Source organism: Mustela nivalis (assembly GCF_964662115.1).
Source record: "Mustela nivalis genome assembly, contig: HAP1_SCAFFOLD_811, whole genome shotgun sequence".
In the NCBI taxonomy this organism is placed as follows: domain Eukaryota; kingdom Metazoa; phylum Chordata; class Mammalia; order Carnivora; family Mustelidae; genus Mustela; species Mustela nivalis.
Window position 1 is genome coordinate 186,630 of NW_028135853.1, and position 72,089 is coordinate 258,718.

Consider the following 72,089-nt stretch of genomic DNA (forward strand, 5'->3'; position numbering starts at 1 on the left):
AAAATTATGAAGAATCTACATAAACATAAAATGAAACAATATATATTTGCCAAGGCACATTCACATTTTAAAAAATAAGTTGAAAGGGGAACAATATGCCATAATACATATATCATTGTTTTTCATAGAAGTTTAGTATAAAAAATAAACATTTTAAATAATTTATTTGGAAATTGATATCACATATCTGAAAAACTTGGAAGAAGAAATGGATAACCATGACTAAACAAATGTAGCAGAAAAATGATTTACAATAATAGATAAAAGCTATTAAAAAATGCAGTGAATATTGGCCAAAGCTTAGAAAAATCGATAAAATATAAAATGTAAAATGAATTCATGAATGAAAAACAGAATCCCATTAAATCTAATTTGGAAAGAACTAATATATATATATATATATATATATATATATATATATATATATATATATTTTTTTTTTTTTTTTTTTTTTTTTTGCCTGAATCTGCTCTGCCTTTCATTAGGTGGGACACTGACCAAGCCCACTCAGCTCCTCTCTCATGCCCAGTAATAGAAAAGTCAGGGACATTAATTACTTCTGGGATGAATTTTAACCACTATGGATAGGATGCAGAAGCCAGTGGGTTAAACAGATTCTTTCTTGTTTCAGGAAAATAATTCTGAGATGTATTCTGTGCATTAGGATTGATGCTCAGTTGTCCACAATCATAATCCACTCAGTCTGAACTCATATATGTTTCTCCTGGACCACTTAGCTCTTCTCATTCTCTCCTCTTCCACGTGATCAAATCCCAAAATAATTATTTAGGTTGTGTATGCAAGTCCTGATTTTGAAGGGAAACTCAGTTACAGAAAGAGATGAAAATAAAGATACAGGGAAAAAAATGGGGCACTTGGGTGACTCAATTAGATAAGCATCTGACTCTTGATTTCAGCTCAGGTTGTTATCTCAGGGCGATGAGATGAAGCCCCTTTAGGCTCTGTGCTGGGCAAGGAGGTTGCTTAAGATTCTCTCTTCTTATCCCTTTCCTTCCACCCCTCACCTCCCATGCTGTCTTTCTCTTAAATAATAAGCACTGCTGAACTATCTTAGATTCTGTACCTTCTCTCCAGCCATGAACCTATCACTGACTTTAACTCTTGAAAACTTCATTAGACAAATTAATGTGATGAAGGAAGCAATATGAGAAAGCCTATTAATCTGATGAGCATGGAACTGAACAAACCCTATAGATACTTTCCCTTTGATTTCTAGCCTATCAATACCTACAGTGAGTCACATACACTCAAGATTATTGTTTTTATTGTATACTTCATATATTCATTAATTTTTGACTCATTATCATTTTGTTGAAGTGTTAAACTATGGTAATAAACAAACTTTTAATTAACTTTTCCTCCTAGGATACAAATATAACTTGCACTTGAGCTTTAGCTAATTTTATGTTCTAAAATTGCCAAAACACAATGATCAAGGTTTCTAGATTATTTACTGTATTTTCTACTATATAACATTGTTCTATATCTTCTGTATAAAGAAAATGAATGCTTGGGGCTCTTGGGTGGCTCAGTGCGTTAAAGCCTCTGCCTTCTGCTCAGGTCATGATCCCAGAGTTTTGGGATAGAGCCCCACATCAGGCTCTCTGCTCAGCAGGGACCCTGCTTCCCTTCCTTTCTCTCTGCCTGTCTCTCTGTCTACTTGTGCTGTCAAATAAATAAATAAAATCTTTAAAAAAAGCAAATGAATGCTTGATAACTAAATGAATGCTTTTCTGAATAAATTAAATATGGCAATAGCATTTTATTTTATCATGCTTTACAGATTAAACTATAATATTATATCACTAGTCTACAAATCTACTCACATAGTGATTTGGAAGCTTTTATTTTTTTTATTATTTTTTTTTTAGATTTTATTTATTTATTTATTTGACAGAGAGAGAGATCACAAGTAGGCAGAGAGGCAGGCAGAGAGAGAGAGGAGAACGCAGGCTCCCTGTGGAGCAGAGAGCCCGATGCGGGACTCGATCCTAGGACCCTGAGATCATGACCTGAGCCAAAGGCAGCGGCTTAACCCACTGAGCCACCCAGGCGCCCGATTTGGAAGCTTTTAGCAAAAGAATTCTTCCTCCTGATTGTAGTATAAAAGCCACAGAAATATACAGAAGACTCCCAGGATAGAAAGTTAAATCCAGTTATCCGTGATGCCTTGAGTAGGACCTGACCTATGTATGTCCTGGGATGCACTAGTAACTGTTACATGTGATAGGATTATATTTAATATATACAGTTTCATTTACTTCACAAAGGAGATATAAATTTGAGAATAAAATATTTGATGAATCTATAAAGTCTATATCTATTTGTAACCAATGTGGTAGAATTAAGATGTTAATTTGAAAAAAAAATTTCATTGAACACATACACATATTCAATTGTTTATATATATATATAAACAGCATTATTTATTTATGTAAATAAATGCATTGTCAGTAAAATCCATTTACTTATCAATCATAAGGGTACTTTTAAGTACGAAGAATAAGAAATATGTGAAAAGATAAGTGTTCATGAGTGCAGTTTGTGGTAATTAATACAATATGATAGGCTCATAAAAAAGATATATTACTTGAACTTAAAAGCTTCTATAATTAAGCAATGACCACTTGAAATTTGTAATTAGTCTTGCTGCAGTTTTTCCTTGCACTTATTGCCCTTCCCCAGAAGTTCATTAAGAATTTCTGTGAATGTCCTTATGTTTAATCTCATTCATAGATTCCACTGCTGCTCACAAAACAAAGCCAAAAAGAGAGGTGACTCTATGTGGCACTCCATCCACAAGCAATACATTCATAAATAATTAAAAAGCTCTCTACTTCATTTGTTACCCATTCAGCTGATAATTTAAATGAGTAACTGAGGCCATTTTATCAGCACTTTTAATAGAATGCGACTCAGAAACTTCACAGTGTTATTTAAGAAGAAATGCTCATGTGTTAAGGTTTTTATTTTTTTTAAATCAACAAAATAATTTTCAAATATTAAAAGCAAATGTCTCCTTTTCCTCCAAGTTTCCTTGCTACGTCAAAGTTATAAATAAATACATTACAATCGTATTTTGAGTAGTAGATAAAAACAAATGTTTTGAGGGGCGCCTGGGTGGCTCAGTGGGTTAAGCCACTGCCTTCGGCTCAGGTCATGATCTCAGGGTCCTGGGATCGAGTCCCGCATCAGGCTCTCTGCTCCACAGGGAGCCTGCTTCCTCCTCTCTCTCTCTGCCTGCCTCTCTGCCTACTTGTGATCTCTCTCTGTCAAATAAAAAAATAAAATCTTTAAAAAAAACAAATGTTTTGAAACTGTCTGTGGGTTGAGTGTCTGGGTGAACTTGTATAAATATCTGATCTCAATGTATTTAGACTTTATTAGATGGTTGTTTTTAGACTATTTAAAAATACATGCTCAGATAATGACAACATTATTTTATTCATTTTAATAAATAAATTATTTTATTTAATTATGTTTAGATATTTATTTATTAAATTAATGATTTAATATTTAACAATCTAAATTTGAAATATTTTAAATTCTAAAAAATAGTTATTTAATTAAATCGATATATTTAATATAAATTTTAATAAATCATTTAATCATTATTATAATTATGCAATACATTATGTATTGTGTAATAATTGCATTTTAATAAATAAATAAATAAATGTATTATTTACATTATTTTATTTTACTTTATTTTATTTAGTTGACAAAGAGAGGGAGAACGCAAGCAAAGGGAGCTGCAGGCAGAGGGAGAGGGAGAAGTAGGCTCCCAGCTGAGCAGAAAGTTCAAACTGGGGTTCCATCCCACGACCCTGGGATCACCACCTGAGTCAAAGGCAGATGCTTAACTGACTGAGCCATCCAGATGCCCAAGGCTTTGTATTCTTCGCTTCTAAATATTGATGCTGCTTCATCTCTGGAGTTAGTAAATTGATGCTGAGAATTCATATCAAAGAATTGATAGTAGCTGTTAAGCAGAAACATGTAATTTACGGGAAAAAAAAAGAACAGAATGAAGAGAAAGGCCAAAAGTCAAAAGCATATTAACATAAAATTTAATTAGATAAATAAAGCTGGTATTCCTGAAGGGGGCTAAGAAAAGAGCTGCAAAGAGCTGATAGGATTAGGAAAATTGTCCACTCCTGGTCATTTCATAATTTTAAACTATTCCTTATTAATAAATATACTTAGTTCCAGAAACACAACCACATAAGGACATTTCCACCAAGTTTCCTCTAACAGCATTTACAAATTAGACGTTCAAACAATGTAGTTTTTTACATGTTGCATCTGTATCTTAAAGTTTAAACACTTTCTGTGACACATTTTCTAACAATGAAAATTTATGTATATATATTGGAAAAAAAAATATATATATATATAGAAACCTTATCCCTAAATGAAACCTTTCTTTGTTTATTAGCTTAAATAGGTAAATTAGCAACAACAACAACAACAAACAGCTAATATTATAGAGGTAGGAACAATTTACCTTTTCATTCATTGCTATTTTCTAAAAATTCCTATTTTATTTTTTCTCGTCTGTCATAATAATTTTCTAAATCTCCTGCCTTATTCAATTTTTTTCTTTTAGTGGAAATCTCTATTTCATATTTATTTTCTCTTCCTCCACTCTTTGCTCTAATAATTCAATGTATTATTAGATTTTCTGTTTTTCTCTTTATCCAGATATGTCTTTTCTTTCTTTCTTTCTTTTCTAAATAATTTGATTTGCTGGCATTTTACATCAGTACATGCTTTCTTATGGATGTTAGAAATGTCTGTGGAACTTCTAGAAGAATAAACTTTTTTACCTTTAAGAAGTTTACAGTCTAGAGTGCCTGGGTGGCTCAGTTGGTTAAGTGTCTTCCTTCAGCTTAGGCCATGATGCCAGGGTACTAGGATCCAGTCCTGCATCAGCTGCCTGCTCAGCAAGGAGTCTGGTTCTTCCTCTCCCTCTGCCCCTCCCTCTCTCTCTCTAATAAATAAAAAAAATCATTAAAAAAAAGACTTACTGAAATCTGAGACTGAATTACTAAATTCAGTCTTAATATAAGACAGCTAAACAAAGCAATGATCACAACTGGAAAATTTATTCAGATCATGGTTTAACATTTTTGGTTGACACAGGACCTCTTTCAGTAACAACTTTCCCTAAATATCAATTTCTTTTTAAGGCAAAAAATTTTGACAAGAAATCCAGATCCTTCTCATCATTTTCATATCAATTTAATGTGACATCCTCGGAGTATATAATCAAATATGTAATTATTCTATCTGTTGCCTTGTATATTGCCTGTATCTTTTTCAGACTCAAAGTTCCATTGAGGTAGAGTTTTTTTGTTCTGTTTTTAAAGCAGAGATTTTTAAAGTGTTTGATATATACAAGATGCTTAATAAGTGTTTACAAAACCTATGTATTTCAGAAGCCTTAAACAGGCTTTAAAATAATGTAGGTGATATTAGTAGTCATATCAAACAATTTGTAGGTTTCAGTCATGTAAATAACTACATTTCTCAGAGACAGAGAAACGTACAAATGATCTGGGTCCAGTAGGATAATGCTAGCATGTGTTGTAAATTCTCTTATATGACCTTATTCTTGCAAGAATTGGTTATGTGGCAGAAAAAAAGGTATCACTATCTTATACTTTATGATTTAAAGAGATTTATGGAAGTTGTTAATTTCTTACACTACCCCTTTGTTTCAGTGGACCCAATTTCTGTGGTAATGGTGAGAGGAAAGTAGGCAATTTAGGCAGCAGCAAAAATCTCCTACAAGGCACTATAAAATAAGGCTTGTTCTAGATCATGGGTCTGTCCAAAGGGGAATGTTAAGGGGTAGAATGGATGATGGATGCATTGTGGACTTATAACTATAAGATTAATACTGTTATGCCCCAATAATGGGTCTATGATTAAAGGAGCGAGACTGATGTAAAGCGAAGGTCAAGCAAAGCCTTATTTCATGCCAAGCATCAAGAATCTAACCGAACGTTCAGAGCCACACCTCTTATGAGAGAAGGCAACCCTTCACTGTTTCACAGTCTAGCTTTTAAGGGCAAAGGCCATGAAGTCAGGCCTGGCCACGCACAGGTGACCAATGAGATTTTAACACACACAGGAAACTCCACAGTGAGGCTAGGTGACCAATTGAGGTTCAATTTACCCTAGTATAGACATTTGACCCAGCCTATTACACCTTGATTAGGATTGGTGCCAAAACGGTTCCCAAAGGGCAGAGGAGTGGGGCATACTCCTTAGTATCTAGGGAGACAATATGCAAACACCGCCCCCCCCTCCCGCTGATTGATGTCTCCACCTGGCCTGACCCACCCTTGTATATGGGCTTTGTTACCTGGAGCTGATTTCCAGGTCTTGTTTTTAAGTGAATCCCCTGGGGGAAGGGGAGCAAGGACAGTTTCAGGGTTAACCTCAATGGAAGCCTCTTGCTAAAATATAAAAATATAAAATAGGTCCTTACATTACAACAACTCAGTAGGGAAAGTCCCTGTGTGGTGATAAAAGAAGTGATGTAACTTGCATTGCACATTTTATTTTTAAAACGTGTAAGTTGTATTTTTCCCTGCCATGAGATCATACTTTATCTTCATCTCTGTCTACTAGTTTAAAACTAGTTAAACAAACTCAACAATTTTTTTAAAAAATATTTTATTTATTTATTTAAGAGCAAAAGCCAGAGAGAGAGAGAGAGAGAGAGAGAGAGAGAGAGAGCGCATGAGCAATATGGGGCTCGATCCCAGAACTCTTGAGATCATGATCTGAGCCAAAGGCAGACACTTAACTGACTGAGCAAATGAGACTCCCACAAACTCAACAATTTTATAAAATTTTTATTTGTTGGGGTGCCTGGCTAGATCAGTCAGTAAAATATGTAAATCTTGATCTTGGGGTTGTACGTTTGAAATCCACCTTGGGTGTAGAGGTTTTTAAAAATAAAATCTTTAAAAAAATGTTTTTTTCATTTTTATATTTAAGCCGTTGTATGGCAGTGTTGATCACTATATTGTACACCTGAAACTAATATTAACCTTATTTTAACTAACTGGAATTTAAATAAAATCTTTAAAAATAAAATAAAAATAATAATCATAAAAATAAAAAAGAGGAAAAATTATTTGGCAGGCAATTTTCTTAATTGCATTATTATTTATTATTATCATAGTCTGTGTGTGTCGGTGGGAAGTGGCTGGTATTCCAGTGAGTTCCATATCTGTGTTACACTGAGGTCCATGTCTGTAGTCAGTCTTTTTTTTTTCTTTTAATTTATTTTCAGTGATCCAAAATTTATTGTTTATGCACCACACCCAGTGCTTCATGTAATAAATTCCCTCCTTAATACCCACCACTGGGCTCACCCAACCACCTGCCACCGTCCTCTTCAAAACCCTCAGTTGTTTCTCAGACTCCACAGTCTCTCATGGTTTGTCTCTCCCTCCGATTTCCCCCAGCACACTTCTCTCCATCTCCCAGTGTCCTCCACGTTATTCCTTATGTATTGAGTCTTATAAAAACTTTTATTTCTTTCCCTATTCTGCTTTGCATATGCTTACCTTAGATGTTAAAATGTTATAAACCCTCCTGCCTGGTCCATTTTCTCTCTCTTCTCTCATGATTTCTCATGCTCTCCCTGCCAACCCCACATGCCTTACAATATCTGGATATGACTAATTTCTTCCTGAGCTACTTTATTCTACTCTGCCATATGGTTGCCCTTCCCTCTTCTGTACCATAACTTCTATCCCCTGCATTTGTGCTTTAACAATACCTAATTCTTTTCACTACATCTGTATCTTTGAGGTCAATACTCAGTAGTGCAATCGCTGGGTCATAGGCTAGCTCTATTTTACTGGAAAGAAGGGCCATATGCACCCCAGTGTTCATAGCAGCAATGTCCACAATAGCCATTCTGTTGAAAGAGCCAAGATCCCCTTCAACAGACAAACGGATAAAGAAGATGTGATCTATGGATACAATGGAATATCACTCAGCCATCAGAAAGGATGAATACCCAACTTTTGCATCAACATGGATGGGACTGGAGGAGATTATGTTAAGTGAAATAAGTCAAGCAGAGAAAGTCAATCATCATATGGTTTCACTTATTTGTGGAACCTAAGGAATAGCATGGAGGACATTAGGAGAAGGAAAGGAAAAATGAAGTGGGGGCATTGGAGGGGGAAATAAAACATGAAAAACTATGGACTCCAAGAAACAAACTGAGGGTTTTAAAGATGAGAAGGATGTGGGGATGGGTGAGCCTGGTGATGGGTATTAAGGAGGGCACATATTGCATGGGGCACTGGGTGTTTTACACAAACAATGAATCATGGAACACTACTTCAAAAACTAATGATGTATTGTATGGTAACTAACATAACATAATTTTAAAAAAAAGGAGAGGGGGACAATACCTAACACTCAATCTTTGCTAGTTTCTTGTTTACCTCCTTTTAAGAGTAAGCTCATTAGTGGTTTTTTGTTTGTTTGTTTTTGTCTCAACTAAAAGAAGAAAAATAATACACATTATTTTGAAAACTTTTTGAACAGTGTACAAACGTTAGTCAAGTCCACAATGTCTCATCTCTTCTTCCTCCTAACATGGCTAAGTTGAAAAACCCTTTATCTGGGAAAAGATCATTCTCCTGCCACCTTGTGTAAGATTTTGGCTTTAGCTTAGATTATCCTTTCTTTCCTTTTCTGAAAATAAGTTGAAAATATTAATAGCCTCAGTTTCTTCTTCCAAAATATGACTGCTTCTTTACCAAGTGCAAAAGCAACTCATTTTGACCATAGTAAACAGCTTGGACCTACTTTTTTTGGCTCACTCTTTTAGTGAGACAAGTGGAGTGAAGATGACGCACCATTTCCAAATGTATTCATAATTGGTAGACCATACTTCTAACTTGAAGTTTTGTTGCCATTAAACTACGACCAGAATCGCTATAATTACAGAGGTAAATTCTTTATATTTACTATATTTGAAATTACCATATAATACCAAAATAAAATTATGATTATGTGAAGAGTCTGTAATATTAAGAAGATGACTTTGAAATTATTGCTTATCTAAATGAAATTTCCCATTTTATAATCTTGTATAAGCTTCCGTTGTCATTTCCTATTTAAAATCTATTGGTAGGCACTCTTATTTTCCCTTAAGTGGGAAGTCAAATGTGGAACAAATTCATCCCAAAGGAACTGATTCTATATTCCACTGAAGACCAGGTGGCTTCCATGTGGCATTTTGCCTCTTGCATATTGTTCATCTCCTACAACAAATGGGGGTATGCTCTTTAGTAAACTAATTCAACTCAATTAGAGACATTGTCTTCAAGGGATAACATCATAGAGACTAGAATCAGAATCATACTTTTGGGAAAATTGGGCCCAGGTTTTTTGTTTTGTTTTAAGATTTTATTTATTTATTTGACAGACAGAGACCACAAGTAGGCAGAGAGGCAGAGAGGGGGGGGGGAAGCAGGCTCCCTGCTGAACAGAGAGCCTGATGCAGAGCTCGATCCCAGGACCCTGAGATCATGGCCTGAGCCAAAGGCAGAGGCTTAACCGACTGAGCTACCCAGGCGCCCCTGGGCCCAGGTTTTGATGGCTTCTTTCCTCAATCTTATAAAACCTATTTGAACTCTACTGGATGCCAGACTGCTTAAAAATATTTGGTCCCTTGTAATTTTAACCTTCCAGTATTCAATGCACCTGATTCATGTAATATCCTATAGTATTTTTGTCAAAGGAAGACTCTCAAAGTGTGTTTCTTGGGAGACACTTTTCAATTGGTTGCTTACATTTCTGCATTTATTATTTGTTCTAGACCATCCTTTGAAGATGGTTGTATTGAATAGACTTGGAGGACAGAAATAGTATCTTTTTTTTTTTAACTTAACCTGTTGTGTTTGCAAATATTATCTGCCTCTGTTTTGATTCTTCTTGTGGGAACTGAGGCTCAGAACTGATATATAACTCCCACCCCTACACACACACACACATACACACACACACACACAGAAACACACACACACACAAATACTGTTAATATTCTGGCTACCTCTAATGCTGTGAATAATAAACTATATTATTTCTGAACCATGAGTCTGCGTCTTATATCAACACCCAAGAAACCACGGCAGACTCATACACCAGCTTTCAAATAAGGGAAAATAATCTCAGATTCTTTATATTTTTTGATAGTGTTACCTACTTCTGAACATATGACTGAACACATATAAAGCTGGCGCCATGACCATTTAGAGCTTCTTCTGTGGAAGAACTATGCATTCACTAGTAAACAAAAGTAGTTTTATCTTTTTTTTTTTCCTCCTGGACACCATTTCCTCTCTCACACTGTTGCTCAAATTGGATGGAGTCTAAGGTCCTTTGAGGAAATTTTTGTTTAATGACTCAAAATAAAATAGGAAGAGTCTAAAGTGCTAAAATTAATTCTAGATAAAAGGTATAAGTCATGCCAGAAAGGATAGTAATTTTATCTAACAACTGCCTGTTCACCCCTTATTTGTTCATTAACTAATCTCCAAATTCCTGACTAAATCCCTTTTGTAAGCCAGAATGTGAGCTAAAAACTGGGATTTTAAAAAATTTTCATTTGAAATCCAGTTAGTTCACATATATGGTTGTATTAGTTTCATGTGTACAATATAACATATAGCACTCGGTGCTCATCATGACAAGTGCTCTAATTAACCCCCATCACTTATTTAATCCATCACTCCTTTCAGATCCCCTCAAGTAACCATCAGTTTGTTCTCCGTTATGAAATGTCTGTTTCTAGCTTTGTTTCTCTTTCTATGTGTTATTATTTTCCCCTTTGCTTGTTTGTTTTGTTACTTTTATTCCATATATGAGTAAAGGTATTTGTCTTTCTCTGACTGACTTATTTCACTTTTAGCATTATACTGTCTAGTTCCAGCCATGTTATTGCAAATGGCAAGATTTCAGTCTTTTTTATGGCAGAATAATATTCCATTGTATATACATACCACTTATTCTTTATTTATTCATCAATTGATGGATACTTTGCTCTTTCCATATCTTAGCTTTACAAATAATGCTGCTATAAACATAGGGGTGCTAGCATCCCTTTGAATAAGTTTTCTTAAATTCATTGGGTAAATACACACCAACAGGATTGTTGGATCACAAAGGACTTCTATTTTTAAATTTTATGGAAATTCCATACTGTTTTCAAATATGGCTGTATCAGTTTGCATCACCACCAACAGTTCACAATTGTTACTTTTTCTTCTTTTTAAGATTTTATTCATTTGACAGAGAGAGATCACAAGTAGAGAGAGAGAGGAGGGAGCAGGCTCCATGCCTGGCAGAGAGCCCAATGTGGGACTTGATCCCAGGACCCTGAGATCATGACCTGAGCTGAAGGCAGAGGCTTAACCCACTGAGCCACCCAGGCAGCCCCCACAAGTGTTACTTTTTCACATCCTCTCCAACCCCTTTTGTTTCTTGTAGTGTTGATGTTAGCCATTCTGACAGGTGTGAGGTGGTATCTCTTTCTAGTTTTGCTTTGCAATTTCCTGATGATACATGATGATGGACATCTTTTTATGTATCTACTGAACATTTGAATGTGTTCTTTGGGGAAACACTTGTTCATGTCTTCTATCCATGTTTTTATTGGATTATTTGTTTTTGGATGTTGACTAAAAACTGAATATTAAGTAACACACAAGACAGGTTTCCTTGAGCTTAAATTTTATTTGCATGAGTATCATTAACAGGGAAAAATATGCATATGTTTTTGTACAAGTGTGTTTATGTATACATCTATCTATCTATCCTCTATCCCCTGTCTTCTAATTGTGGTAAATCCTGTAAGGTGGGGAATGGGATAGTCTGAAGAAATATGCTGCTGGATATGTTGGGTAAGCAGATTTAATTGCACTCAGATGCATTGGATATAAGTGAATCACTCAAATGAGTTATTTAATATTATATAGAAACAAATTAAAATTTTATGTAGTTGAAAATAATAGGTAGTTAAAATAATTTTTGTTGTTTGTTGTTTTTGTGTCTCTTTTGTTTATATATACTATGGTGTGAATGTTTATGTCTCCCAAAATCATATTACAAAATCTAACTGTGGAAGTGATAGTATTAAAACATAGGGGCCTTTGGGAGGTGATTAGGTTATAAGTGGGATTACAGTCCTTTTAAAGGAGACCCCAGAGAGTTCTCTTGATTCATTCATCATGTACGTTTACAGTGAGAAGATAGCCATCTATGAGGAAGTGGGCTCTCCCTGGATCTGCCCATTCCTTAATCTTGAACTTCTCAGTTCTAGAACTGTGAGAAATAAATTCCTGTTCTTTATAAGCTATTCAGTCTATATCATGTCCGTTATAGCAGCCTGCATGCAGAAGGACACTATGGCCTAAAATGAGAGCAATAAATATAAAGTTTCAGTAAAGTCAGTTGGTACAATGTTTTTTTACTTAGAGAAGACATGCTGCTTCATGTTAAACCTTGATATTGTATATGTTTCTTGAAGGGCCACTTCTTACTCCTTTGTGTGTTTTCCACAAAGTCCAGGATGATGCCTTACATAAAGGTAATATTTTATAAATACTGTTGGAAATATATACTTCTCTAAAATCTTATTTTGCCTACAGATTACTTGGATCCACTTTGCCTTGTGTAGAATATTTGAAATATATTAAGAACAGAATGTCTCTCTAAATAACATTTAGAATCATCATTAAAAGATTGGTAGCAGACTGAAGGAAAAGTCCAAGAAGCTGGCAGAAGCAAAGGACCAAATTTTTGACCTGGCAGAAAAGGATTGGTAAATAAGGAAACAAATCCAAAGAAAGAAGGAAGAATGATGAAACATGACAGTGAGCTTAGGAAAGTCATTGACTCCAAGGAATAGAAAGAGGTGCTTATTGTAGGAGAAGTAGGAGTGAGAGAAAAAAAAGAGGGCTGAACATGGATTTGAGAATTCAGAGCTAAAACTGTCCCTCATCTGGGAGCAGAAACAGAGATCCAGATTCAGAGGCAAGGAGGACTCACATCACCATCCACAGAAGCATAGAACAACAAGACATAGTTTCATTCCCTCTGCAAAAGCTATCAATGGAGGAATTCTCTTTACCTAAATATGCGTGGGAGTGTAGTTTGTACATAGCCAAGTCACTTACCTCAAGAGGACAAACTATACCAGCTCTCGAAGCAGGCCAGATAGCTCAAGCAACACCAGCCCAAGCCAAAATCCATTTCCCCTGCATTTGTGAACAATGACAGAGCAGTGGTTCACGTCTAGAACTAGGACGTATTCAGAAGTCAAAGATTGTGTCATGGATTGTGCCTATCAGTTCAGAGGCGGCCTTCAGCTCAACTCATGATCCCAGGGTCTTGGCATCGACTCTGTTCTCAGGTTCCCTGCTCAGGGGTAAGTCAGCTTTTCCCTCTCCAGCTCTACACCCTGATTGTGATCTCTCTGTCTCTCTGTCAAATATGTGCATGTGCATTGTTTGACAAAAAGACAAGGATTGACTGTGGCCAGGGGATGTTTTCTTTAATTTGGACCTAGATCTCTATGGAAGGCAGCCAGGTTCAGAGAACCTCCCACCATCCTCAAATGCCAGACCTTCGCTCAGAGCTCCAATGTTCATTCTCCAGTTCCTTGTCTTCCTGAATATCCTCACCAACCTGTAGCATACACTGTCTGTGGCTCTCTAATGGACCTTTGTTGTCCCACTGTTCATCTTCTGCTGCCTCCATTAGAACACGCCCATCTTCCACAAGAGGCACTGTTTGCTTATCCCATGAAACCATTTGGGGGATATTCATGAGAGGGTGAAGGCAGGCTTGTGCTGTCACATCTACATGTACTCCTCCAGAGGGTATCTGCAGGACCCTGTGGGAATGCTCCATGTTCTTTGACATTTGAATCCTCTTCAATGCGTCCTTTTGAAGATACAAGTTGTCTTCCTGAAACGGGCACGGAAGTCTTTCAGATGGCTTCACTTGGGCTATGGGTCTTTTCCAACATGCTCCATGCTTGCTCCTGTGGACTCCAAGTACATGAGTCCATTCTGGACCTAAGGTTCTAGGATGTAGAATCTGCCTTTGGTACATCGTCAGTTTTGAAGATTTGGAAGACATTTTGGCTCGATTTCTAGAGACGCTACAAGTACTCGTTATAAGGGCTGCTAGGCCAGAGGGAGTCATTTTGTGTTTCAGCAGTAAACTTATATTGAACCCATGCAGTAAACTAAATTGACCCTACTCCTCCCAGAGGAGCTTACTCTCAAAGCCTAGATACAAGGGTGAATCAGGCCAGGAGAAGACATCCCATTAGAGGGGCACGCATATATCTACTAGGGTAAATTGAGATCCAATTGTCCACCCATGTGTTACCTAGCATTTTTGTTTTTGTGGTGTAGCAGACTTAGCACGACTGTGCAGTTTTTTTCTGTATTGTTATCTCATTGGCCAACTCTGTATAGCCTGGCTAAACTACCGCTATAAATGTTAGTCTGTGAGGCTGGGAGTGGTCGCCTCTTTGCAAGAGAAGGCCCTGACTGGTCAATATGATTCTCGATGCTTTGTGCAAAATTAACGTTTGCTTGAACTTCACTTTGTATCAGTCTCGCTCCTTTGAATAAGGACCCTATCTTTGGAGGGCCACCCGAATTCAAATGATGAGAACTGAAACAGCATTGGAATTTTTGGAAAAGCCTCTGGAGGTAAGATCATGGGATCCTGCATGGAGCTGCAGGCTATGGCCCACTGGTAGAAGTTGGCAGCAGCCATGCTCCCCAGAGCTGGTGTGGATGCGGAGATGCCCCATCCTCTGCTGGTAGATCGTATGGGGGTTCAATTCCCCCTGGGTGGTCAGGGGGTTCGAGTCCCCCTAGATGGTCAGGGGGCTCGAGTTCCCCTTTGCGGTTAGAGGGGGTTCAAATACCCCTAGGTAAACTCCAGGGGGTTCGAGTCCCCCTGGATATTCAGGGGGGTTCGAGTACCCCTAGACATTCAGGGGGTTCAAGTCCCCCTGGGCGGTTTGGGGGTTCGAGTCCTCCTAGGCGATCAGGGGATAAAGAAAGCCCCCACCAGTGGCAGGTTATGGGTAAGAATCGTTTGGCCTACGGTTGTCTTTGCCTGGTCCTTTTGTTGTCTGTTGTATTGTTTGTTATGATTGAAGAAATGGGGCAAGCAGAGAGTAAAGGGACTCTGACTTTCATCTCTCTGTTCTTCATAATAGATGTGAGGCTTCTCATTCACTCATTTCGTGTGTTAAGGGCTATGACTGTAGCCAACTGGGGTTAGTCTAAGAGTGAGTTAAGGTGCCCATGCTGATGCTCATTGGAGCTGAGCATGGAATATGAGTGCCTAATGGACCACTTTTGGTAAGCAGAACTGGCACTGTGGGATGAACCGACCTTGAGCCAAAGACTTTAAAAAATATTCCCCAGCAGCTGCAGAAACCCCCTTTGTTTTGGGGAATTCTTTGCCTTCTCTGGCCTGATGTGGACTGCCTAGCCCCTCCCCCTTGTTGGCGGGAGAGCATGGCATCTGAAGTGGAGATAGTTATTTGTCTGTCTCAAGGTTTTAATGGGTAATTGTTAAAGTGGCTTCCAAAGTCTTTGGTAACCTGAAACTGTGAAGGGTTGCTTGAATGACAAATGGAATTAAATTTGTTGGACATGTAGGTCTTAACCAAATGAGATATAATGCTAGACCATTAGGTCAAAATCTCATCTTGACCACCACACACGCTATCGCGGACCTTCGTAGACTCCAACTGACTGATGGATGGTGAATACCCGAGTGACAGGGTATCAGGCCCTCCTCCTCAACAAACCAAGAGTGATCTCACAGCCACAAGTGGTGCTAAATCCAGCCACACTGCTCCCAGAGGAGCTGGCTGAACATCCACACAACTGTGCGGAGGTCCTAAACCAACTCACAGGAATAAGACTGGATCTCAGAGACATGCCCTTCCCAGATGCAGACATGACTCTGTTCATGGAAAGAGGTATGTGAGGTATGTGAGGGCTGTGGTAGTTTATCCTGAGCAGGAATTCTGGGCAGCACCCTGCCACATGGAACTTCGGCACAACAAGCAGAACTGATTGAAATCACTAAGGCACTGCAGATGGCTAAAGGTAAAACCACCAACATCAATACGGACCACAGGTATGTCTTTGCTACTCTCCATATACATGGAGCTACTTACAAAGTAAGGAGCCTATTAACAGCAGAAGGAAAAGGAATTAAAACAGAAGAGAAATATTGGGACCCAAAAGAGGTGGCTGTTATGCATGTCTTGCGACACCAAAAGGGGACTGATCTGATTTCAAAAGGAAACCAATTATCAGATTGAGTTTTAAAGCAAGCAGCCTGAGAAACAATGCAAGAGCTGGTTACACACCTGGATCTATCCCTACCAGATAAACTGGAGTATTCAGAGGAAGATTTAAAGTATTTACAAAAATGGCTAAATGATATTATAAAGGAGACTGGGCTAAGACTAAAAGAGGAAATTTAATTCTTCTTCGAAGACTAGGTAAGAAATTAGTAGACCAGATACATCAGGGTACTCACCTGGGGTCACTCAAACTCAAGGAACTTCCAGGCTTCTAAATTACGGTGTATGGTTCAGGATATAGTTGATAGATGTGCTCAGTGCCAGGCAGTTAATGTGGGAGGAACTAGAATTGGAAGAGGGAAAAGAGAAAGAGGTAGGGTACCAGGAATTTATTGGAAAATAGATATTACAGAAATAAAACCCGGAAAATATGGGGACAAGTATATGTTAGTTTTTGTAGATACCATTTCAGGCCAGGTTGAGGCTTTTTCCGAGAAACATGAGACGGCAGGAGTGATAGCCAGAAAGCTACAAGAAAAATAATTCCTAGGTCTGGGCTGCCTCTCACGGTTGAGTCAGACAATGGCCTTGCATTTTGAGTTCAGTCTCACAGGAATTGGCCAAGGCCCTGGGCACAAATTGGAAACTACATTGTGCCTATCAGACCTAGAGTTCTGGGCATGTAGAGAGAATGAACTGGACTCTTAAAGAGACCTTGACAAAACTAACCCTGGAGACGGGCAGTGGATGGGTGGATCTGCTTTCTTTCACCCTACTCAGGGCAAGATGTACACACTATTTAAACAGGGTGACCCCATTTGAAATGTTTGGGAGAACCCCTGCTCCCGCTCTGTTTTCGGCTACAAAAGGTTGCCCTAGCAGAAATGACTGATCAGTCTGTACTCCAGTCACTGCAGGCATTACAGTCTGTATTAAAAAAAAAAAATGCAGGGATCCAGACTGCCCACACTGGTATGGAGACGGAGGTGAAACCACTTCCTTTCCAACCCAATCACTTGGTTTGGATATGACATTATCAAGTGAGGAGCTTGGAGCCTCGCTGGATGGGACCTTTTACTGTTACCCTGACCACACCACAGCAGTAAAAGTAGAACGCATCAGGGCCTGGATTCACGCATGTCACATCAAACGAGCCAAGGATGAAGATGACCCCAAAAGGTGGAAGCCACAGCCAAAGATCCCGTTCACTGTGGACTAAATCTAAGACTGAAAAGACTATGAGTTTGTTGTTGCTCCTATTTTTACCTGTTTATGTAAAGTATAGGTAGTTAATTAGATAAAGGAAATTAGAAAAAAAAATGGAAAGGGTTCTATGAAGCAGTAAATGGGTAAGTCATCAGCCGACTGTGCACTAGTGTCATTTACACTAGTGTAAATATACAGCCGACTGTACACTAGTGTCATTTACAAAAGAAAATGAGAGCGATAAAAATGTTAGAATTACATGCTCAATAAACCCTTTATAACCAGAGAATGTAGAACTGGATGAAAAGTCAAGGACTGGACTAATCTCCAAAGAATAGGGAGGAATGTAAGAGCCTGGGTGGCCAGAGGGAATCATTTTGTGTTTATGCAGTATACATAGATTGACCTCATGCAGTAAATTTAGATTGATACTGCCCCTTCCAAAGGTATTTACTCTCAAAGCCTAGATATAAGGGCAGGTCAGGGCAGATGAAGATATCCAGTCAGTGGGGAGCTTATATCTACTAGGTAAATTAAGATTCAATTGTCCATTCGTGTGTTACTAGCAGTTTTTTTCTATGTCTGGCAGACCTAGCACCACTGTGCAGTTTTCTCTGTGTATTGTAATCTCAAGGCCACCTGTGTATAGCCCAGCTAAACTACATCTATACATGTTAGTCTGTGGTGCTGGAGGGGGTCGAATTTGGAAGAGAAGGCCCTGACCAGTCAGTATGATTCTCGATGTTTGGAATGAAATTAAGCTTTGCTTGACCTTCGCTTTGTATCAGTCTTGCTCCTTTGATTAAACACCCTAACACTTGTGTCTGCACTGTGGAAGACTCCAGACATGTCTATGTCATGATTGGGGGTGTTCCCTTTGAGCTTTCCTTGGGTGGCCCTTCTCCTGTTCAGAAGATTGGTGAATGGGTGGGAGGGCCTAACCCTTGTGCAGGGCTCAGATTCCCTCCCCTGAGGTTTGCTTGAGGCCTGTTTGTTACTTGACCTTTCCTGGCTAAGATGGAATGGTGGATTCTTGCCTTTCTCCGAAATCCAGAGGGCTGGTGCTGACAGTCAGGACCAAACACTACGAATCGGGCCATGGAGATGGTGATACCGACTCGCTTCACAAATTGCCTTGGTGAGAGACCCAGGTGGCTCCAGCGGTTTGGGATGGCTAGGGGTCCTATTGGCACACCCATGAATACTCCAACCAAGTGTAGTGATCAGGCATGGGTTTATGAGGATTGGTTGCTATGACCTCAAAGCGTTGTGACATCACAGATGCTGGCTTCACTGAAGCAGCTGTCCCTCTCCCATGACCTTGGTATCCTATGGCTTTAGGTAGGAAGCCCCGGGAAGGATAGAACAAGAGTCCTCTGAGCCTGATCAGGAATTCAGGTTGTCTTGTGGGTTAATGTCCCATTTCCCCTTTCTAGATAAATAGGAAAAAAATGATGTTTATTATACCTTCCTTTAGGCCAACAATTCTCCAGAGACAGCAAGGTGTCCTATTTCCACTACAATTTCTAGATCTCAAGAAACAGTGAGGCATCTTGGGTACCAACAGCTCTCCATGGGGTTTGTCATCCTGTGGGTGAGCAAGTCCATTGTCAGTGTCTTTTCCCAACGGGTCAGTGATGACTAACAGACAGAAAGTCCCTTTTTGAGGAAAAAGGTGAGGGCATGGATATATGCTACTGCCTTTGTCCTCATCTCCTAGAGTTCTGAAACACAAGGTTAAGGGATTAGGGCTCTGTCTACCTGGTTTTCCCTTAACTTTGCAAAGTCTTCGAGGAAAGTGATGTTCTGATCAGAGCTAACTCTTCAGGAAGAGGCCTGGACCGCACCTGTTGTCATCATTAGTTAACTGTACTTGTAATGGAACGGGTATAGACATGTTGACCAAGTCTCTTTAGTCAAAAGGAAAGGGATGGCCTATATCGACGGCTTGCAAAGCCCACTTGAGCAGAACTGTGGACTGAGCCTCAAGGTCCTTGCAGACTAGTGATGAAGAAGGTGTGGTCCATCTTGGTAACAGAGTATTCCTCAGCCATCGGGGAGGTTGAACCCCTGGACCTTACATTGACATGAACTTCCCATGTCTGGGTGATGGGAAATGGAAAAGACAGGCAGAACAATGGAAATATCATATAGCTTTCCACAATATGTTCCTCAGGAGGAATACCTTGGCTCTTAGTAAAGGAAAGGAAAATTGAATGGGAAGAATGCAGAGAAGGAGACTCAGCAAGAGTGACTCAGGACTCTGAGAACCAAGCTGAGTGTTACAGAGAAGAGACACATGCAGGGAATAAGTGAAATGCTTAATGGGTGTTCAGGAGCTGTGGCATATATTAGGAAAAGCACTAGGTCGCATATGAAACTAAAAGATCCGTGAATACTGTGTCAAAAAAAAAATGACAAAAAAATTCCAAGAAGAATTCTAAGATTTTCAACAAAAAAATTCAGAGAAAAACAATGTGACCCTTTCAAAACCTAAAGAAGGCACAGGGAGAAAAGGAAAGAATTATAATTTTTATTATCTTTCCTTATTGAAATGGCATGGGATTTGTTTCCTAAAATGTTCTTATCTGAATTGGGTCTTTATCCTTGTAAATTAGAGTCTACCCACCTCTTCCATTTCTGAAATTGATGAGAAGACATGACATTGCCTTCTCTAAATACCTAGAAGAGTGGCCCAGGAAAATGACTTGGACCTGGCCTTCTGTGTGCTGGCAGGTGTTTGATTACTGCTTCAAACGCTTCAGTCACTACTAGAGAGCTGAGATTTTGTAGGTTTCCTGACCTAATCGTGGGAGTTTCTATGTGTCTGGGAATTTAACCTTTTCTCTCCGGTCTTGGATTTGCTAGCATAAATGTGTGTATGTGCCTCTTAGGTTATTCTTTTTTCCTTTCTACCAGTTGTCATGTGGTTTCATACTTTCAGCTGTGAGCTTGTCTCCCTGCTGTATCCCAGTAATGGCTTCTGCAGTTTGTTCATGTTTTCAGAACTGAAGTGTGAGATCCCTGGATTTTTTTTTCTATTGGTTTGTTTGTATTTCCTTTATTTTGATAATCATATATATGATTTCATTTTTTCTGTTAACTTTGGAGTTAGGCTCTTCTTCTACTTGCTCCTTCAGGCGTCCAGTTAGGTTCCTTTTTTTTTTTTTTTTTTCGTTTTTTTTAAATTTTGGAAATGCATGCATTTAACCCTTTATGGTTTCCCAATAAAATGTTTTTGCATCACCCCATAAGTTTCTTGACATTCCTTTGTTCATGGCTATTTCTGCATTTCCTTTGGATTTTCTTTGTTGATTCATTGCTAGGTCGTGAGTGTGTTGTGTTTTCCAACCTTTAGGGTATGGCTGTATTTCCAATTTGAAAGTGATATCTTCCCGTTTTCATACCTTCATGATCATAAGAGCCCAGGATAGGTTTTGACTTTTCTTCCATGAATTACGACTGGATTTGGACTCGAGCTCATGACCTACAATAGACAAAGTTAGGTCCGCTGCTGGGAAGAACATATCTTATTGTCCTCAGAGACGCAATCTTACTCATGGATCCCCAAAGTTCAGGTGGTCTCCAGAGCCCAAGGAATAACATCTGTTTTTCCTTACCACCATTCCACCAAATGATCTGTGCTGTGCTTAACGTGGATATCATAGTCCCCAACAATATTGGATTAAAGTCCCCATCTCCCTTCCTCTCTGATCATATGCTTCCAACCTTTAGATACAGCCATGTTCTGGTATATATGTTGGCAGTTCTTCCAGGTTTCTGATGTTTTGATGCTCCATTATGACAAAACACCTTCCGCTCTCTTTTGTCTCTGAAAGGCATAAAATCACTCTAGATGACTTAGGCACAATCACTTTGGCTCTCTTCTCCTTGGCAAGAGCATAACGTACGTTTCCAAATTTCTTCACTTTCAAGCTATGTGTATTTTATAGTCAAAGGTAATCTCCTATGGGCAACAGGGGTCGAGCTTGTTTAATATTTGTTGTTTTTTGATGGATCCTTTCTGGGTTTTTTTTTGTTTGTTTGTTTGTATTATTTTATTTTATTTTATTTTTTCTAATTTCAACCACAACTACAAAATGTTTGTATTGACGGGAGACTTTCGTCCTGAATGCTGAATGAATTATTGTTAGGTAAGAAGTTCACTTTCTCATTTCAGTTGAATTCTGACTTGAATTCTCTGTGCCTTTCCCTTTTATGGTATTTTCTTTGGGGATGCTTCATTAGTGCGATTTCTCACTTCCTCCCCCTCTTTCTCGTGTCTTCTCTGTGTGTGTGTTCGTCTATGTGTGCATGTGCATGTCTTAATGTGTGCGTGGTCTGTGTGTGTTTCACAAAAAACTTATAATTAAATTCCAGAGGTAGGAATTGGGTCTCTTAAGGTTAGCAATTCAATGTGACATGCCTTAGAAACTCACATTCCATCCGTTTCAAGAACATCTTCTGCAAGGAATGTCATCATTTGTACTCTTCCATAAACACGTATTCTCACAAAACTGCCTTCAAACAAACACCACATTTTGCGTGCCTCATTAGAATCGTATTGTTTGTCCCTATACCCCTTGATTTTTCATATGTTTCTTGACTGTCTTGAGGGAGTGAAATCGTCTGTTTGTTTTCTTTCTGAGAATGATAGATATGACAGAGCCCAAAGCTCTCTGCAAGCCTGTCACATGAGACATATGGAATAATTCATTCTTGCTTAAGTCTCAGTAAGAATTTGCGGTGACATGGAGGACAGTGAGGTGGTAGTAGTGTCTAATAACCTCATGCTTGTCTTCAGCCATGAAAGCAAAAGGAAGATGACAACAATAATGGGGGCGGGGTGGAAATTGACCTGAAGCCTACACAGTAAACTCCACAGAGTAAGAGATCGGAGGTCGCAGAAACTATGGGAGAAGTTTGGAGACATGGCTCATGGGAGATTTGGGTGGTTCGTGCATCAGAGGGCAGTGATATCATGCAAAGGACAAAGGCACAGGAGAACAGGGTCCACTGGGAACCCACAAGGAACCTGTTTCCCAGTGCAATTGGCTGTGATGAACAGAGGGTCTGAGTTCTTGACAACACAATTCTTGAGGGGTGGAGTTTTTAGATCAGCGGGCTTGGCAGAAATTGACTCAAAAGAACACCGTGTTTTCTTGTAGGGGACACGAACAAGCAACCAGGTGCAGACAGCCTGGAGACCATGATCAGAAATAATACCAGGAGATGTAGTTGGAGGAGAGTGGGTCCTGGCAGTGCATCCGTGAGAGGCAGTGTTTGTGGAAATGATTCAATGGGTGCATAATAAATGATCGGCTCTCAAACCAGTAGCAACAGGACTGAGCACTGGCCAAGACAGGATGGTGAGACATTTGCTGCCTACCCTGCTGACACAAAAACCCAACCGTGGAACACTTGGAGGACTGCCTTCCTCAGTCCAAGATGCTTAGTCCAAGGAGAACACATTCTCCCATAGGGGACAAGAAGAATGCCTTGACCACATGCTCTCTTCTGAACACAGCATTCTGCAGGCCTGCATTCTATTCGGTTGTGGAAGGTCTCCTTTCACACTCACACTAGACCCTACTAAGTGAAACCTCAGCATATTTAGCCCGGGCCCTAACACACCAAACGCCCGGCAAGGAGGGCCTTTACAGTTGACTGGTCTCAAGGACAGGGTCAGCCATAACACAACAGCAGATGGCATGCATCACACACACACACACACACTCACACACACACACCCATCATCCCTTAAATGCCAGCACTTGGTCACTCCTGATTTCCTCTTCTTAAAGACATTAACCTCAGGATGGAAAAAGAATGAGCATTCAGAATATGGAGAGGTAGAGAGAGACTTATATCCAAGGCAAAGATGGATGAATCCACTGACGCAAAGGTAAAAGAACAAGAAATGGTCACGGCTAGGCAATCAGAGAGAACCTTCTACATAGAACACGCCCAACGGGGTATAGAAAGCAAAGGCCTGGATACTTCCTGTACATCAGAAAACATAGAAGATATCAGAGAGTCTTGAACCACAGAGATAAACTGATAAAGATAAATGAACATAAATAGCTCCTGAAGAGAAGATTGGTAGGAGACTGGATGCAAAGTCTGGGAACATGGCAGAAGTAGAGGATCCAATGAGTGACCTGGAAGAACAAGTCTAGACAATAAGAAAGCAAATTCTAAAAGAGAAGGAAGAATGACGGGACATGACAATGAGCTTAGGGAATCATCATCTCCAGGAATTGAAAGAGGTGCCTCTTGTAGGAGAAGTAAGAGTGAGTGAAAAAAAGAGGGCTGAACATGGATTTGAGATATTGGGGCTGAAAATGACCCTCATCTGGTAGCACAAACAGAGGTCCACAATCAGAGGCACAGAGGACTCCCATCACCTTCCACAGAAGCAGAGCACCAAAAGACATAGTGCCATTTACCCCTGGAAAATCTAGGCATGGAGGAATTCACTTTAGCAAATAGGTATGGGAAAATAGTTTGTCCATAGCCCAGTCACTGACTTCAAGAGGAAATGCTATACCAGCTCTCGAAAAAATCCGGATAGCTCAAGCAACACCAGCCCAGGCCAAAACCCTTATCCCCTGCAATTCTGAACAATGACTGAGCAGCGGTTCTTGTCTAGAACTACGAGGTTCTCAGAAGTCAACGGTTGGGCCCCAGGATGTGTCAATCAGTTCTGAGGCAGCCTTCAGATCAACTCATGATTCCACGGTCTTGGCAATGACTGTGGTCTCAGGTTCTCTGCTCAGGGGAAAGTAAGCTTCTCCCTCGCCAGCTCTACCCCTTGATTGTGAACTCAGGTCTCTCTGTCTAATAAGTGCAAGTGCATCGTTTGACAAGATAACAAAAACAAAACCAGGCACAATAATTGACTGGGGGCAGAGGATGATTTATTGAATTTGGACCAAGGTTCCTATGGAGGGCAGCTAGGTACAGAGAACCTCCCACCATCCTAAAATACCATACCTTTGCTCGGAGCTCCAATGTTCATTCTGCTGTTCTTTCTCTTCCTGGATCTCCTCACCAACCTGAAGCATCCGCTGTGTGTCACGCTGTACTGACCCCTTGTTGACACATGTTCATTCTCTTCTGGCTCCATTATAACATGCCCATCTTCTACTACAGGCACTCTTTGCTTATCACATGACATCATTTGGCTGGGGGTCATGAGAGTTAGAAGGCAGGCTTGTGCTGCCACATCTCCATGCAGTTCCACAGGGGTAGCTGCTCCACCCTGAGGGAGTACTCAAGATACTTCCACATTCGAATCCTCTTCAATGTGTCCTTTTGGACATAAAAGTTGTCTTCCTGAAACGGGCAGGAAAGACTTTCAGATGGCTTCACTTGGGCTATGGGTCTCTTCCAACATGCTTCCGTTTGCTCCTATGGACTCCAAGTACATGAGTCCAACCTGGACCTAAGGTTAAGGGTGTAGAGTCTGCCTTTATGCATGGTCATTTTTGAAGATTGGGAGGCATTGTTGGCACTGTTTCTGGAGATGCTTGAGGTAAACGTGTCCCCGCTGTGGAAGACTCCAGACATGTCTTTGGCACGGTTGCGGGGGTTCATTTTGAGCTCTCCTTGAGTGGCCATTTTTCTGTTCAGAAGCACTGTGATAGGGTGGGAGGGCCTGACCCTTGTGCCGGGCTCAGATTTCCTCCCCTGAGGCTTTGCTTGAGGCCTGATTTTTTCTTGGCCTGTTGTGGTTAAGATGGAATGGTGGATACTTGTCTTTCTCTGGAATCCAGAGGGCTGGTGCTGATAATCAGGACCAAACACTATGAATTGGGTCATGTAGTAGGTGACACCGACTCGCTTCGCAAACTGCCTTGGTGAGAGACCCAGAGAGCTCTGGCGGTTCGGGACGGCCTGGGGTGCTCTTGGCCCACCCACGACTACTCTAGCCAATTGTAGTGATCAGGCGTGATGTAATGAGGAGTGTTTGCTATGAACTCAAAGCATTGTGACATCACAATTGCTGGCTTCACTGAAGCAGCTGTCCTTCTCCCATGACCTTGGTGTCCTAAGGCTTTAGGTAGGAAGCCCCCAAAGAACAGAACAAGAGCCCTCTGATTCTGATCAAGAACTCAGGTTGTCTTGTGGGTTAGTGTCCCACTTCCGCTTTCTGGAAAAAGGGGAAATAAAATGATGTTTAGTATACCTTCCTATAGACCAACATTTTCCCAGAGACGGCAAGGTGTCCTATTTCCACTATAATTTCTAGAGATCTCAAGAAACGGTGAGGCCTCATGGGTATCAACAACTCTCCATGGGTTTGGAAATCCTGTGTGTGAGAGCGTCCTTTCTCAGCGTTTTTTGCCTATGGCTCAGTGATGACTAAGGGACAGAAAGTCTCCTTTCGAGGAAAAAGGTGAGGGCATAGATATATGGTGCTGTCTGTGGTCTCATCTCTTAGTTTTCTGAAACACAGCTAATGGTTTAAGGCTCTGTCTACCTGGCTTTCCCTTACACACCTTTGCAAAGTCTTAGAGGAGAGTGTCATTCTGCATCAGGGCTAAACCTAAGGAAGAGGCCCGGACAGCACCCGTTGTCATCATTAGTTGTCCTTGTTGTGGTAACGGGTATAATCATGTTGACCATGTCTCTTTAGTCAGAAGGATAGGTACAGCTAAGATCGAAGGCTTGCAAGGCCCATTCGAGCAGACCTTTGCAGTGAGCTGCAATGCCCTTGCAAGACTAGTGGATAAGGAAGGCTTGGTCCATTTTGGCAAGACATTATTCCTCGGCCGCCGAAGAGAATGAACGCCCTGGACCTTGCCTTGACATGAATGTCCCATGCCTGGCTGATGTGAAACGAAAAGGCAAGCAGAAAAAGGGAAATATCATATGGCTTCCCACAATATGTGCCTCATTAGGAATACCTTGTCGCTTTGTCCTCTTCAATTAACACGTATTCTCATAAAACTGCTTTCACACAATCACCACGATTGGGTGCCTCATTAGTGTCGTATTGTTTGTCCCTATCCCCCTTCCTTTTTCATATGTTTCTTGACTGTCATGACGGAGTGAAATCATCTGTTTGTTGTCTTTCTGAGAATGATAGATGTGACGAAGCCCAATGCTCTCCGCAACACTGCCACATGAGGCAAGTGGAAGAATTCATTCTTTCTTATGTTTCAGTAAGAATTTGTGGTGACATGGAGGACAGTGAGATGGTAGTAGTATCTAATAACCTCGTGCTTGTATTCAGCCAAGAAGGCAACAGGAAGATGACCACAACAACTGCAACGGAGTGGACATTGACCGGAAGCCTACAAGGGAAACTCGACAAGAAGAAAGGTAGTCGCAGAGACTAAGGGAGAAGGTTGGAGACATGGCTTATAGGAGATTTCGTTGGTTCATGCATCAGATGGCAGGGATCCCTTGCAAAGGACAAATGCCCAGGAGAGCAGGGAATGCTGGAAAACCACAAGGCACCTGTTTCCCAGTGCCATTGGCTGTGACGAGAAGAGGGTCTGAAAGGCACGAGTTCTTGACAACACAAGTCTTGAGTGCTGGAGTTTTCAGATCAGCAGGCTTGGCAGATATAACGTCGAAAGAACTCCGTGTTTTTCCTGCATAGGTCACCAACAAGCAACCATGTGCAGACAACCTGGAGACCATGATCAGCGACAATACCAGGACACACAGTGGGATGATGGCGGGTCCTGGCAGTGCATCCATGAGAGGCAGTTTTCGTGGAGTTGTCTCAATGGGGGCATAAGGAATATTGGGCTCCCACACGAGGAGCATCAAGACCGAGCTACTGGACAATACAGGATGGTGAGGAGCATCCTCACCTCATTGAGAGAACCAAAAGACTGCCTACTCTGCCCACACGAAATCCCAACCACGGAACACTTGAGGGACAGCCTTCCTCAATCCAAGTTGTTTACTCCAAGGAGATCAGACTATCCCAAAGGGGATGAGAAGAATGCCTTGAACACATGATCTCTTCTGAACACAGCATTCTGTAGGACTGCATTCTGATGATTTTGTGGAATGTCTCCTTTTACAGGCACACCAGAGCCCATCAAGGTAAACCTCAGCATATTCAGCCCAGGCCCCAAACACACCAAACGGCAGGCAAGGAGATCCACTGCAGATGGCTGGTCTCAAGGACAGCGTCAGCCACAAAACAAACATCAGATGGCATGCATGCCACACACACACACACACACACACACAAACACACGCACACACACACTAGCCAAACCTTAAGGGCCCGCCCTTGGTCACTCAATGATCTCTTCTACCTAAATAAATTACCCACAGGATAGAAAACAGAATAAGTATTTCGAATACAGAGAGGAGACAGAGATCTAGATCTAAAACAAGATGGAAGAATCAATAGATGCTAAGGAAAAAGAACAAGAAAGGATCACGGCTAGGAAATCAGAGTGAAGCTTCTACATAAAACACGCCTGATGTGGGTTTGATAGCAGCGGCATGGATCCTCCCTATACATCAGAAAACATAGAAAATATCAGAGAGTCTCAAACCACAGAGATAAAACTGATAAAGATAAAAGAACCTAAAGAGCTCCTGAATAAAAGATTGGTAGGAGACTGGATGCAAAGACTGGGAACATGGCAGAAGTAGAGGATCCAATTAGTGACCCTGAAGAACAAGCCTAGAAAATAAGGAAGCAAATTCTAAAGGAGAAGGAAGAATGATGGAACATGACAATGAGCTTAGGGAATCACCATCCAAAAAGAAAGGTAATGGGTGCCTATTGTAGGATAAGTAAGAGTGAGAGAAAGAAAAGAGGTCTGAACATGGATTTGAGAATCAGGGCTGTCAATGACCTCATCTGGGAGCTGAAACAGAGGTCCAGAATCAGAGGCACAGAGGACTCCCATCACCTTCCACAGAAGCAGAGCACCAAAAGACATAGTGCCATTTACCCCTGGAAAATCTAGGCATGGAGGAATTCACTTTAGCAAATAGGTATGGGAGAATAGTTTGTCCATAGCCCAGTCACTGACTTCAAGAGGAAATGCTATACCAGCTCTCGAAGAAATCCAGATAGCTCAAGCAACACCAGCCCAGGCCAAAACCCTTATCCCCTGCATTTCTGAACAATGACTGAGCAGCGGTTCTTGTCTAGAACCACGAGGTTCTCAGGAGTCAACGGTTGGGCCCCAGGATGTGTCAATCAGTTCAGAGGCACCCTTCAGATCAACTCATGATTCCACGGTCTTGGCAATGACTGTGGTCTCAGGTTCTCTGCTCAGGGGAAAGTAAGCTTCTCCCTCGCCAGCTCTACCCCTTGATTGTGAACTCTCGGTCTCTCTGTCTAATAAGTGCAAGCGCATCGTTTGACAAGATAACAAAAACAAAACCAGACACAATAATTGACTGGGGGCAGAGGATAATTTATTGAATTTGGACCAAGGTTCCTATGGAGGGCAGCTAGGTACAGAGAACCTCCCACCATCCTAAAATACCATACCTTTGCTCGGAGCTCCAATGTTCATTCTGCTGTTCTTTCTCTTCCTGGATCTCCTCACCAACCTGAAGCATCCGCTGTGTGTCACGCTGTACTGACCCCTTGTTGACACATGTTCATTCTCTTCTGGCTCCATTATAACATGCTCATCTTCTACTACAGGCACTCTTTGCTTCTCACATGACATCATTTGGCTGAGGGTCTTGAGAGGTAGAAGGCAGGCTTGTGCTGCCACATCTCCATGCAGTTCCACAGGGGTAGCTGCTCCACCCTGAGGGTGTTCTCAAGGTTCTTCCACATTCGAATCCTCTTCAATGCGTCCTTTTGTACATATAAGTTGTCTACCTGAATCAGGCACAGAAGTCTTTCAGATGGCTTCACTTGGGCTATGGGTCTCTTCCAAACTGCTTTCCATTTGCTCCTGTGGACTCCAAGTACATGAGTCCATCCTGGACCTAAGGTTCTACACCTAAGGTGTAGAGACTGCCTTTGATGCATGGTCATTTTTGAAGATGGGGAGGCCTTGTTGGCAGCATTCCTGGAGAGGCTCGAGGTACTTGTGTTGTCCCTTTGAAGACTCCAGACATGTCTTTTGCACGGTTGCGGGTGTTCAGTTTTCTTTGCTTGGGTGGGCCTTTTCTTGTTCAGAAGCTCCGTGATTGTGTGGGAGGGCCTTATCCTTGTGCAGGGCTCAGATTTACTCCCCTGAGGCTTTGCTTGAGGCCCGATTGTTTCTTGGCATGTCGTGGTTAAGATGGAATGGTGGATGCTTGTCTTTCTCTGGAATCCAGAGGGCTGGTGCTGATAATCACGACCAAACACTATGAATTGGGCCATGTGGAAGGTGACACCGACTCGCTTCGCAAACTGCCTTGGTGAGAAACCCAGAGAGCTCCAGCGGTTCGGGACGGCCTGGGGTGCTCTTGGCCCACCCACGACTACTCTAGCCAATTGTAGTGATCAGGCGTGATGTAATGAGGAGTGTTTGCTATGAACTCAAAGCATTGTGACATCACAATTGCTGGCTTCACTGAAGCAGCTGTCCTTCTCCCATGACCTTGGTGTCCTAAGGCTTTAGGTAGGAAGCCACCGAAGGACAGAACAAGAGCCCTCTGATTCTGATCAAGAACTCAGGTTGTCTTGTGGGTTAGTGTCCCACTTCCCCATTCTGGAAAAAGCGGAAAGAAAATGATGTTCAGTATACCTTCCTATAGGCCAACATTTTCCCAGAGACGGCAAGGTGTCCTAATTCCACTACAATTTCTAGAGATCTCAAGAAACGGTGAGGCCTCATGGGTATCAACAACTCTCCATGGGTTTGGAAATCCTGTGTTTGAGAGCGTCCTTTCTCAGCTTTTTTTGCCTATGGCTCAGTGATGACTAAGGGACAGAAAGTCCCCTTTCGAGGAAAAAGGTGAGGGCATAGATATATGGTGCTGTCTGTGGTCTCATCTCTTAGTTTTCTGAAACACAGCTAATGGTTTAAGGCTCTGTCTACCTGGCTTTCCCTTACACACCTTTGCAAAGTCTTAGAGGAGAGTGTCATTCTGCATCAGGGCTAAACCTAAGGAAGAGGCCCGGACAGCACCCGTTGTCATCATTAGTTGTCCTTGTTGCGGTAACGGGTATAATCATGTTGACCATGTCTCTTTAGTCAGAAGGATAGGTATGGCTAATATCGATGGCTTGCAAGGCCCATTCGAGCAGACCTTTGCAGTGAGCCGCAATGCCCTTGCAAGGACTAGTGGATAAGGAAGGCTTGGTCCATTTTGGCAAGCAGTATTCCTCGGCCGTCGAAGAGAATGAACGCCCTGGACCTTGCCTTGACATGAATGTCCCATGCCTGGCTGATGTGAAATGAAAAGGCAAGCAGAAAAAGGGAAATATCATATGGCTTCCCACAATATGTGCCTCATTAGGAATACCTTGTCGCTTTGTCCTCTTCAATTAACACGTATTCTCATAAAACTGCCTCCACACAATCACCACGATTGGGTGCCTCATTAGTGTCGTATTGTTTGTCCTTATACCCCTTGCTTTTTCATATGTTTCTTGATTGTCATGAGGGAGTGAAATCATCTGTTTGTTGTCTTTCTGAGAATGATAGATGTGACGAAGCCCAATGCTCTCCGCAACACTACCAAATGAGGCAAGTGGAAGAATTCATTCTTTCTTATGTCTCAGTAAGAATTTGTGGTGACATGGAGGACAGTGAGATGGTAGTAGTGTCTAATAACCTCGTGCTTGTATTCAGCCAAGAAGGCAACAGGAAGATGACCAGAACAACTGCAACGGAGTGGACATTGACCGGAAGCCTACAAGGGAAACTCGACAAGAAGAAAGGTAGTCGCAGAGACTAAGGGAGAGGTTGGAGACATGGCTTATAGGAGATTTCGTTGGTTCATGCATCAGATGGCAGTGATCCCTTGCAAAGGACAAATGCCCAGGAGAGCAGGGAATGCTGGAAAACCACAAGGCACCTGTTTCCCAGTGCCATTGGCTATGACTAGAAGAGGGTCTGAAGGGCACGAGTTCTTGACAACACAAGTCTTGAGTCCTGGCTTGGCAGATATAACGTCGAAAGAACTCCGTGTTTTTCCTGCATAGGTCACCAACAAGCAACCATATGCAGACAACCTGGAGACCATGATCAGCGACAATACCAGGACACACTGTGGGAAGATGGTGGGTCCTGGCAGTGCCTCCATGAGAGGCAGTTTTCGTGGAGTTGTATCAATGGGGGCATAAGAAATATTGGGCTCCCACATGAGGAGAATCAAGACTGAGCTACTGGCCAATACAGGATGGTTAGTACATTAGCTGCCTACTCTGCCCACACGAAATCCCAACCACGGAACCCTTGTGGGACAGCCTTCCTCACTCCAAGTTGTTTACTCCAAGGAGATCAGACTATCCCAAAGGGGATGAGAAGAATGCCTTGAACACATGATCTCTTCTGAACACAGCATTCTGTAGGTCTGCGTTCTGATGATTTTGTGGAATGTCTCCTTTCACAGGCACACCAGAGCCCATCAAAGTAAACCTCAGCATATTCAGCCCAGGCCCCAAACACACCAAACGGCAGGCAAGGAGATCCACTGCAGATGGCTGGTCTTAAGGACAACATCAGCCACAACACAAATATCAGATGGCATGCATGCCACACACACACACACACACACACACACACACAAGCACACTCACACTAGACAAACCTTAAGGGCCCGCCCTTGGACATTCAATGATCTCTTCTACCTAAATAAATTACCCACAGGATAGAAAACAGAATAAGTATTTCGAATACAGAGAGGATACAGAGATCTAGATCTAATATAGATGGAAGGATCAATAGATGCCAAGGAAAATGAACAAGAAAGGATCACGGCTAGGAAATCAGAGTGAAGCTTCTACATAAAACACGCCTGATGTGGGTTTGATAGCAGCGGCATGGATCCTCCCTATACATCAGAAAACATAGAAGATATCAGAGAGTCTCGAACCACAGAGATAAAACTGATAAAGATAAAAGAACCTAAAGAGCTCCTGAAGAAAAGATTGGTAGGAGACTGGATGCAAAGTCTGGGAACGTGGCAGAAGTAGAGGATCCAATTAGTGACCTGGAAGAACAAGCCTAGAAAATAAGGAAGCAAATTCTAAGAGAGAAGGAAGAATGATGGAACATGACAATGAGCTTAGGGAATCATCATCCAAAAAGAAGGTAATAGGTGCCTATTGTAGGATAAGTAATAGTGAGAGAAAAAAAAAGAGGGCTGAACATGGATTTGAGAATCAGGCTGTCAATGACCCTCATCTGGGAGCTGAAACAGAGGTCCAGAATCAGAGGCACAGAGGACTCTCATCACCTTCCACAGAAGCAGAGCACCAAAAGACATAGTGTCCTTCCCCCTGGAAAATCTATTCATGGAGGAATTTTCTTTACGCAAATAGGCATCGGAGAATAGTTTGTCCATAGCCCAGTCACTGACTTCAAGAGGAAAAACTATACCAGCTCTCCAAGCAGGTCGGATAGCTCAAGCAACACCTGACCAAGCCAAAATCCTTATCCCCTGCATTTCTGAACAATGAAAGAGCAGCGGTTCTTGTCTAGAACCAGGAGGTATTCAGAAGTCAAAGGTTGGGTCCCTTGTTGTGTCCATCAGTTCAGAGGCGGCCTTCAGATCAACTCATGATTCCAGGGTCTTGGCTATGACTCTGAATATGACTTTTATGTGACTTTAATATGAATTTTATATAACTATAAGATAAATAAAAAATGAATTAAAAAAATAAAAAGATAATTTCTTTACCTATAGGTATAGCATTGTTTGGGAAAAGAAGATTACCTTGAAGTTTAACTCTATATGAACATTAGAAAATAGAAATGAAAAAGGAATAAACTAGACTAAACTAAACTAAATTTTTTAAAAAATTAGAATGCAAATGAAAAAAAAATGTGTATGTATCAAAAAGTTCAGGTTAGAAGGTTAATATGGAATTTGATATACTGGACATCTCAGTTTGAAGGTAAATAGGTTAAAAAGTTATCTATATATTACAAATAAACCAGAATAGTGGGAATGAGTTAAAAATAAAAGTTGTATCTATGAAGTAGCAGTGGTTGTTGTTGTGTAGTCTTTTTTTCTTTCCTGGTTGGTTTTCTGAGGCAGAGGCCTGTCACGTGGGTTTCAGTCAATGATGTTCCCTGATTTAAATTCTCCCACCCCTCTCAAGGGGATGGGCTCTGAGGAATCCTGTTTTTTCAGGTCTTTATTCTTTGGAGGTTTTTATGTTTGTTAATTTTTTTTTTCTCTTGCCTTGACCTCTTTTGATGGCTTTTGGAGATGAAAGCAAACTGCACCCTGTTCTCTCTCTCAGAGATAATCCTGAGTCTTCTCACCTGTGGGTGCTGCAGAGCCCATATAAATTCGCCCTTGCCTGCTGCCAGAGCAAATTTTGAGTCGTAGTCCCAGGGAGCACAGAATCTTCTGCTTGTACCCAAACCATTGAAGCAGTGTCTGTCTAGGCAGCTCCTGACCATCAGAGAGTTTCCAATTGCCATCCCACACTGAGATTTTCATGCTGGCCCTGGCTGGGAGTGCCTGGTCTTTCTCTGTCTAAGAGTTCTGGGCTTGCAAGCACTCTCTCAGGGGAGGGTGTGGGTCACGCGTGTCTCAGGCTCTGATAGAAGGGTGCGTGTCCGAGAGCATGAGCCTGGGCCTTCACGCACCTCTCTCAGGAGAGTGTGTGGGGTGCACGCGTGTCTCATGCTCTGATAGTATGGCACGGGTCTAAGCAATGGACTGGGCATTTGCACACCTTTCTCAGGGGATGGTAAGGGGTGCAGGTGTCTCAGGCTCTGTTAGCAAGTCTCATTGCTCTGCTGCTTGGTGAGGCTCTAAGCCCCTAACAGGAGCTGAACCCCACATGATCATGGGTGTGCTGTTGGCTCAGGGACCAAAACATCGTTTTTCCAACACACTCTCTTTGGCTCAGCACCAGGGAATCTGTACTGGGTGTGGGGACTTAAGCCCGTGTCCTTAGCTGCCATGATTCACACAATTTACTTTCAATATCCTTTGCACTTTTTGAATGCTTTCAACCAGAGTCCAAGTTAGTGCTGGTCCCCAGACTCAGAACACTCTTGTATTGGGGTATTACTTTCCAATTGGTGGCCTTGGGTGGGTCCCTTGAACTTTTGTTTATTTCAGTAACAGTCCAACGTTCTCACTCCACTTTTCCTGCCCACTGATGACTTCTGCGCTGGCAGAGATCCAGACATATATAATTCTGATCTCAGGCTGTTTTCATGGGTAATCAGAATTCTTTGGTAGGAAATAACTTCAATTTGGAGTACAGGTTGAAATGGCACCTCCTCTTACTTGCCCATCATCTTGTTTCCTCTCACATGACACTTATAAGAAAATTTCAAGAGATAGGAATTTGGCATTTTATGGATAGCAAATCAATTTCATGTGCATTGAGAACTCACATTCCATCACTTTCAGCCACAATTCCTGCAAAGAATGTCGCATTTTGTCCTGTTTTATAAACACGTATTCCCACTAACATGGCTACAAAGAAAGACAAAAGTTTAAGTGTCTGGTTAGAGTAGTATTGCTTGTCCATTTTCCCCTGCTTTTTCACATGTTTCTTTACTACCATGACGGGGTGAAATCATACGTTATTTGTCTTTCTGAGACTCAGAGATGTGACATAGCCCAATGCTCTCCACAACATTGCCACATGAGGCAAGTGGCAAGAATTCATTCTTCCTTATGGCTGGGTAAGAGTCTGTGATGCCTTTGGAAGATAGTGAGATGTTAGTAGTATCTGGGAACTCCAGGCTTGTCATCAGCCATGAACACAACTGGAAGATGACTACATCAACTGTGACTTGGTGGAAATTGACCTGAAGCCTACAGACCAAACTCTACAGTAAAAGAGAAAAGAAGTCAAAGAGACTATGGGAGAAAATTGGAGACATGGCTTAGGGAGAAGTAGGCGGTGGTGCTTCAGACGGCAGTAAGCCAATGCAAAAGACAAAGGCACAGGAGAGACGAGAACACTGGGAACCCACAGGTAGCATGTTTCCCAATGCCACTTGCTCTAACCAGCAGCTTATCTGAATGGTACAAGTCCTTGCCAACAAAGGGTGTTGAGTCTGGAGTTTTCAAATCATCAGTCTTGGCAGATATCGAGTTGAGAGAACACTGTGTTTCTCCTGGAGAGGACACCAACAAACAACCAGGTGCAAACAGCCTGGAAATCATGATCAGAGACAGTACCAGCAGACACAGAAGGAAGATGGTGGTTTCTGGCAGTGTATCTGTGAGAGGCACGGCTCGTGGAAATGATTTGATGGGGGCAAAAGTAATTTGGGGCTCTAGCACAAACAGCATAAAGACCGAACTACTGGCAAAGACAGGACGGTGAGGACATTAGCTGCCTCACATACAAAAGCGAAGTCCAAACCATGGAACACTGTGGAGACTGTCTTCCTCAGTCCAAGTTGCTTAGCCAAAGGAGAACAGACTCTCCAGTAAGGGACTAGAAGAAAGCCCTTCTACCATGCTCTCTTTAAAACACAGCATTCTGCAGGCGTTTGTCTGTTGAGTTGGTTGAACGTCTCCTTTCTTAGGCAAACCAGTGCACACCAAACTAAACCACACCATATTCAGCACAGAAACACTAAAATGGCATGCAAGGAGAGACCCTGCAGATGACTGTCTTAATGTCAGGGGACAGCCACAACACAACAACAGAGGGCATGCACTCCACAAACACCCGAGACTTCCTCAATGGCCAGACCTTGGCCACCCCATGATCTCTTCTTCCTAAAGACATTACCCTAAGTGTAGAAAACAGAATGGGCTTTGTGAATAGAGAGAAGAAGACAGAGACCTGGATCCAATGCAAAGATGGAAGACTCAATTGATGCTGAGGAAAAGAATTAGAAATGATCATAGCCAGGCAATCAAAGTTAAACCTTTAAATGTAACAAGCCCGATGAAGGATTGAAAGCAATATCCAGAATACTCACTGTACATAGAAAAAGACAGAAGACATCAGGGAGTCTCCTACCACAGAGATAAAAGTGATAAAAAAAATAAAATCTAGGGTCTCTGATAATAAGATTGGTAGTAGACTGGTTGCAAGGCCAAGAAGCTGGCAGAATCAGAGGATACAATTAGTGACGTGGTAGAAAAATACTGGAAAATAATGGAAGGTAAGTGAAAGAGAGAAGGAAGAATGATGGAACATGACAATAAGCTTATGGAAAACATCAAATCCAAGAAAAAAAAAAAAAGGAGGTGCCTATTCTTGCACACCTAGGAGTGAAAGAATAAAGAAGGCCAAATATTTCTTTGAGAAATCAGAGCTGAAAATGTCCCTGATCTTGGAGTAGAAACAGAGCTCCATATTAAGAGGCACAGAGTACTCCCATCACCATCAACAGATTCAGAGCAATACAATACAGTGTCATCCCCCCTGCAAAAGATAGCAAGGGAGTTATTCTCGTAATGCAAAAATGTGTGCGAGAGTAGTTTGTCCATAGCCAAGTCACTGACTTCAAGGCGACCAGTTATACCAGCTCTCAAAGCAGGTCGGATAGAACAATCAACACCAGGCCAAGCCAAAATGCGTATCCCCTGCATTTCTGAACAATGACAGAGCAGTGATTCTGTCTAGAACTCTGAGGTATTAAGAAGACAAAGATTGGGTCCTGGGGTGTGTCCATCAGTTCAGAAACGGCCTTCAGCTCAGCTCATGATACCAGGGTCATGGCCTTGTCTCTGGTCTCAAGACCCCTGTTCAAGGGCAACTCTGATTCCCTACCACATCTCCATCCCGTGAGTGTGATCTTTCTGTTTCTCTCTCAAGTACGTTCATGTATATTGTTGGACATAAATAAATTTTAAAAAGTTTACAATGATTTACTAGGGCCAGAGTATTGTTTATTTAATTTGGACCTATGTCCCTATGGAATGCACGCAGGTACAGAGCACCTCCCACCGTCTTAAAGTGCCAGGCCTTCACTCTGTGCTCCCTTGTCCATTCTCCTGTTCTTTGTCTTCCTGTACCTCCTCACCAACCTGTATCACCCACTGTCTGTCCCAGTATAGTGGCCCTTTGTTGTCACATTGTTCATCCTTTCCTGGTTCCATTAGAACATGCCCATCTTCTGCAAGAAGCACCATTTGGTTATTACCTGAAACCATTGGGGGATGGTAATGAGAAGGTTAAGGCAGGCTTGTGCTGCCATATCTCAATTCAGTTCTGCAGAGGGTGTGTAGCTACACCACCCTGTGGGCATGCTCAAGGTTCTGCATCATTCGAATCCTCTTCCATTTGTCTTTTGTAGATACACGTTTTTATCTTGAAACGAGCAAGAGTGCCATTCAGATGGCTTCCCTTGTGCTATAGGTCTCCTCCAACATGTTTCATGCTTGCTCCTGTGGACTCCAAGTAAATGAGTCCATCCTGGGACTCAGGTTCTAGGGTGTAGAGTCTGACTTTGGTGCTTGGTCAGTTTTGAAGATTGGGAGGCCCTATGTCATGATTTCTTGAGATGCTAGAGGAACTCATATCCTTGCTGTTGTAGACTCCAGACATAACTTTGGCAGGGTTGTGGGTGTTCCCTATGAGATTTCCTTGGGTGGCACTTTTCCTGGTCAGAAGCGCCCTGATTGGGAGGGAGGACCATAACATATGCAGGACATGGAGTTCATCCCCTGTCTCTTTTTTGAGACCTGATTCTTTCTTGGCCTTTCGTGGGTAAGATGGATTGGGGGATACTTGTCTTTCTCTGGAGTCCAGATGGCTTTTGTAACTGTCACGACAATAGACTACAAAATCGGCCATGGAGAATGCTACACTGACTCGCTTCTCAAACTGACTTGGTGAGAGACCCAGGCGGCTACAGTATTTGGGGGAGCTGTGGATCCTCTTGGACCACTCATGACTACAACATCTAAGTGTAGATCAGGTGTGGTTTGGGGAGGAGGGGTTGCTATGACCTCAAAGCTTTGTGACATCAGAGAAGCTGTCTTAACTGAAGCAGCAGTCCCTCTCTCATAACCTTTGATTCCTATGGCTTTAGGTAGGAAGCCAGGGAAGGGCTAAAAAGAGCCCTGAGCCTGATCAAGAACTCAGGTTGTCTATGTGTTAATTTCCACTTCCCCTTTCTAGAAAAATAGAAAAGAAAATGATGTACAGCATATCTTTTTTTTTTTTTTTTAGGCCAACATTTTTCCAGAGATGGCAAGGTTTTCCTATTTCCACTGCAATTTCTAGAGATCTCAATAAACAGTGGGGCCCTGGGTATCATCAGCTCTCTGTGATGTTTGTCATCCTGTGGGTAACAGAGTCCTTGCTCAGCATCTTTTACTTATGGGTCAGTAATGACTAAGGGACGGGAAGTCCTTTTTCAAGGATAAATGTTAGAATATGTATGTATTATGCTGTCTGTGTCCTCATCTCCTCGTGTTAAGAAACACTATTCATAAGGGATTAGGGCTCTGTCTACCTGGCTTTACCTTGGACAGCTTTTCAAATGCTTCTAGAAGATTGATATTCTGCATGATAATTAACCCTTAAGGAAGAACCCATGAGAGCACTCCTTGTCATCTTAGTTAACTCTACCTGCTGTGGTAATGGGTATAGCCATGTTGACTACTTCTCATTAATCAGAGGAAAATGAATGGCTTATATGGATGGCCTGCAAGGCCCAATAGATCAGAACTGTGGATTGAGTTGCATTGCCCTCACAAGGACTATTGGATAAAGAAGGTGCAGTCCACATTGGCAACAGAGTATTCCTCAGCCATCAGAGAGGATGAACCCCTGGTACTTGCATTGACATGAATGTCACAGGATGCCAAATGAAAAAGGCAAGCAGACAAAGGGAAATATAATATGGCTTCTCTCATATGTGCCCCAGGATGAATACCATGGGCCTTAGTAGAAAGAAGGGGAAATGGAAGGGGAAGAAGTCACAGAAGGAGACAAACCAGAAGTGACTCAGTACTCTGAGGTTACAGAAAAGAAAGACATGCAGGAAATGAGGGAACTGGCTAATGGGTGTTGAGAAGTTGTGGAACATCTTAGAGTTTTAGGATGAACTCTAGGTCATATATGGAACTAAAGCATCGTGAATACTTGTCAAAATCGAATGATGGATGATAGGCCTATTTCCTCAACAGAACAAAAAATTAAAATAAAAACAAACTGGCCCTTTCAAAAGCAGGTAAAGATAGACAGAGAAAACGAAAAATTATATTTATATTATCTTTACTTATGAAAATGGCATGGAATTTGTTTCCTATAATGTCCTTATCTGAATTGGGTCTTCATACTTGTAAATTACAGTCTACCTGCCTCCTCCATTTGTGGATTTGATGAGAAGAAACGACATTGACTTCATCAAATGTCTAGAAATGTTGACCAGAAAAATGATTTGGATCTGACCTTCTGTGTGTTGGGAGGTGTCGGATTACTGCTTCAAACGCTTTAGTCACTACTAGAGAGCTAAGGTTTTGTAGGGTTCCTGACTTAATATGTGTTCCTAATTTGATATGTGTCTTGGAATTTAGCCTTTTTCTCAGTGTTGGAATTTTATCCTTTTTCTCAGTGTTGGATTTGCTGGAATAATTGTGTAGATGTGTCATTTCGGTTATTTTTTTTTTCCTTTCTATCAGTTGTCATATGATCTCATAATTTCATCTGTATGCTAGTCTCCCTGTTTAATCCAGGTAATGGCTATTCCCGTTTGTTAAAGTTTTCAAAACTGACAATTGAGTTCTCCAGATTTTTTTCTATTGTTTTGTTTGTATTTCTTTTATTCCAATGATCATATATATTATCTCTCTTTTTCTGTTCACTTTGGATTCCATTTCATCTTTTTCTAGTTCCTTATGCCATCGGTTAGGTTGCTTTTATTTGGTGCTTTAAATTTTTTGAAATAAATGCATTTAGCCCTATATTCTTTCCCCAAAGAATGTTTTGGCATCATCTCATAAGTTTCTTTACTTTCCTTTGTTGAAAGTACTTTATGACTTTCCTTTTGATTGTCCATCTTTAAGGCATTGATAGTTTGGGAGTGTTTGTGTTTTCCACCTATTAGTGTGTGGCTGTGTTTCCCATTCATAAGTGATTTCTTTCCTTTTTCATATCTTTGTGGTCATAAGTATACAAGAAAGGATATGAATTCTCTTCTATTAATTATTACTGGGTTTTTACTTCAGCACAGGATCTGATAGACAATGTTAGGTCTGCCCTTGGGAAGAACTTCTCTTATGGTTCTCCGAGACACAATCTTATGCATGTTTCTCCTATGCTCAGGTGGTCTAGAGAGCCCATGATGACGTCTGTTATTCCTTCCCACCTATCCCTCTGCATGATTTGTCCTGTGCTAAAAGTGGATATCATCGTCCTCAAAATATTGGATTGTGGTCCCCAACTCCCTTCTGTTCTGGTAATATGCTTCCAACATTTAGATACAACCAAGTTGGTGGTGTATCTGTTGGCAATTCTTCCAAGTTTCTGAAGTTTTGATGCTCAATCAAGACAAAACACCTTCTGGTGATATTTTGTCTCTTGAAGGCATAAAATTTCTCTATCTGCCATAGGCACCAATGGATTGGTTCTCTTATCTTTGCCAATTGCACTACCTATGTTTTCCCAAATCCATAACTTCCAAGCTATTGTATCTTTATAGTCAAAGGATCTCCTATGGCTAACATAAGGTCGAGTTGGTTTTGTTTTGTTTGTTTGTCTGTTTGTTTGTTTTCTTGTTGGTCTTTTTTGCCTTTTTTTTTTCAATTTTCATCCTTCCAACAACGTGTTTATAGGAATAGGAGTATTTAGTCCTGAATACTTCAACTAATTATTGATGTGTACAGAGTTAAATTTCTCATTTTCGTTGTTTTTTTGACTTGGATTCTCAGTGCCTTTCCCATTTATGGTATTTTCCTTTGGGTTTGCTTCCTTCAGTGCGATTCCTCCCATCTTCCCCATCTTTTGTGTGTCTTATTTGTGTGTGTATGTGTGCGTGTGTATGTTGTCTGTGTGTTTCACATAACAATTATAATGAAATATCAGTAGTTAGATTTCTTTCCTTTATGGATAGCAATTCAATTTGATATGCCTTGAAAACCCACATTCCATCACTTTCAGCCACATTTCCTGCAAGGAATGTCCCATTAAGTCCTCTTTTATAAACACATATTCTCACTAACTTGCCTTCAAAAAAACACCAAATTTTAAGAGCCTGGTTAGAGTAGTATTGTTTGTCCCCTTTTCCCTTGCATATTCACATGCTCCTTGACTAGCATGAGAGAGCAAAATCGCATGTTATTTGTCTTTCTGAGACTGATAGATGTGACATAGCCCTATGCTTTCCACAATTATGCTCCATGAGGCAAGTGTAAAGAATTCATTCTTGCTTACAGCTGGGCAAGAGTCCGTGGTGCTTTTGGAGGACAGTGAGATGTTAGTAGTGTCTGGGAACTCCAGGCTTGTCTTTAGCCAGCAACACAACTAAAAGATTACTATATCAAGTGCAACATGGAGGAAATGGACCTGAAGCCTACAAAGTAAATGCCACAGCAAAAGATAAAAGAAGTCGCAGAGACTTTGGGAGAAGACTAGAGACGTGATTAGGGGAGACAGGGGATTGGTGCTTCAGAGGGCTGTGAGATAATCCAAAGAAAGAAGGCACAGGAGAGTGAACACTGGGAACCCCAAAGGAGCATGCATCCTTATGCCAGTGGTTTCGACCTGCAGAAAGTCTGAATGGCACGAGTTTTTGCTAACAAATGGTCTCGAGTCCGGAGTATTTAGATCATTAGAATTGGCAGACATCGACTCTAGAGAACACTGTGTTTATCATGGAGAGTACCTCAACAAGCAACCATGTGCAGACAGCCCGGAAACCATGATCAGAAACAATCAGAGGAGACACAGTGGGAAGAGGGTGGGTTCTGGCAGGGTATCCGTGAGAAACAGTGTTTATGGAGATGACTTGATGGGAGTACACGAAATTTTGGGCTCTCGTACCAGCAGCATGAAATGGAGGTACTGGCCAAAGACAGGATGGTGATGACATTAGCTGCCGAAACTGCAAACATGAAGTCCTGACCATGAAAAACAGGGGGTACTGCCATCCTCAGACCAAGTAGCTTTTTCCCAGAATAGAATCTCCCATAGGGGGATAGAAGAAAGCCCTGCCCACGTGATTTCTCCTGACCACAGCATTCTATAGGTCTTCATTTTATTGTTTGGGTTGAAAGTCTCATTTCACTGGCACACCAGAGCCCACGATGCTAAACCTCACCATATTCATCCATACACCAAACATTCCAAATGACAGGCAAGTAGAGCCTCTTCAGATAACTGGTTTCAAGGATTGGGGACAGCCACAAAACAACAGCAGAGGGCATGCATGCTACACAAATCTGAGACTCCCACAAAGGCCAGACCTTGGGCACTCCATGATCTCGTCATCTTAAAGAATTTACTCTCAGGGTAGAAAACAGAAAGGACTTTTTGAATAAAGAGAAGAAGACAGAGACCTAGATCGAATGCAAAGATGGAAGAATCATTTGACAACAAGGAAAAAGAACAAGAAATGATCCTGTCTAGGCAATCAAAGTGAAACGTCTACATGGAACACACCCGGATATGCAGCCAGCATACTCACTGTACATCAGAAAAACACAGAAGACATCAGGGAGTCTCGAACCACAGAGATAAAAGTGATTTAAATAATAAAATGAGGAGTCCCTGATGAAAAGTTTGGAAACAAACGGGATGCAAAGGTCAGGAAGGTGGCAGAAGCAGAGGATCAAATTGGTAATCTAGAAGACAAATACTGGAAAATACAGAAGCAAATCCAGAGAGAGAAAAAGGAATGGTGGAACTCGACTATGAGCTTAGGGAAGTCATCAACTCTTCGGAAAGGAAAGAGGTGCCTAATTTAAGAGAACGAGGAGTGAGAGAGAAAAAAGAGTGCTGAACATGTCTTTGAGAAATCAGAGCTGAAAATGTCCCTCATCTGGGAGCAGAAACAGAGATCCATATTCAGAGACACAGAAGTGTCCCATCTACATCAACAGAAGCAGTGCATCACAAGGCATAGTGTCATTCCCCCTGCAAAATATAGCAAGGAGGATTTCTCTTAACCAAAATATGCTCGGGAGAATAGTTTGTCCATAGCCAAGTCACGGTCTTCAAGAAGACAAGATATACCCATTCTTGAATGAGGTTGCATAGAGCATGCAACACCAGCCCAAGGGAAAATCTGTATCCCCTGCATTCTGTACAATGACAGAGCACTGGTTCTTGTCTAGAAATAGGATGTATTAAGAAGACAAAGATTGGGTCCTGTGGTGTGTACATCAGTACAGAGGCCACCTTCAGCTCAACTTATGAGCCCAGGGTCATGGAATCGACTCTGGTCTCAGGTTCCCTGCTCTGGGGCAAGTCAGCTTCACCCTCTCCAGCTCCATCCCCTATTGTGATCTCCCTGTCTGTCGGTCGTATACATGCATGCCGATATTTTGGCAAAAAACAAAAACAAATAAACAAACAAAAAACAGTGTACAAGTATTGACTGGGGCCAGAGGATGGTTTATTTAATTTGGATTTAGGTCCCTATAGAATGAAGCCAGGTACAGAGCAACTCCCACCATCCTGAAATGCCAGACTGTCACTCTGAGCTCCCCTGTTCATTCTGTTATTCTTTGTCCTCCTGTATCTCCTCACCAACCTGTAGCATTTGCTGTCTGTCCCGCTCTAGTGTCCCTTTGTTTTCACATTGTTCATCCTCTCCTGGTTCCATTAGAACATGCCCATTTTCCGAAAGAGGCACTTTTTGTTTATCGTTTAATAGAATGCGACTCAGAAACTTCACAGTGTTATTTAAGAAGAAATGCTCATGTGTTAAGGTTTTTATTTTTTTTAAATCAACAAAATAATTTTCAAATATTAAAAGCAAATGTCTCCTTTTCCTCCAAGTTTCCTTGCTACGTCAAAGTTATAAATAAATACATTACAATCGTATTTTGAGTAGTAGATAAAAACAAATGTTTTGAGGGGCGCCTGGGTGGCTCAGTGGGTTAAGCCACTGCCTTCGGCTCAGGTCATGATCTCAGGGTCCTGGGATCGAGTCCCGCATCAGGCTCTCTGCTCCACAGGGAGCCTGCTTCCTCCTCTCTCTCTCTGCCTGCCTCTCTGCCTACTTGTGATCTCTCTCTGTCAAATAAAAAAATAAAATCTTTAAAAAAAACAAATGTTTTGAAACTGTCTGTGGGTTGAGTGTCTGGGTGAACTTGTATAAATATCTGATCTCAATGTATTTAGACTTTATTAGATGGTTGTTTTTAGACTATTTAAAAATACATGCTCAGATAATGACAACATTATTTTATTCATTTTAATAAATAAATTATTTTATTTAATTATGTTTAGATATTTATTTATTAAATTAATGATTTAATATTTAACAATCTAAATTTGAAATATTTTAAATTCTAAAAAATAGTTATTTAATTAAATCGATATATTTAATATAAATTTTAATAAATCATTTAATCATTATTATAATTATGCAATACATTATGTATTGTGTAATAATTGCATTTTAATAAATAAATAAATAAATGTATTATTTACATTATTTTATTTTACTTTATTTTATTTAGTTGACAAAGAGAGGGAGAACGCAAGCAAAGGGAGCTGCAGGCAGAGGGAGAGGGAGAAGTAGGCTCCCAGCTGAGCAGAAAGTTCAAACTGGGGTTCCATCCCACGACCCTGGGATCACCACCTGAGTCAAAGGCAGATGCTTAACTGACTGAGCCATCCAGATGCCCAAGGCTTTGTATTCTTCGCTTCTAAATATTGATGCTGCTTCATCTCTGGAGTTAGTAAATTGATGCTGAGAATTCATATCAAAGAATTGATAGTAGCTGTTAAGCAGAAACATGTAATTTACGGGAAAAAAAAAGAACAGAATGAAGAGAAAGGCCAAAAGTCAAAAGCATATTAACATAAAATTTAATTAGATAAATAAAGCTGGTATTCCTGAAGGGGGCTAAGAAAAGAGCTGCAAAGAGCTGATAGGATTAGGAAAATTGTCCACTCCTGGTCATTTCATAATTTTAAACTATTCCTTATTAATAAATATACTTAGTTCCAGAAACACAACCACATAAGGACATTTCCACCAAGTTTCCTCTAACAGCATTTACAAATTAGACGTTCAAACAATGTAGTTTTTTACATGTTGCATCTGTATCTTAAAGTTTAAACACTTTCTGTGACACATTTTCTAACAATGAAAATTTATGTATATATATTGGAAAAAAAAATATATATATATATAGAAACCTTATCCCTAAATGAAACCTTTCTTTGTTTATTAGCTTAAATAGGTAAATTAGCAACAACAACAACAACAAACAGCTAATATTATAGAGGTAGGAACAATTTACCTTTTCATTCATTGCTATTTTCTAAAAATTCCTATTTTATTTTTTCTCGTCTGTCATAATAATTTTCTAAATCTCCTGCCTTATTCAATTTTTTTCTTTTAGTGGAAATCTCTATTTCATATTTATTTTCTCTTCCTCCACTCTTTGCTCTAATAATTCAATGTATTATTAGATTTTCTGTTTTTCTCTTTATCCAGATATGTCTTTTCTTTCTTTCTTTCTTTTCTAAATAATTTGATTTGCTGGCATTTTACATCAGTACATGCTTTCTTATGGATGTTAGAAATGTCTGTGGAACTTCTAGAAGAATAAACTTTTTTACCTTTAAGAAGTTTACAGTCTAGAGTGCCTGGGTGGCTCAGTTGGTTAAGTGTCTTCCTTCAGCTTAGGCCATGATGCCAGGGTACTAGGATCCAGTCCTGCATCAGCTGCCTGCTCAGCAAGGAGTCTGGTTCTTCCTCTCCCTCTGCCCCTCCCTCTCTCTCTCTAATAAATAAAAAAAATCATTAAAAAAAAGACTTACTGAAATCTGAGACTGAATTACTAAATTCAGTCTTAATATAAGACAGCTAAACAAAGCAATGATCACAACTGGAAAATTTATTCAGATCATGGTTTAACATTTTTGGTTGACACAGGACCTCTTTCAGTAACAACTTTCCCTAAATATCAATTTCTTTTTAAGGCAAAAAATTTTGACAAGAAATCCAGATCCTTCTCATCATTTTCATATCAATTTAATGTGACATCCTCGGAGTATATAATCAAATATGTAATTATTCTATCTGTTGCCTTGTATATTGCCTGTATCTTTTTCAGACTCAAAGTTCCATTGAGGTAGAGTTTTTTTGTTCTGTTTTTAAAGCAGAGATTTTTAAAGTGTTTGATATATACAAGATGCTTAATAAGTGTTTACAAAACCTATGTATTTCAGAAGCCTTAAACAGGCTTTAAAATAATGTAGGTGATATTAGTAGTCATATCAAACAATTTGTAGGTTTCAGTCATGTAAATAACTACATTTCTCAGAGACAGAGAAACGTACAAATGATCTGGGTCCAGTAGGATAATGCTAGCATGTGTTGTAAATTCTCTTATATGACCTTATTCTTGCAAGAATTGGTTATGTGGCAGAAAAAAAGGTATCACTATCTTATACTTTATGATTTAAAGAGATTTATGGAAGTTGTTAATTTCTTACACTACCCCTTTGTTTCAGTGGACCCAATTTCTGTGGTAATGGTGAGAGGAAAGTAGGCAATTTAGGCAGCAGCAAAAATCTCCTACAAGGCACTATAAAATAAGGCTTGTTCTAGATCATGGGTCTGTCCAAAGGGGAATGTTAAGGGGTAGAATGGATGATGGATGCATTGTGGACTTATAACTATAAGATTAATACTGTTATGCCCCAATAATGGGTCTATGATTAAAGGAGCGAGACTGATGTAAAGCGAAGGTCAAGCAAAGCCTTATTTCATGCCAAGCATCAAGAATCTAACCGAACGTTCAGAGCCACACCTCTTATGAGAGAAGGCAACCCTTCACTGTTTCACAGTCTAGCTTTTAAGGGCAAAGGCCATGAAGTCAGGCCTGGCCACGCACAGGTGACCAATGAGATTTTAACACACACAGGAAACTCCACAGTGAGGCTAGGTGACCAATTGAGGTTCAATTTACCCTAGTATAGACATTTGACCCAGCCTATTACACCTTGATTAGGATTGGTGCCAAAACGGTTCCCAAAGGGCAGAGGAGTGGGGCATACTCCTTAGTATCTAGGGAGACAATATGCAAACACCGCCCCCCCCCTCCCGCTGATTGATGTCTCCACCTGGCCTGACCCACCCTTGTATATGGGCTTTGTTACCTGGAGCTGATTTCCAGGTCTTGTTTTTAAGTGAATCCCCTGGGGGAAGGGGAGCAAGGACAGTTTCAGGGTTAACCTCAATGGAAGCCTCTTGCTAAAATATAAAAATATAAAATAGGTCCTTACATTACAACAACTCAGTAGGGAAAGTCCCTGTGTGGTGATAAAAGAAGTGATGTAACTTGCATTGCACATTTTATTTTTAAAACGTGTAAGTTGTATTTTTCCCTGCCATGATATCATACTTTATCTTCATCTCTGTCTACTAGTTTAAAACTAGTTAAACAAACTCAACAATTTTTTTTAAAAAATATTTTATTTATTTATTTAAGAGCAAAAGCCAGAGAGAGAGAGAGAGAGAGAGAGAGAGCGCATGAGCAATATGGGGCTCGATCCCAGAACTCTTGAGATCATGATCTGAGCCAAAGGCAGACACTTAACTGACTGAGCAAATGAGACTCCCACAAACTCAACAATTTTATAAAATTTTTATTTGTTGGGGTGCCTGGCTAGATCAGTCAGTAAAATATGTAAATCTTGATCTTGGGGTTGTACGTTTGAAATCCACCTTGGGTGTAGAGGTTTTTAAAAATAAAATCTTTAAAAAAATGTTTTTTTCATTTTTATATTTAAGCCGTTGTATGGCAGTGTTGATCACTATATTGTACACCTGAAACTAATATTAACCTTATTTTAACTAACTGGAATTTAAATAAAATCTTTAAAAATAAAATAAAAATAATAATCATAAAAATAAAAAAGAGGAAAAATTATTTGGCAGGCAATTTTCTTAATTGCATTATTATTTATTATTATCATAGTCTGTGTGTGTCGGTGGGAAGTGGCTGGTATTCCAGTGAGTTCCATATCTGTGTTACACTGAGGTCCATGTCTGTAGTCAGTCTTTTTTTTTTCTTTTAATTTATTTTCAGTGATCCAAAATTTATTGTTTATGCACCACACCCAGTGCTTCATGTAATAAATTCCCTCCTTAATACCCACCACTGGGCTCACCCAACCACCTGCCACCGTCCTCTTCAAAACCCTCAGTTGTTTCTCAGACTCCACAGTCTCTCATGGTTTGTCTCTCCCTCCGATTTCCCCCAGCACACTTCTCTCCATCTCCCAGTGTCCTCCACGTTATTCCTTATGTATTGAGTCTTATAAAAACTTTTATTTCTTTCCCTATTCTGCTTTGCATATGCTTACCTTAGATGTTAAAATGTTATAAACCCTCCTGCCTGGTCCATTTTCTCTCTCTTCTCTCATGATTTCTCATGCTCTCCCTGCCAACCCCACATGCCTTACAATATCTGGATATGACTAATTTCTTCCTGAGCTACTTTATTCTACTCTGCCATATGGTTGCCCTTCCCTCTTCTGTACCATAACTTCTATCCCCTGCATTTGTGCTTTAACAATACCTAATTCTTTTCACTACATCTGTATCTTTGAGGTCAATACTCAGTAGTGCAATCGCTGGGTCATAGGCTAGCTCTATTTTACTGGAAAGAAGGGCCATATGCACCCCAGTGTTCATAGCAGCAATGTCCACAATAGCCATTCTGTTGAAAGAGCCAAGATCCCCTTCAACAGACAAACGGAATAAAGAAGATGTGATCTATGGATACAATGGAATATCACTCAGCCATCAGAAAGGATGAATACCCAACTTTTGCATCAACATGGATGGGACTGGAGGAGATTATGTTAAGTGAAATAAGTCAAGCAGAGAAAGTCAATCATCATATGGTTTCACTTATTTGTGGAACCTAAGGAATAGCATGGAGGACATTAGGAGAAGGAAAGGAAAAATGAAGTGGGGGCATTGGAGGGGGAAATAAAACATGAAAAACTATGGACTCCAAGAAACAAACTGAGGGTTTTAAAGATGAGAAGGATGTGGGGATGGGTGAGCCTGGTGATGGGTATTAAGGAGGGCACATATTGCATGGGGCACTGGGTGTTTTACACAAACAATGAATCATGGAACACTACTTCAAAAACTAATGATGTATTGTATGGTAACTAACATAACATAATTTTAAAAAAAAGGAGAGGGGGACAATACCTAACACTCAATCTTTGCTAGTTTCTTGTTTACCTCCTTTTAAGAGTAAGCTCATTAGTGGTTTTTTGTTTGTTTGTTTTTGTCTCAACTAAAAGAAGAAAAATAATACACATTATTTTGAAAACTTTTTGAACAGTGTACAAACGTTAGTCAAGTCCACAATGTCTCATCTCTTCTTCCTCCTAACATGGCTAAGTTGAAAAACCCTTTATCTGGGAAAAGATCATTCTCCTGCCACCTTGTGTAAGATTTTGGCTTTAGCTTAGATTATCCTTTCTTTCCTTTTCTGAAAATAAGTTGAAAATATTAATAGCCTCAGTTTCTTCTTCCAAAATATGACTGCTTCTTTACCAAGTGCAAAAGCAACTCATTTTGACCATAGTAAACAGCTTGGACCTACTTTTTTTGGCTCACTCTTTTAGTGAGACAAGTGGAGTGAAGATGACGCACCATTTCCAAATGTATTCATAATTGGTAGACCATACTTCTAACTTGAAGTTTTGTTGCCATTAAACTACGACCAGAATCGCTATAATTACAGAGGTAAATTCTTTATATTTACTATATTTGAAATTACCATATAATACCAAAATAAAATTATGATTATGTGAAGAGTCTGTAATATTAAGAAGATGACTTTGAAATTATTGCTTATCTAAATGAAATTTCCCATTTTATAATCTTGTATAAGCTTCCGTTGTCATTTCCTATTTAAAATCTATTGGTAGGCACTCTTATTTTCCCTTAAGTGGGAAGTCAAATGTGGAACAAATTCATCCCAAAGGAACTGATTCTATATTCCACTGAAGACCAGGTGGCTTCCATGTGGCATTTTGCCTCTTGCATATTGTTCATCTCCTACAACAAATGGGGGTATGCTCTTTAGTAAACTAATTCAACTCAATTAGAGACATTGTCTTCAAGGGATAACATCATAGAGACTAGAATCAGAATCATACTTTTGGGAAAATTGGGCCCAGGTTTTTTGTTTTGTTTTAAGATTTTATTTATTTATTTGACAGACAGAGACCACAAGTAGGCAGAGAGGCAGAGAGGGGGGGGGGAAGCAGGCTCCCTGCTGAACAGAGAGCCTGATGCAGAGCTCGATCCCAGGACCCTGAGATCATGGCCTGAGCCAAAGGCAGAGGCTTAACCGACTGAGCTACCCAGGCGCCCCTGGGCCCAGGTTTTGATGGCTTCTTTCCTCAATCTTATAAAACCTATTTGAACTCTACTGGATGCCAGACTGCTTAAAAATATTTGGTCCCTTGTAATTTTAACCTTCCAGTATTCAATGCACCTGATTCATGTAATATCCTATAGTATTTTTGTCAAAGGAAGACTCTCAAAGTGTGTTTCTTGGGAGACACTTTTCAATTGGTTGCTTACATTTCTGCATTTATTATTTGTTCTAGACCATCCTTTGAAGATGGTTGTATTGAATAGACTTGGAGGACAGAAATAGTATCTTTTTTTTTTTAACTTAACCTGTTGTGTTTGCAAATATTATCTGCCTCTGTTTTGATTCTTCTTGTGGGAACTGAGGCTCAGAACTGATATATAACTCCCACCCCTACACACACACACACATACACACACACACACACAGAAACACACACACACACAAATACTGTTAATATTCTGGCTACCTCTAATGCTGTGAATAATAAACTATATTATTTCTGAACCATGAGTCTGCGTCTTATATCAACACCCAAGAAACCACGGCAGACTCATACACCAGCTTTCAAATAAGGGAAAATAATCTCAGATGCTTTATATTTTTTGATAGTGTTACCTACTTCTGAACATATGACTGAACACATATAAAGCTGGCGCCATGACCATTTAGAGCTTCTTCTGTGGAAGAACTATGCATTCACTAGTAAACAAAAGTAGTTTTATCTTTTTTTTTTTCCTCCTGGACACCATTTCCTCTCTCACACTGTTGCTCAAATTGGATGGAGTCTAAGGTCCTTTGAGGAAATTTTTGTTTAATGACTCAAAATAAAATAGGAAGAGTCTAAAGTGCTAAAATTAATTCTAGATAAAAGGTATAAGTCATGCCAGAAAGGATAGTAATTTTATCTAACAACTGCCTGTTCACCCCTTATTTGTTCATTAACTAATCTCCAAATTCCTGACTAAATCCCTTTTGTAAGCCAGAATGTGAGCTAAAAACTGGGATTTTAAAAAATTTTCATTTGAAATCCAGTTAGTTCACATATATGGTTGTATTAGTTTCATGTGTACAATATAACATATAGCACTCGGTGCTCATCATGACAAGTGCTCTAATTAACCCCCATCACTTATTTAATCCATCACTCCTTTCAGATCCCCTCAAGTAACCATCAGTTTGTTCTCCGTTATGAAATGTCTGTTTCTAGCTTTGTTTCTCTTTCTATGTGTTATTATTTTCCCCTTTGCTTGTTTGTTTTGTTACTTTTATTCCATATATGAGTAAAGGTATTTGTCTTTCTCTGACTGACTTATTTCACTTTTAGCATTATACTGTCTAGTTCCAGCCATGTTATTGCAAATGGCAAGATTTCAGTCTTTTTTATGGCAGAATAATATTCCATTGTATATACATACCACTTATTCTTTATTTATTCATCAATTGATGGATACTTTGCTCTTTCCATATCTTAGCTTTACAAATAATGCTGCTATAAACATAGGGGTGCTAGCATCCCTTTGAATAAGTTTTCTTAAATTCATTGGGTAAATACACACCAACAGGATTGTTGGATCACAAAGGACTTCTATTTTTAAATTTTATGGAAATTCCATACTGTTTTCAAATATGGCTGTATCAGTTTGCATCACCACCAACAGTTCACAATTGTTACTTTTTCTTCTTTTTAAGATTTTATTCATTTGACAGAGAGAGATCACAAGTAGAGAGAGAGAGGAGGGAGCAGGCTCCATGCCTGGCAGAGAGCCCAATGTGGGACTTGATCCCAGGACCCTGAGATCATGACCTGAGCTGAAGGCAGAGGCTTAACCCACTGAGCCACCCAGGCAGCCCCCACAAGTGTTACTTTTTCACATCCTCTCCAACCCCTTTTGTTTCTTGTAGTGTTGATGTTAGCCATTCTGACAGGTGTGAGGTGGTATCTCTTTCTAGTTTTGCTTTGCAATTTCCTGATGATACATGATGATGGACATCTTTTTATGTATCTACTGAACATTTGAATGTGTTCTTTGGGGAAACACTTGTTCATGTCTTCTATCCATGTTTTTATTGGATTATTTGTTTTTGGATGTTGACTAAAAACTGAATATTAAGTAACACACAAGACAGGTTTCCTTGAGCTTAAATTTTATTTGCATGAGTATCATTAACAGGGAAAAATATGCATATGTTTTTGTACAAGTGTGTTTATGTATACATCTATCTATCTATCCTCTATCCCCTGTCTTCTAATTGTGGTAAATCCTGTAAGGTGGGGAATGGGATAGTCTGAAGAAATATGCTGCTGGATATGTTGGGTAAGCAGATTTAATTGCACTCAGATGCATTGGATATAAGTGAATCACTCAAATGAGTTATTTAATATTATATAGAAACAAATTAAAATTTTATGTAGTTGAAAATAATAGGTAGTTAAAATAATTTTTGTTGTTTGTTGTTTTTGTGTCTCTTTTGTTTATATATACTATGGTGTGAATGTTTATGTCTCCCAAAATCATATTACAAAATCTAACTGTGGAAGTGATAGTATTAAAACATAGGGGCCTTTGGGAGGTGATTAGGTTATAAGTGGGATTACAGTCCTTTTAAAGGAGACCCCAGAGAGTTCTCTTGATTCATTCATCATGTACGTTTACAGTGAGAAGATAGCCATCTATGAGGAAGTGGGCTCTCCCTGGATCTGCCCATTCCTTAATCTTGAACTTCTCAGTTCTAGAACTGTGAGAAATAAATTCCTGTTCTTTATAAGCTATTCAGTCTATATCATGTCCGTTATAGCAGCCTGCATGCAGAAGGACACTATGGCCTAAAATGAGAGCAATAAATATAAAGTTTCAGTAAAGTCAGTTGGTACAATGTTTTTTTACTTAGAGAAGACATGCTGCTTCATGTTAAACCTTGATATTGTATATGTTTCTTGAAGGGCCACTTCTTACTCCTTTGTGTGTTTTCCACAAAGTCCAGGATGATGCCTTACATAAAGGTAATATTTTATAAATACTGTTGGAAATATATACTTCTCTAAAATCTTATTTTGCCTACAGATTACTTGGATCCACTTTGCCTTGTGTAGAATATTTGAAATATATTAAGAACAGAATGTCTCTCTAAATAACATTTAGAATCATCATTAAAAGATTGGTAGCAGACTGAAGGAAAAGTCCAAGAAGCTGGCAGAAGCAAAGGACCAAATTTTTGACCTGGCAGAAAAGGATTGGTAAATAAGGAAACAAATCCAAAGAAAGAAGGAAGAATGATGAAACATGACAGTGAGCTTAGGAAAGTCATTGACTCCAAGGAATAGAAAGAGGTGCTTATTGTAGGAGAAGTAGGAGTGAGAGAAAAAAAAGAGGGCTGAACATGGATTTGAGAATTCAGAGCTAAAACTGTCCCTCATCTGGGAGCAGAAACAGAGATCCAGATTCAGAGGCAAGGAGGACTCACATCACCATCCACAGAAGCATAGAACAACAAGACATAGTTTCATTCCCTCTGCAAAAGCTATCAATGGAGGAATTCTCTTTACCTAAATATGCGTGGGAGTGTAGTTTGTACATAGCCAAGTCACTTACCTCAAGAGGACAAACTATACCAGCTCTCGAAGCAGGCCAGATAGCTCAAGCAACACCAGCCCAAGCCAAAATCCATTTCCCCTGCATTTGTGAACAATGACAGAGCAGTGGTTCACGTCTAGAACTAGGACGTATTCAGAAGTCAAAGATTGTGTCATGGATTGTGCCTATCAGTTCAGAGGCGGCCTTCAGCTCAACTCATGATCCCAGGGTCTTGGCATCGACTCTGTTCTCAGGTTCCCTGCTCAGGGGTAAGTCAGCTTTTCCCTCTCCAGCTCTACACCCTGATTGTGATCTCTCTGTCTCTCTGTCAAATATGTGCATGTGCATTGTTTGACAAAAAGACAAGGATTGACTGTGGCCAGGGGATGTTTTCTTTAATTTGGACCTAGATCTCTATGGAAGGCAGCCAGGTTCAGAGAACCTCCCACCATCCTCAAATGCCAGACCTTCGCTCAGAGCTCCAATGTTCATTCTCCAGTTCCTTGTCTTCCTGAATATCCTCACCAACCTGTAGCATACACTGTCTGTGGCTCTCTAATGGACCTTTGTTGTCCCACTGTTCATCTTCTGCTGCCTCCATTAGAACACGCCCATCTTCCACAAGAGGCACTGTTTGCTTATCCCATGAAACCATTTGGGGGATATTCATGAGAGGGTGAAGGCAGGCTTGTGCTGTCACATCTACATGTACTCCTCCAGAGGGTATCTGCAGGACCCTGTGGGAATGCTCCATGTTCTTTGACATTTGAATCCTCTTCAATGCGTCCTTTTGAAGATACAAGTTGTCTTCCTGAAACGGGCACGGAAGTCTTTCAGATGGCTTCACTTGGGCTATGGGTCTTTTCCAACATGCTCCATGCTTGCTCCTGTGGACTCCAAGTACATGAGTCCATTCTGGACCTAAGGTTCTAGGATGTAGAATCTGCCTTTGGTACATCGTCAGTTTTGAAGATTTGGAAGACATTTTGGCTCGATTTCTAGAGACGCTACAAGTACTCGTTATAAGGGCTGCTAGGCCAGAGGGAGTCATTTTGTGTTTCAGCAGTAAACTTATATTGAACCCATGCAGTAAACTAAATTGACCCTACTCCTCCCAGAGGAGCTTACTCTCAAAGCCTAGATACAAGGGTGAATCAGGCCAGGAGAAGACATCCCATTAGAGGGGCACGCATATATCTACTAGGGTAAATTGAGATCCAATTGTCCACCCATGTGTTACCTAGCATTTTTGTTTTTGTGGTGTAGCAGACTTAGCACGACTGTGCAGTTTTTTTCTGTATTGTTATCTCATTGGCCAACTCTGTATAGCCTGGCTAAACTACCGCTATAAATGTTAGTCTGTGAGGCTGGGAGTGGTCGCCTCTTTGCAAGAGAAGGCCCTGACTGGTCAATATGATTCTCGATGCTTTGTGCAAAATTAACGTTTGCTTGAACTTCACTTTGTATCAGTCTCGCTCCTTTGAATAAGGACCCTATCTTTGGAGGGCCACCCGAATTCAAATGATGAGAACTGAAACAGCATTGGAATTTTTGGAAAAGCCTCTGGAGGTAAGATCATGGGATCCTGCATGGAGCTGCAGGCTATGGCCCACTGGTAGAAGTTGGCAGCAGCCATGCTCCCCAGAGCTGGTGTGGATGCGGAGATGCCCCATCCTCTGCTGGTAGATCGTATGGGGGTTCAATTCCCCCTGGGTGGTCAGGGGGTTCGAGTCCCCCTAGATGGTCAGGGGGCTCGAGTTCCCCTTTGCGGTTAGAGGGGGTTCAAATACCCCTAGGTAAACTCCAGGGGGTTCGAGTCCCCCTGGATATTCAGGGGGGTTCGAGTACCCCTAGACATTCAGGGGGTTCAAGTCCCCCTGGGCGGTTTGGGGGTTCGAGTCCTCCTAGGCGATCAGGGGATAAAGAAAGCCCCCACCAGTGGCAGGTTATGGGTAAGAATCGTTTGGCCTACGGTTGTCTTTGCCTGGTCCTTTTGTTGTCTGTTGTATTGTTTGTTATGATTGAAGAAATGGGGCAAGCAGAGAGTAAAGGGACTCTGACTTTCATCTCTCTGTTCTTCATAATAGATGTGAGGCTTCTCATTCACTCATTTCGTGTGTTAAGGGCTATGACTGTAGCCAACTGGGGTTAGTCTAAGAGTGAGTTAAGGTGCCCATGCTGATGCTCATTGGAGCTGAGCATGGAATATGAGTGCCTAATGGACCACTTTTGGTAAGCAGAACTGGCACTGTGGGATGAACCGACCTTGAGCCAAAGACTTTAAAAAATATTCCCCAGCAGCTGCAGAAACCCCCTTTGTTTTGGGGAATTCTTTGCCTTCTCTGGCCTGATGTGGACTGCCTAGCCCCTCCCCCTTGTTGGCGGGAGAGCATGGCATCTGAAGTGGAGATAGTTATTTGTCTGTCTCAAGGTTTTAATGGGTAATTGTTAAAGTGGCTTCCAAAGTCTTTGGTAACCTGAAACTGTGAAGGGTTGCTTGAATGACAAATGGAATTAAATTTGTTGGACATGTAGGTCTTAACCAAATGAGATATAATGCTAGACCATTAGGTCAAAATCTCATCTTGACCACCACACACGCTATCGCGGACCTTCGTAGACTCCAACTGACTGATGGATGGTGAATACCCGAGTGACAGGGTATCAGGCCCTCCTCCTCAACAAACCAAGAGTGATCTCACAGCCACAAGTGGTGCTAAATCCAGCCACACTGCTCCCAGAGGAGCTGGCTGAACATCCACACAACTGTGCGGAGGTCCTAAACCAACTCACAGGAATAAGACTGGATCTCAGAGACATGCCCTTCCCAGATGCAGACATGACTCTGTTCATGGAAAGAGGTATGTGAGGTATGTGAGGGCTGTGGTAGTTTATCCTGAGCAGGAATTCTGGGCAGCACCCTGCCACATGGAACTTCGGCACAACAAGCAGAACTGATTGAAATCACTAAGGCACTGCAGATGGCTAAAGGTAAAACCACCAACATCAATACGGACCACAGGTATGTCTTTGCTACTCTCCATATACATGGAGCTACTTACAAAGTAAGGAGCCTATTAACAGCAGAAGGAAAAGGAATTAAAACAGAAGAGAAATATTGGGACCCAAAAGAGGTGGCTGTTATGCATGTCTTGCGACACCAAAAGGGGACTGATCTGATTTCAAAAGGAAACCAATTATCAGATTGAGTTTTAAAGCAAGCAGCCTGAGAAACAATGCAAGAGCTGGTTACACACCTGGATCTATCCCTACCAGATAAACTGGAGTATTCAGAGGAAGATTTAAAGTATTTACAAAAATGGCTAAATGATATTATAAAGGAGACTGGGCTAAGACTAAAAGAGGAAATTTAATTCTTCTTCGAAGACTAGGTAAGAAATTAGTAGACCAGATACATCAGGGTACTCACCTGGGGTCACTCAAACTCAAGGAACTTCCAGGCTTCTAAATTACGGTGTATGGTTCAGGATATAGTTGATAGATGTGCTCAGTGCCAGGCAGTTAATGTGGGAGGAACTAGAATTGGAAGAGGGAAAAGAGAAAGAGGTAGGGTACCAGGAATTTATTGGAAAATAGATATTACAGAAATAAAACCCGGAAAATATGGGGACAAGTATATGTTAGTTTTTGTAGATACCATTTCAGGCCAGGTTGAGGCTTTTTCCGAGAAACATGAGACGGCAGGAGTGATAGCCAGAAAGCTACAAGAAAAATAATTCCTAGGTCTGGGCTGCCTCTCACGGTTGAGTCAGACAATGGCCTTGCATTTTGAGTTCAGTCTCACAGGAATTGGCCAAGGCCCTGGGCACAAATTGGAAACTACATTGTGCCTATCAGACCTAGAGTTCTGGGCATGTAGAGAGAATGAACCGGACTCTTAAAGAGACCTTGACAAAACTAACCCTGGAGACGGGCAGTGGATGGGTGGATCTGCTTTCTTTCACCCTACTCAGGGCAAGATGTACACACTATTTAAACAGGGTGACCCCATTTGAAATGTTTGGGAGAACCCCTGCTCCCGCTCTGTTTTCGGCTACAAAAGGTTGCCCTAGCAGAAATGACTGATCAGTCTGTACTCCAGTCACTGCAGGCATTACAGTCTGTATTAAAAAAAAAAAAATGCAGGGATCCAGACTGCCCACACTGGTATGGAGACGGAGGTGAAACCACTTCCTTTCCAACCCAATCACTTGGTTTGGATATGACATTATCAAGTGAGGAGCTTGGAGCCTCGCTGGATGGGACCTTTTACTGTTACCCTGACCACACCACAGCAGTAAAAGTAGAACGCATCAGGGCCTGGATTCACGCATGTCACATCAAACGAGCCAAGGATGAAGATGACCCCAAAAGGTGGAAGCCACAGCCAAAGATCCCGTTCACTGTGAACTAAATCTAAGACTGAAAAGACTATGAGTTTGTTGTTGCTCCTATTTTTACCTGTTTATGTAAAGTATAGGTAGTTAATTAGATAAAGGAAATTAGAAAAAAAAATGGAAAGGGTTCTATGAAGCAGTAAATGGGTAAGTCATCAGCCGACTGTGCACTAGTGTCATTTACACTAGTGTAAATATACAGCCGACTGTACACTAGTGTCATGTACAAAAGAAAATGAGAGCAATAAAAATGTTAGAATTACATGCTCAATAAACTCTTTATAACCAGAGAATGTAGAACTGGATGAAAAGTCAAGGATTGGACTAATCTCCAAAGAATAGGGAGGAATGTAAGAGCCTGGGTGGCCAGAGGGAATCATTTTGTGTTTATGCAGTATACATAGATTGACCTCATGCAGTAAATTTAGATTGATACTGCCCCTTCCAAAGGTATTTACTCTCAAAGCCTAGATATAAGGGCAGGTCAGGGCAGATGAAGATATCCAGTCAGTGGGGAGCTTATATCTACTAGGTAAATTGAGATTCAATTGTCCATCCGTGTGTTACTAGCAGTTTTTTTCTATGTCTGGCAGACCTAGCACCACTGTGCAGTTTTCTCTGTGTATTGCAATCTCAAGGCCACCTGTGTATAGCCCAGCTAAACTACATCTATACATGTTAGTCTGTGATGCTGGAGGGGGTCGAATTTGGAAGAGAAGGCCCTGACCAGTCAGTATGATTCTCGATGTTTGGAATGAAATTAAGCTTTGCTTGACCTTCGCTTTGTATCAGTCTTGCTCCTTTGATTAAAAACCCTAACACTTGTGTCTGCACTGTGGAAGACTCCAGACATGTCTATGTCATGATTGGGGGTGTTCCCTTTGAGCTTTCCTTGGGTGGACCTTCTCCTGTTCAGAAGATTGGTGAATGAGTGGGAGGGCCTAACCCTTGTGCAGGGCTCAGATTCCCTCCCCTGAGGTTTGCTTGAGGCCTGATTGGTACTTGACCTTTCCTGGCAAAGATGGAGTGGTGGATTCTTGCCTTTCTCCGAAATCCAGAGGGCTGGTGCTGACAGTCAGGACCAAACACTACGAATCGGGCCATGGAGATGGTGATACCAACTCGCTTCACAAATTGCCTTGGTGAGAGACCCAGGCGGCTCCAGCGGTTTGGGATGGCTAGGGGTCCTATTGGCACACCCATGAATACTCCAACCAAGTGTAGTGATCAGGCATGGGTTTATGAGGATTGGTTGCTATGACCTCAAAGCGTTGTGACATCACAGATGCTGGCTTCACTGAAGCAGCTGTCCCTCTCCCATGACCTTGGTATCCTATGGCTTTAGGTAGGAAGCCCCGGGAAGGATAGAACAAGAGCCCTCTGAGCCTGATCAGGAACTCAGGTTGTCTTGTGGGTTAATGTCCCATTTCCCCTTTCTAGATAAATAGGAAAAAAATGATGTTCATTATACCTTCCTTTAGGCCAACAATTCTCCAGAGACAGCAAGGTGTCCTATTTCCACTACAATTTCTAGATCTCAAGAAACAGTGAGGCATCTTGGGTACCAACAGCTCTCCATGGGGTTTGTCATCCTGTGGGTGAGCAAGTCCATTGTCAGTGTCTTTTCCCAACGGGTCAGTGATGACTAACAGACAGAAAGTCCCTTTTTGAGGAAAAAGGTGAGGGCATGGATATATGCTACTGCCTTTGTCCTCATCTCCTAGAGTTCTGAAACACAAGGTTAAGGGATTAGGGCTCTGTCTACCTGGTTTTCCCTTAACTTTGCAAAGTCTTCGAGGAAAGTGACGTTCTGATCAGAGCTAACTCTTCAGGAAGAGGCCTGGACCGCACCTGTTGTCATCATTAGTTAACTGTACTTGTAATGGAACGGGTATAGACATGTTGACCAAGTCTCTTTAGTCAAAAGGAAAGGGATGGCCTATATCGACGGCTTGCAAAGCCCACTTGAGCAGAACTGTGGACTGAGCCTCAAGGTCCTTGCAGACTAGTGATGAAGTCTTGGTAACAGAGTATTCCTCAGCCATCGGGGAGGATGAACCCCTGGACCTTACATTGACGAGAACTTCCCATGTCTGGGTGATGGGAAATGGAAAAGACAGGCAGAACAATGGAAATATCATATAGCTTTCCACAATATGTTCCTCAGGAGGAATACCTTGGCTCTTAGTAAAGGAAAGGAAAATTGAATGGGAAGAATGCAGAGAAGGAGACCCACCAAGAGTGACTCAGGACTCTGAGAACCAAGCTGAGTGTTACAGAGAAGAGACACATGCAGGGAATAAGTGAAATGCTTAATGGGTGTTCAGGAGCTGTGGCATATATTAGGATAAGCACTAGGTCGCATATGAAACTAAAAGATCCGTGAATACTGTGTCAAAAAAAAAAATGACAAAAAAATTCCAAGAAGAATTCTAAGATTTTCAACAAAAAAATTCAGAGAAAAACAATGTGACCCTTTCAAAACCTAAAGAAGGCACAGGGAGAAAAGGAAAGAATTATAATTTTTATTATCTTTCCTTATTGAAATGGCATGGGATTTGTTTCCTAAAATGTTCTTATCTGAATTGGGTCTTTATCCTTGTAAATTAGAGTCTACCCACCTCTTCCATTTCTGAAATTGATGAGAAGACATGACATTGCCTTCTCTAAATACCTAGAAGAGTGGCCCAGGAAAATGACTTGGACCTGGCCTTCTGTGTGCTGGCAGGTGTTTGATTACTGCTTCAAACGCTTCAGTCACTACTAGAGAGCTGAGATTTTGTAGGTTTCCTGACCTAATCATGGGAGTTTCTATGTGTCTGGGAATTTAACCTTTTCTCTCCGGTCTTGGATTTGCTAGCATAAATGTGTGTATGTGCCTCTTAGGTTATTCTTTTTTCCTTTCTACCAGTTGTCATGTGGTTTCATACTTTCAGCTGTGAGCTTGTCTCCCTGCTGTATCCCAGTAATGGCTTCTGCAGTTTGTTCATGTTTTCAGAACTGAAGTGTGAGATCCCTGGATTTTTTTTTCTATTGGTTTGTTTGTATTTTCTTTATTTTGATAATCATATATATGATTTCATTTTTTCTGTTAACTTTGGAGTTAGGCTCTTCTTCTACTTGCTCCTTCAGGCGTCCAGTTAGGTTCCTTTTTTTTTTTTTCCGTTTTTTTTTAAATTTTGGAAATGCATGCGTTTAACCCTTTATGGTTTCCCAATAAAATGTTTTTGCATCACCCCATAAGTTTCTTGACATTCCTTTGTTCATGGCTATTTCTGCATTTCCTTTGGATTTTCTTTGTTGATTCATTGCTAGGTCGTGAGTGTGTTGTGTTTTCCAACCTTTAGGGTATGGCTGTATTTCCAATTTGAAAGTGATATCTTCCCGTTTTCATACCTTCATGATCATAAGAGCCCAGGATAGGTTTTGACTTTTCTTCCATGAATTACGACTGGATTTGGACTCGAGCTCATGACCTACAATAGACAAAGTTAGGTCCGCCGCTGGGAAGAACATATCTTATTGTCCTCAGAGACGCAATCTTACTCATGGATCCCCAAAGTTCAGGTGGTCTCCAGAGCCCATGTGGACATCTGTTATTCCTTACCACCATTCCACCAAATGATCTGTGCTGTGCTTAACGTGGATACCATAGTCCCCAACAATATTGGATTAAAGTCCCCATCTCCCTTCCTCTCTGATCATATGCTTCCAACGTTTAGATACAGCCATGTTCTGGTATATATGTTGGCAGTTCTTCCAGGTTTCTGATGTTTTGATGCTCCATTATGACAAAACACCTTCCGCTCTCTTTTGTCTCTGAAAGGCATAAAATCACTCTAGATGACTTAGGCACAATCACTTTGGCTCTCTTCTCCTTGGCAAGAGCATAACGTACGTTTCCAAATTTCTTCACTTTCAAGCTATGTGTATTTTATAGTCAAAGGAAATCTCCTATGGGCAACAGGGGTCGAGCTTGTTTAATATTTGTTGTTTTTTGATGGATCCTTTCTGGGTTTTTTTTGTTTGTTTGTTTGTATTATTTTATTTTATTTTATTTTTTCTAATTTCAACCACACCTACAAAATGTTTGTATTGACGGGAGACTTTCGTCCTGAATGCTGAATGAATTATTGTTAGGTAAGAAGTTCACTTTCTCATTTCGGTTGAATTCTGACTTGAATTCTCTGTGCCTTTCCCTTTTATGGTATTTTCTTTGGGGATGCTTCATTAGTGCGATTTCTCACTTCCTCCCCCTCTTTCTCGTGTCTTCTCTGTGTGTGTGTTCGTCTATGTGTGCATGTGCATGTCTTAATGTGTGCGTGGTCTGTGTGTGTTTCACAAAAAACTTATAATTAAATTCCAGAGGTAGGAATTGGGTCTCTTAAGGTTAGCAATTCAATGTGACATGCCTTAGAAACTCACATTCCATCCGTTTCAAGAACATCTTCTGCAAGGAATGTCATCATTTGTACTCTTCCATAAACACGTATTCTCACAAAACTGCCTTCAAACAAACACCACATTTTGCGTGCCTCATTAGAATCGTATTGTTTGTCCCTATACCCCTTATTTTTCATATGTTTCTTGACTGTCTTGAGGGAGTGAAATCGTCTGTTTGTTTTCTTTCTGAGAATGATAGATATGACAGAGCCCAAAGCTCTCTGCAAGCCTGTCACATGAGACATATGGAATAATTCATTCTTGCTTAAGTCTCAGTAAGAATTTGCGGTGACATGGAGGACAGTGAGATGGTAGTAGTGTCTAATAACCTCATGCTTGTCTTCAGCCATGAAAGCAAAAGGAAGATGACAACAATAATGGGGGCGGGGTGGAAATTGACCTGAAGCCTACACAGTAAACTCCACAGAGTAAGAGATCGGAGGTCGCAGAAACTATGGGAGAAGTTTGGAGACATGGCTCATGGGAGATTTGGGTGGTTCGTGCATCAGAGGGCAGTGATATCATGCAAAGGACAAAGGCACAGGAGAACAGGGTCCACTGGGAACCCACAAGGAACCTGTTTCCCAGTGCAATTGGCTGTGATGAACAGAGGGTCTGAGTTCTTGACAACACAATTCTTGAGGGGTGGAGTTTTTAGATCAGCGGGCTTGGCAGAAATTGACTCAAAAGAACACCGTGTTTTCTTGTAGGGGACACGAACAAGCAACCAGGTGCAGACAGCCTGGAGACCATGATCAGAAATAATACCAGGAGATGTAGTTGGAGGAGAGTGGGTCCTGGTAGTGCATCCGTGAGAGGCAGTGTTTGTGGAAATGATTCAATGGGTGCATAATAAATGATCGGCTCTCAAACCAGTAGCAACAGGACTGAGCACTGGTTAAGACAGGATGGTGAGACATTTGCTGCCTACCCTGCCGACACAAAAACCCAACCGTGGAACACTTGGAGGACTGCCTTCCTCAGTCCAAGATGCTTAGTCCAAGGAGAACACATTCTCCCATAGGGGACAAGAAGAATGCCTTGACCACATGCTCTCTTCTGAACACAGCATTCTGCAGGCCTGCATTCTATTCGGTTGTGGAAGGTCTCCTTTCATACTCACACTAGACCCTACTAAGTGAAACCTCAGCATATTTAGCCCGGGCCCTAACACACCAAATGCCCGGCAAGGAGGGCCTTTACAGTTGACTGGTCTCAAGGACAGGGTCAGCCATAACACAACAGCAGATGGCATGCATCACACACACACACACACACCCATCATCCCTTAAATGCCAGCACTTGGTCACTCCTGATTTCCTCTTCTTAAAGACATTAACCTCAGGATGGAAAAAGAATGAGCATTCAGAATATGGAGAGGTAGAGAGAGACTTATATCCAAGGCAAAGATGGAAGAATCCACTGACGCCAAGGTAAAAGAACAAGAAATGATCACGGCTAGGCAATCAGAGAGAACCTTCTACATAGAACAAGCCCGATGGGGTATAGAAAGCAAAGGCCTAGATACTACCTGTACATCAGAAAACATAGAAGATATCAGAGAGTCTTGAACCACAGAGATAAACTGATAAAGATAAATGAACATAAATAGCTCCTGAAGAGAAGATTGGTAGGAGACTGGATGCAAAGTCTGGGAACATGGCAGAAGTAGAGGATCCAATGAGTGACCTGGAAGAACAAGTCTAGACAATAAGAAAGCAAATTCTAAAAGAGAAGGAAGAATGACGGGACATGACAATGAGCTTAGGGAATCATCATCTCCAGGAATTGAAAGAGGTGCCTCTTGTAGGAGAAGTAAGAGTGAGTGAAAAAAAGAGGGCTGAACATGGATTTGAGATATTGGGGCTGAAAATGACCCTCATCTGGTAGCACAAACAGAGGTCCACAATCAGAGGCACAGAGGACTCCCATCACCTTCCACAGAAGCAGAGCACCAAAAGACATAGTGCCATTTACCCCTGGAAAATCTAGGCATGGAGGAATTCACTTTAGCAAATAGGTATGGGAGAATAGTTTGTCCATAACCCAGTCACTGACTTCAAGAGGAAATGCTATACCAGCTCTCGAAAAATCCGGATAGCTCAAGCAACACCAGCCCAGGCCAAAACCCTTATCCCCTGCAATTCTGAACAATGACTGAGCAGCAGTTCTTGTCTAGAACTACGAGGTTCTCAGAAGTCAACGGTTGGGCCCCAGGATGTGTCAATCAGTTCAGAGGCACCCTTCAGATCAACTCATGATTCCACGGTCTTGGCAATGACTGTGGTCTCAGGTTCTCTGCTCAGGGGAAAGTAAGCTTCTCCCTCGCCAGCTCTACCCCTTGATTGTGAACTCTCGGTCTCTCTGTCTAATAAGTGCAAGTGCATCGTTTGACAAGATAACAAAAACAAAACCAGACACAATAATTGACTGGGGGCAGAGGATAATTTATTGAATTTGGACCAAGGTTCCTATGGAGGGCAGCTAGGTACAGAGAACCTCCCACCATCCTAAAATACCATACCTTTGCTCGGAGCTCCAATGTTCATTCTGCTGTTCTTTCTCTTCCTGGATCTCCTCACCAACCTGAAGCATCCGCTGTGTGTCACGCTGTACTGACCCGTTGTTGACACATGTTCATTCTCTTCTGGCTCCATTATAACATGCCCATCTTCTACTACAGGCACTGTTTGCTTATCACATGACATCATTTGGCTGGGGGTCATGAGAGTTAGAAGGCAGGCTTGTGCTGCCACATCTCCATGCAGTTCCACAGGGGTAGCTGCTCCACCCTGAGGGAGTACTCAAGATACTTCCACATTCGAATCCTCTTCAATGTGTCCTTTTGGACATAAAAGTTGTCTTCCTGAAACGGGCAGGGAAGACTTTCAGATGGCTTCACTTGGGCTATGGGTCTCTTCCAACATGCTCTCCGTTTGCTCCTATGGACTCCAAGTACATGAGTCCAACCTGGACCTAAGGTTAAGGGTGTAGAGTCTGCCTTGATGCATGGTCATTTTTGAAGATTGGGAGGCATTGTTGGCACTGTTTCTGGAGATGCTCGAGGTAAACGTGTCCTTGCTGTGCAAGACTCCAGACATGTCTTTGGCACGGTTGCGGGGGTTCATTTTGAGCTTTCCTTGAGTGGCCATTTTTCTGTTCAGAAGCACTGTGATAGGGTGGGAGGGCCTGACCCTTGTGCCGGGCTCAGATTTCCTCCCCTGAGGCTTTGCTTGAGGCCTGATTTTTTCTTGGCCTGTTGTGGTTAAGATGGAATGGTGGATACTTGTCTTTCTCTGGAAACCAGAGGGCTGGTGCTGATAATCAGGACCAAACACTATGAATTGGGTCATGTAGTAGGTGACACCGACTCGCTTCGCAAACTGCCTTGGTGAGAGACCCAGAGAGCTCTGGCGGTTCAGGACGGCCTGGGGTGCTCTTGGCCCACCCACGACTACTCTAGCCAATTGTAGTGATCAGGCGTGATGTAATGAGGAGTGTTTGCTATGAACTCAAAGCATTGTGACATCACAATTGCTGGCTTCACTGAAGCAGCTGTCCTTCTCCCATGACCTTGGTGTCCTAAGGCTTTAGGTAGGAAGCCCCCAAAGAACAGAACAAGAGCCCTCTGATTCTGATCAAGAACTCAGGTTGTCTTGTAGGTTAGTGTCCCACTTCCGCTTTCTGGAAAAAGGGGAAATAAAATGATGTTTAGTATACCTTCCTATAGGCCAACATTTTCCCAGAGACGGCAAGGTGTCCTATTTCCACTATAATTTCTAGAGATCTCAAAAAACGGTGAGGCCTCATGGGTATCAACAACTCTCCATGGGTTTGGAAATCCTGTGTGTGAGAGCGTCCTTTCTCAGCGTCTTTTGCCTATGGCTCAGTGATGACTAAGGGACAGAAAGTCCCCTTTCGAGGAAAAAGGTGAGGGCATAGATATATGGTGCTGTCTGTGGTCTCATCTCTTAGTTTTCTGAAACACAGCTAATGGTTTAAGGCTCTGTCTACCTGGCTTTCCCTTACACACCTTTGCAAAGTCTTAGAGGAGAGTGTCATTCTGCATCAGGGCTAAACCTAAGGAAGAGGCCCGGACAGCACCCGTTGTCATCATTAGTTGTCCTTGTTGCGGTAACGGGTATAATCATGTTGACCATGTCTCTTTAGTCAGAAGGATCGGTACGGCTAAGATCGAAGGCTTGCAAGGCCCATTCGAGCAGACCTTTGCAGTGAGCTGCAATGCCCTTGCAAGACTAGTGGATAAGGAAGGCTTGGTCCATTTTGGCAAGACAGTATTCCTCGGCCGTCGAAGAGAATGAATGCCCTTTACCTTGCCTTGACATGAATGTCCCATGCCTGGCTGATGTGAAATGAAAAGGCAAGCAGAAAAAGGGAAATATCATATGGCTTCCCACAATATGTGCCTCATTAGGAATACCTTGTCGCTTTGTCCTCTTCAATTAACACGTATTCTCATAAAACTGCTTTCACACAATCACCACGATTGGGTGCCTTATTAGTGTCGTATTGTTTGTCCCTATACCCCTTCCTTTTTCATATGTTTTTTGACTGTCATGACGGAGTGAAATCATCTGTTTGTTGTCTTTCTGAAAATGATAGATGTGACGAAGCCCAATGCTCTCTGCAACACTGCCACATGAGGCAAGTGGAAGAATTCATTCTTTCTTATGTTTCAGTAAGAATTTGTGGTGACATGGAGGACAGTGAGATGGTAGTAGTATCTAATAACCTCGTGCTTGTATTCAGCCAAGAAGGAAACAGGAAGATGACCACAACAACTGCAACGGAGTGGACATTGACCGGAAGCCTACAAGGGAAACTCGACAAGAAGAAAGGTAGTTCCAGAGACTAAGGGAGAAGGTTGGAGACATGGCTTATAGGAGATTTCGTTGGTTCATGCATCAGATGGCAGGGATCCCTTGCAAAGGACAAATGCCCAGGAGAGCAGGGAATGCTGGAAAACCACAAGGCACCTGTTTCCCAGTGCCATTGGCTGTGACGAGAAGAGGGTCTGAAAGGCACGAGTTCTTGACAACACAAGTCTTGAGAGCTGGAGTTTTCAGATCAGCAGGCTTGGCAGATATAACGTCGAAAGAACTCCGTGTTTTTCCTGCATAGGTCACCAACAAGCAACCATGTGCAGACAACCTGGAGACCATGATCAGCGACAATACCAGGACACACAGGGGATGATGGCGGGTCCTGGCAGTGCATCCATGAGAGGCAGTTTTCGTGGAGTTGTCTCAATGGGGGCATAAGGAATATTGGGCTCCCAAACGAGGAGCATCAAGACCGAGCTACTGGACAATACAGGTTGGTGAGGTGCATCCTCACCTCATTGAGAGAATCAAAAGACTGCCTAATCTGCCCACACGAAATCCCAACCACAGAACACTTGAGGGACAGCCTTCCTCACTCCAAGTTGTTTACTCCAAGGAGATCAGACTATCCCAAAGGGGATGAGAAGAATGCCTTGAACACATGATCTCTTCTGAACACAGCATTCTGTAGGTCTGCGTTCTGATGATTTTGTGGAATGTCTCCTTTCACAGGCACACCAGAGCCCATCAAGGTAAACCTCAGCATATTCAGCCCAGGCCCCAAACACACCAAACGGCAGGCAAGGAGATCCACTGCAGATGGCTGGTCTCAAGGACAGCGTCAGCCACAAAACAAACATCAGATGGCATGCATGCCACACACACACACACACACACACACACACACACACACTAGACAAACCTTAAGGGCCCGCCCTTGGTCACTCAATGATCTCTTCTACCTAAATAAATTACCCACAGGATAGAAAACAGAATAAGTATTTCGAATACAGAGAGGAGACAGAGATCTAGATCTAATACAAGATGGAAGAATCAATAGATGCTAAAGAAAAAGAACAAGAAAGGATCACGGCTAGGAAATCAGAGTGAAGCTTCTACATAAAACACGCCTGATGTGGGTTTGATAGCAGCGGCATGGATCCTCCCTATACATCAGAAAACATAGAAAATATCAGAGAGTCTCAAACCACAGAGATAAAACTGATAAAGATAAAAGAACCTAAAGAGCTCCTGAAGAAAAGATTGGTAGGAGACTGGATGCAAAGACTGGGAACGTGGCAGAAGTAGAGGATCCAATTAGTGACCCTGAAGAACAAGCCTAGAAAATAAGGAAGCAAATTCTAAAGGAGAAGGAAGAATGATGGAACATGACAATGAGCTTAGGGAATCACCATCCAAAAAGAAAGGTAATAGGTGCCTATTGTAGGATAAGTAAGAGTGAGAGAAAGAAAAGAGGTCTGAACATGGATTTGAGAATCAGGGCTGTCAATGACCCTCATCTGGGAGCTGAAACAGAGGTCCAGAATCAGAGGCACAGAGGACTCCCATCACCTTCCACAGAAGCAGAGCACCAAAAGACATAGTGCCATTTACCCCTGGAAAATCTAGGCATGGAGGAATTCACTTTAGCAAATAGGTATGGGAGAATAGTTTGTCCATAGCCCAGTCACTGACTTCAAGAGGAAATGCTATACAAGCTCTCGAAGAAAGCCAGATAGCTCAAGCAACACCAGCCCAGGCCAAAACCCTTATCCCCTGCATTTCTGAACAATGACTGAGCAGCGGTTCTTGTCTAGAACCACGAGGTTCTCAGAAGTCAACGGTTGGGCCCCAGGATGTGTCAATCAGTTCAGCGGCACCCTTCAGATCAACTCATGATTCCACGGTCTTGGCAATGACTGTGGTCTCAGGTTCTCTGCTCAGGGGAAAGTAAGCTTCTCCCTCGCCAGCTCTACCCCTTGATTGTGAACTCTCGGTCTCTCTGTCTAATAAGTGCAAGCGCATCGTTTGACAAGATAACAAAAACAAAACCAGACACAATAATTGACTGGGGGCAGAGGATAATTTATTGAATTTGGACCAAGGTTCCTATGGAGGGCAGCTAGGTACAGAGAACCTCCCACCATCCTAAAATACCATACCTTTGCTCGGAGCTCCAATGTTCATTCTGCTGTTCTTTCTCTTCCTGGATCTCCTCACCAACCTGAAGCATCCGCTGTGTGTCACGCTGTACTGACCCCTTGTTGACACATGTTCATTCTCTTCTGGCTCCATTATAACATGCCCATCTTCTACTACAGGCACTCTTTGCTTCTCACATGACATCATTTGGCTGAGGGTCTTGAGAGGTAGAAGGCAGGCTTGTGCTGCCACATCTCCATGCAGTTCCACAGGGGTAGCTGCTCCACCCTGAGGGTGTTCTCAAGGTTCTTCCACATTCGAATCCTCTTCAATGCGTCCTTTTGTACATATAAGTTGTCTACCTGAATCAGGCACAGAAGTCTTTCAGATGGCTTCACTTGGGCTATGGGTCTCTTCCAAACTGCTTTCCATTTGCTCCTGTGGACTCCAAGTACATGAGTCCATCCTGGACCTAAGGTTCTACACCTAAGGTGTAGAGACTGCCTTTGATGCATGGTCATTTTTGAAGATGGGGAGGCCCTGTTGGCAGCATTCCTGGAGAGGCTCGAGGTACTTGTGTTGTCCCTTTGAAGACTCCAGACATGTCTTTTGCACGGTTGCGGGTGTTCAGTTTTCTTTGCTTGGGTGGGCCTTTTCCTGTTCAGAAGCTCCGTGATTGTGTGGGAGGGCCTTATCCTTGTGCAGGGCTCAGATTTCCTCCCCTGAGGCTTTGCTTGAGGCCTGATTGTTTCTTGGCATGTCGTGGTTAAGATGGAATGGTGGATGCTTGTCTTTCTCTGGAATCCAGAGGGCTGGTGCTGATAATCACGACCAAACACTATGAATTGGGCCATGTGGAAGGTGACACCGACTCGCTTCGCAAACTGCCTTGGTGAGAGACCCCGAGAGCTCCGGCGGTTCGGGACGGCCTGGGGTGCTCTTGGCCCACCCACGACTACTCTAGCCAATTGTAGTGATCAGGCGTGATGTAATGAGGAGTGTTTGCTATGAACTCAAAGCATTGTGACATCAAAATTGCTGGCTTCACTGAAGCAGCTGTCCTTCTCCCATGACCTTGGTGTCCTAAGGCTTTAGGTAGGAAGCCACTGAAGGACAGAACAAGAGCCCTCTGATTCTGATCAAGAACTCAGGTTGTCTTGTGGGTTAGTGTCCCACTTCCCCATTCTGGAAAAAGCGGAAAGAAAATGATGTTCAGTATACCTTCCTATAGGCCAACATTTTCCCAGAGACGGCAAGGTGTCCTAATTCCACTACAATTTCTAGAGATCTCAAGAAACGGTGAGGCCTCATGGGTATCAACAACTCTCCATGGGTTTGGAAATCCTGTGTTTGAGAGCGTCCTTTCTCAGCGTCTTTTGCCTATGGCTCAGTGATGACTAAGGGACAGAAAGTCCCCTTTCGAGGAAAAAGGTGAGGGCATAGATATATGGTGCTGTCTGTGGTCTCATCT